Genomic DNA, 72089 nt, shown 5'->3' on the forward strand with positions numbered 1-72089 from the left:
GATTTCACAATTTAAGTAACCTAGCATGAAAACCAAACTGAAAATCCAAGCAAACCTTGAAATAGTTTCCAACAGGAGAAACATATATCAAAAATGTGTATTCTGGGGCTGGAGCAAGGCCTAGAACAGCTCCACTTCCCATGAGAAGTGGACGAATGTACAATGAACCTTTACCAGTTGGGGGAACCTGCATAGGAGATACAATGCTCAATAAAACGAGATGATACAACATTTAGTAAGTGCTACAAAGTATTCCGGAAGAAAGAATTTTAGCAGTACCCAATGCCTATTGGCCAAAACTGTCTGCTTTACAGCATCCACAAACTGTGGAACAGATGGATATGGCATGCACATCCTCTCTGCACCCATCTTCATTCTTAAAGCATTTTCTTCGGGGCGGAAAAGTAAAATATTGCCATCAATTTTCTTGTATGCTTTCAAACCCTCGAATAAACCCTGACAATAAATAATGACACAATAAATAACGGCAGATATGTCTCAGAGAATAGACAAGATAGAAGATATTTTAGACAAGTACCTATGCTTAACACCAATAAAATATGATAATGCAATAAAAGTGTTTACTGAAGATCTAAATTGAAAGCTTGAAGATCAATGAAATTCGGATTAAAGGAAATGGTGAAATACCAAAATCAAGCCCAAATACCTGTCCATAGTTTAACACTCCAGAAGAAGGACTCAATTCAATATTCCCATATTTTTGTAGTTCACCTTTGGTGAAGTTTCCATCACCAAAACATTTCATGATATACATATAATCTGTTGGTATAAGACCAAACCCAAGGTTATCCCAATCTAGATCAGTCACAGCATCAGTTCCCCTGTTTTATACCACACAAATATCTCAGTATTCATTGAATTAAATAATCACAAATGAAAACAGAAGAATAAATAATCAAACCTTAGGCAATACTGAATTTAAGCCATATCAGCATTTATGTGATGAAACTTACAAATAAGATGTACTGAATTAAAGCCACAGCAAAGGTTGCATAGTAAAGAAAAGTCTGGATTATATCAATGTGTACCTAGAAGTTGTTCCTGCGGTTGATTCACATCTCATTTCTGAAGCCATTAAAGCATGAAAAGTGAAAGAAAGATATTTTGGCTGCAAATATGTAAAAAAAAAAAAAGAATTATTTTGAGGATCATCTAGACTATCTCATTATTATACAAAGGAATTACTTCATTCCTTGAGAGACCTGAAAAAAATGTCAGATAAACATAACGAAACCTTATTTAGAACATAGTGATTCTTAAAAAGGAGAGGCAAAAAAAGGCTTAGCTTATTAATATATGCTAAATTCTTAATAAATATAGTCAAATGCTAAAGAAAATTGACAGCATAGGCAGCAGATCAGTCTAAGATTGCAGACTTCTCATCTTGAAGAATTCATTTGTAGACTTGTCTACACTACCTTACACAAATCATGACTAAAAAAGCAAAAATCAGAGATCTTGGCAAACAAATATACAGATAAATGGTTGCAAAATATGCCATACATAGCTACAAAATGGTGCAATTTGTTTTGAGCTTAACAAAAAATGTGGAGGGATATCACCTATATTGTGCATATCAGTTTGAAACTAGTGCACATTTATAAGAATAATCACCATAAAAACTATAATCCAGTCATTGTTTCTGTCCAGATACAGAAAAAGCATGTGTCATTGGTTAGAGTTTAGTATCGCTAAAATTTCAATTGGGTTTCAGCTCACTTCATAATTGATATCACCCTTCTCACACCCAAGGCCTTTATGTGTTAAAACTAAAGATCCTTACAATTTCTGAGAACCCAAAAACTTTTGACTGCAATTGGCTGACTCCTGGATTTGACTCCAAATTCCAACCACTGCACACACCTTGGCCCGAGTCAGGTAGAAAAATCGGAAAATCCGATCCAGTTATAAATGCAGCAAAAGGGTAGAGTTCGCTTAAGTGTCAAAAATTATCTCTGGATTCCATAAGGATGGATAAACATTAGACTGCCGCAACTTCCAAATCTTCTCAGTAAGCAGGAAAGCCAATTCATCTAATAACCAATTAGCTCTCGGGTTTCGCAACAGTTTCTAGACCACGGTTAGAACCATATAAGTTTTACTAGTGTCAGAGTAAAATGATTTCACCAATTAGGGTTAATTCCTCAGATTTTCTATTCCAGATAAATGAGAATGCACCATTATTCTCTTGGCATGAATAGTTAAGAAAATTTGCAGTCTAAATTTGAACTAAGGTAGCAGGTTTCTCCTATTTCCATGAACCAGCTCTTGCTTTCTAAGCGTTTTCAAGACACTTTCTTATGTATAACTGACAAACTAAGCACTCTTATGATGATTTCACACAATCTCCTGACTACTATAGCTATAACAGAGTCGTTTTGGGATTAAAGCTCGGGAGAACACCTTATTCCCAAAATCAAATCCTGTCAAATTATCCGATAAACCAACTTATCAGTGAGCTAGAATACTATAATAATCCTGGGCGGCAAAATCGACGATGACACTATACATCATTGGGTCCTTGTTCTAGCATTTTCGCGACACATTAACACATCATTGTTATCATTGCCATGACATTACAGAATGACCGCACGCTCCACCTAACTCTTAAATCAAATAGCAATTAGGTCTGATTCTTAAAATCAGAAACAGTTTGACATCGAGAACCCAACCATTGGATTGTCTGTACATATAAGCATATAAAATGATGAAACGAAAGTAAGACTAAGCGCTGCTTACTAGGTATATAAGGGTGCGTATTTACTATTCATGGCTGTATATATACCAATAGCAACCTAAGGCTTATGTACCATTCGATCACTCATTGACGCCGAACCTTACTCAATTCCCGTACATGGCCGCCTTAGCTGCCTCGAATAACAGCAAGCTTGCGGGCACGAAATTTTACATACCGATTCAAAACGCCCTCTGAACCATCTATTGCAATTAACAAGTGCGGGAAGTAGCACATAGAGATTACAATGTCAGTAACCGATGAAAAAAGGGAAAAACAAGCTCGAGATTACACATAGAGAGAGAGAGAGAGATCCCGATTCTAACGAATGCATAAACAAAGAACAGACAGAGAAGTCGAGGGAAGAGAGAGGCGGAAGAAGCGTACCGTGAGAGAGGAGGGTCGGAGGTGGGGATGGCGAGGGAGGAAGGAGAGGGAGGAAGTCCACCTATCACGAGGGTTGCACGCCGGCAGCCGCAGTAGAACCACGCTCGTCTCCATGGCTGCTCTCTCTCTCTCTCTCTCCAAAACGACGTAAGAAGAAGAGATCTGGTTGTTAAGGGTAGGTTTGGAAGCAAGAAAAATTCTCACGAAAGGACAATTATGAAAAGTTGATACGATAACTTCTCAAAATCAAAAAATTTCACTTGACAAAAGCTAAATGAAAAATGAGAGAGCGAGGGTCTATCAGCCCTAAAGAGAGAGAGAGAGAGAGCTGGTTAAAGAGAGACCTGAAAAATGATGGTGGGTGGGAGAAAGATGAAGATGGCTGAAGGTCTTTTTGTGGGATAAGATGAGTTATGTGTCAATGATTGCTCTAATCAAAAAATAATAATAGGAAGTTCTTTCACCTACGAAGGATTTTTTCTTATAAAAAGTCTTTTTATAAAAGCTTTGTTGGAAAAGTTATCCTTTTTTTTCTTTCCTACTTGCATTTTTCTTACCCTTTTTTAGCTTAATGCTAGTCGTGAGAGGCAAACTAGCATTACTATCCAACTTCGTCCAAGAGAGAGAGAAAGGACTATCCCTCGACGTCATCCAATCTGGAAGAGTAAGCGTGTCACAACCTCCCTAATCACTATTTGCGATAAAAGTCGATTTTTTGCCAAGATAGCAAGAGATCACAGATGCCTCGGCGCCATGCATCATTCTCTCTTTGGGTGCAGATTGGCAAACTGCATGAGCCCAAATCATCTTTTCAGGCTTTCAAAATCGGATCTATCTGGGTTTCGATCAGCCAGTAGCCTGCATTGCCTATGTTGTTCACCGAAAAATCCTTCGTGCAGTCAACAGCAGTACCATTTTCGTTATCTCCTATTTTCGGTGACCGCTCAAGCTTGCCCGGTTCTTCAATCGTTTCCCGCTCATCTTTGTCGTCATCATCGTCTTTGGTAGGTACTCTCGTAGACAGTAAAAATCCTACCTCTGATGACTGTTCTTATGACGCTTCTTCCAGAGGTGCTTTGACGGTGCATGGTGATGTTGGTACTCCTCTCGGGAACCCGTTATTTTGGAATCCACCATTCTTCATGTTCCCACGCAGGTGGTTTCTCGGTTTTCGATCCTTTCAGCTGCCAAGAGCCTCTTTGTTTGGCGTTATCGAGGCTTTTGGGAATCCGACCTATGATGATAGCACTCATGTCCAGCAGTCTGCCACCATCCTGTTTCAACATGCTCACGTTTCCAATATCTCTATTGTCAAGGCCGTTGTGCCATTTTCAGTCGGCGCCTCCGCCCGTGCTCCCGTCTTGCATGATTTGCGACGGCTTCTAAAGACTTATGTGGCTCTTGTAAGCCTCAATTTTTTGGAAACTTGCACTTCATTCTTTTCTCATGCAGGCATTTTGATGGCCTGGCGGTTCACGTTATGGGTTTCAATGCCCTATCCTATCAAGCTATCAACTGCATGGTGATCTGCTTGCAGGCTCCTTTCCTCCTACCTCTCGCGGACTTCATGTTTCATCACCCTTCACATCTGACAGTCGGCCAAGGTTCGTTTGGAGAGCCGATTACTTTTACCTATGGAGACTCATCTCCTGCGGGTGTTGATCCTATGGCAGGGCAAAACCATCTCTTTTCTACACTGGGTATCGAAGTTAATGAAGTTGCCCGACTTCTCGATGCTTCTCTTTCCTCGCAACAACTATTTCATATCTCAGGCATCATGTTCGCATCTGTTGCTATGGTCTCCGACCTTCTCCCTTCCTCTATGGCAACCCAATCTGGGGTCGCTCTCCATATGTCGACTCTCAGCTCGTTCCATCAATCAGGTGTTGGGGCCTGTTATGCCCGCCGAGGACGTCGTTGCAACCCGCACCCCTCGGTCTTCCATGCTGGTGGTTCTCCTCGACGTTCAACCAGAGCTCACACCCCTCAAAGTTTTGTTGACTTTCGGCTATGAAGGCTCTATGCTGGAATATCAAAGGGTTGAATTCTTCCAACAAGCATTTGTTTCTGGCAAACTGATTTCACTAGGAAAAGCCAGATCTCATTGCCCTATGCAGAACAAAAATGGAAGACGTCTCTCACTTTATCGTTTCTGAAATTTTGAGAGGGGTGGACTTCTTCTTTAATCTTGCGGTCCACTACGTTGGTGATATTCTTATTCTCGGAAAGCCTTCTCTGGGTATCTCCCAAGTCGACGATGGCATGTTCTTTCTTTCAATTGCTCTTTCCTTAAAAGCGAGAACCCATACAGTGGTGGTCACTATTGTTTATGACCCCAACTGTCTCTCCCTTCAACGAATGTTATGGTCGGATTTGAGTAGGATTATCAGTTCTTTTGAGGAGCATCTTCTTATGGGGGACTTTAACTGCTTGTTGCTTATTCATGACTCAAATCCTTCAGTTTCTCCGACTGCCTCTATGCAAGGTTTTTAGGATTTTGTCCAACAGTAGCAGTTTTACCTTGTTCCTCCTACTGGTGAGCCTTTCTCGTGGTCGAATAGAAGGTTTTGCATGTGCTACAGGTTGCTCGACCGAGTGCTCGTCTCTCCCGATCTATTGGATATTCTCTCCGATATCACCTGCTTCCTCTTTCTGTCTCGGACCATAGTCAGGTTGTCACTCGTTGAGGGGAAGGTTTTACCTCTGCAAAGACTTTTGTCTTTGAAAAGTGGTGGTTGGAGGAGTCAGACTTCGAATCTATGGTTTATCGTTCATGGAGCAAACCTTCTAATGCAGTCAGGGCCGCCATCTGGTGCCATGAGAAGTTTTTTTGCCTCAATCGCGATATCAAAGCTTGACTTCTAAATCATAATATCAGTAAATTCTAGCAAATGGATACCTAAGAGCAAGAGTTGTTGACCATTCATCATTCTATGTGTTTCCCAGACTCCCTTTCTGATTCGACTATTCAAAGCTTAAAGGCCAGATCCACTGAGCCTTCTTTGCTTTTGCAAACATGGCGAATCAATAATGAAATTAGATGAAAACAATGGGCAAGGGTGCATTGGCTTGCGGCTGGTGACAACAATATATACTAGATTCTTCCACTCCTACGCTTTGCACCGCCACAGGAGGAACGTTATTCCCTCTATCTCTATTGGGGGAGTCAGCTACTCCGCCGACAATGTTCTTCCAGCGGTTTCTTACTATTTCAAGACTCTTTATGCTGCTCAGACCTCCATCGACGACACTATTGACCCTTTTCTCGTACGGGCTATTGATCAATCTCAAGTCAGAGCTATCCAATCTAATTTCACTGATGCTAAAATCATTTCGGCTATCAATGGTCTTTCAAGATGGAAAGCTTCTGGCTACGACGACTTTCCCGTTGATTTCTTCTGTATCTTTTGGTATTGCATTCAGCATGATGTTATCAATGTCTTCGCTGGGTTCCATCGCAACTGTCGGTTGTCGGTTCACACGCACTTAGCCATTGTCTCACTCATCCCGAAGGACATGGCGACATATGATATCTTGAGGTTTCGTCCGATTTCGGTTATGAGTGCGCTTTACCACATTATTGCTAAGGTTTTGGCCAATAGGCTTAGAGTCGTCGCTGCTCAAATCTTCTCGGACTCCCAGATCACTTTTATCCCCCACAGGCAGATTCAACACTCATTCATCTTGGCATCGAAAGTTCTCCACTCTTTGCATATCAACGACAAACATTTCTTCTCTCTCAAGCTTGACTTCCATAACGCCTTTAACTCGGTCCATTCGCCTTTTTTTTTTACATGCTTATCAACTTCGATATCGATCATTGTTTCTCTCAATGGATGCACGAGCTGACATCAAATACTCACTCTTTGATTAAGCTTAACAGAGCAAGAGGTAGGCAGTTCAAGCTTGGGCATGATATTTGGCAAAGTTGCCCTCTCTCCCCTTTGTTATTTAATGCCATCGTCGAGGGTCTCGTGGTGTTGTTGAAGAGGGCAGCAGATCAATCACATCGGCATCTAGAAATTCTTCCATCATATTCTCACCTATGTTGACAACATGATCATTTTTTGCCACGCTTTCGTGCAACAGATGCTGAGATCCAAGCTTATCCTTCAGTTTTTCCTCTCTTTCGGCTTTATCCCTTAATGACAGTAAATGTTGCTTGTCCATGTTCAATGCCCCATTTTCCTTGCTGACTATCGGACAACAGTTTTTAGTTGCGCAACTTCGGATTTACCTATTTTCTATCTGGGTCTCCCTTTATAAATAAAGTACATCCCCTCAACCACTTGGACTGCCACTATCCAAAAAGTTCAGACCAAAATTTCTTCCTGGCAGACTTCCTACCTTTCCATCATCGGTCGACTTACTCTTATTAGGCACGTCTTGTCCTCTATCCCAAAATTTTTTATGTCTATGTTTCTGATGCTCAAGGGTGGGGAGAAGATGTTCTCCAATTTGATGGTGGATTTTCTTTGGTCTAGTTGCCACCTTTGGACTAAGCACCACCTAGTTGGATGGAACTCGTTGGTGTTACCAAGGCGAATGGCTGGTATGAGGATCTTCGCTCCAAGACTAAGGAGTATTGCTCTCGTCGTGAAGCAATGCTAGATAGTGCACCGTCTAAGCAATCTGTGTGCTCCTCTGCTCCATGCTAAGTACGATTTTCTTGAGTAGATCCATTATATTCGTCGTCCACGCAAGCTTCATATCTTGCACTTGCGTTGCATGTGGCTTAAGGTCATGTCTTTCATCTTCATATAAGATGGTGATCCCGGTCCTGACGCGTAGTTTTTACAATGGACAATTACACCTAGCAGGGTTTTATGCACCAAAACTCTATATCAGTCTCTTCTTCTTCTTGGAGTTGATTGGCTTCTTGAGCATCTTTTATGGGTGAATGGGCCAACTCCCTGCTCTCGGTTCTTAGCCTGGTTAATTTTACATGATAGGGTACAATCAAACAGTTTCCTTAAGGAGGTGGGTTTTCAGTATTTGAGTAGGTGCATCTTTTGCCAAGCGGCGAAAGAATCAACCTACCATCTGTTTTGGGCCTGCCCAATCTTTGTGGATCTCTTTAAAAGTACGTGGAATCATCCTGAAGTAATCGTGAGACAGAAATCCTTTGCGCTCGATCTTCTGTGGGGTCTTCCATGGGTTCGTAGTTGCAAACAGTGGCGGTTGATGTGGAGAACTTGGCTTCTTACTTCTTGGTAGGTTGTGTGGATGACTCACAACAATGCGATCTTTTGTCAAATTCTGGTTGCTTTCAATAAGCTCGTCCATTGCATCTTGACTGATGCGTACGCAATTCTGCGCCTCCCCTCTCATGTTATTCACCCCCTTTAGCCGCCTTCTCTTCCTCAAGACCCTGACTGATCTCTATATTCTCGTATTTTTATGTTTTGCTTTCATGCTTTCGGCTCTTTGTTTTGGGTATGTTGTTGCTTTTTTGTTTTCGCGGGCTCAACTTTTTGTTGATCCCCTGTCTTAGTAATGTTGATGTTCCTTTCGGCTCTCTCTCTCATTCCTTCAAAACTATCGAGGCCAAGACCATTTCTTATTTCCTTCTCACCATTCTAGTTTTCTTTTGAGGTTTTGAGAGTCTCTTATCGTTTTCCTTTTGACGGCGTTCGTTGATATGGTGGGGACCCTTTGATGAAGGTGAGGCTAGTGCCTTTCATCCCCAAGAGTTCTTTCTTAGCATCATTCTGCCTGAATTCATCACTCTCTTCAATTTCTCACAATACCCATCTCGGTTTTAGTCCACGGGAAGCTCCCAAGGAAGTAAATTCATCGGAATTTGATGTTGTGATTCGGTCTCTCAAGGTTAAGATAAGATGGTACCCACAAAGATTAATGGAGTTTTGGACTGCGTGAGCGATCCATTTTTAGCCCTGAGGTTGTTCAAATGGGCTTTTGCGCAGAGGAATTACCGACATTCCACAAATGCCTACTTTAGGATGATCATGAAGTTGGGTGCCAATGGGAAGCTGGGACGAGGAGTCGAAGGCACGGGAGGGGATGCGATGGGGGAATCATGCCGAGAGGGGGAGGGGGAGGGAGAAGGAGCTCTAAACTTGAAACAAGAGAGAGATGCATCGACGGGCACAATGCGCCCGTCAATGTATTTTTTTTTGTTCCCTCTATTCCTGTTTTTTTTTTTGTAACAAGGGGGAGGTGGATAAAAAATAACGTAAGTTGATGAACGCAGAGAACGCATGGAATGCCGTCTCCCGCATCCAATGTTGGTTACAAAAATGATCCTCGCCATCTTTTTGGTCTCGCCATCAAACATGCCCTAAAGTAGACGTTTGAACTCATTGCACCATTGTGAGGAACGAAAACTATATCAAAGAAAACAAATGACGTGCAAGTCTCACCATTGAGAATTGAATCCCCACAATTCCATCAAATTTTCACACTCAAAATTTCAACAATACACGGGCTTCTAATGCTTATTCAAGATTCCGGGTATTCAATCACAACAAATGTTGCAACTCTTGTGGATTCTTGTCAGTTTGGCTTGTTGAATTAATTAGTCGTGGCATGTGCCATGCATGCTTGTGCTAATGGCTGTTGACAGTCAGAGTATTTTAATTGCTGCTTTTCCATACATGAGAAAGCTTTGACAATCAAAGTATCTTAATTGTTGTTTTTCCATAGATGGGAAAGATTTGAATTACACAGTAACCATCATCATGTGCAAGTGAGTGGCTTTGGCCTTGTTGTTAAAAAACAGTTCACTAGGTGAATTGATCTCTTGAACAAAAATGAAAAGATTGAATAGAATCGATGTTCAATCGACTCTTTGTTACCATAAGATGACATGTGTCATTAAAAAATACAAAATGCTAAAAATATTTTTTTTAACCTCCTTAAAAATATTAAAAAATGAATTTGAATTTACCTTGAATCGTCCCCTTTTGAATTGTTTTTAAGCCGAGTCGGCTGATTCAGACCAATTTTGACTACAGTGCTTCCATCATAGCTGCCAAAATGAGTGCTTGGTCAATCTCCACATATTTGGCTTAGGCCCTACTTAAACGAGAAGTCAAATTATGAATACCAAGATAGCAGCCTCAAATCAAAATACTTTGTTTTGGAGGACAAATGCATTGGCAAATACAGTCTCATACTAGACAGCTCGACTCTTTCACAATGGCACCTTCCATGTTAGTTAATCACAACATAATCTTTGTGATTTAGAAGATTCTTCAACAAAGGAAGGAAGAACAGTCGAGAGATAACACATTTTATGAAGGGAATACCATAATCTGTATAATTTGATCCAAAGGGGTTAGGGTAATTGGAACGGGCCTCCACTATCAGACGAGTAGTGGTGTTCGATTGCTGCGGGTGTATGGATCCCCCAGATTTTGAAAGAAAGAAAAGGGTATATTTGAAAAGATTCGGATTAAAAAAAATATATTTGAATTTTAGAAGACAAGAGAATATGGAGTCCACTATTCAATTAGCATACATTTTCTCATGTAATAACCAAGGATCATTGGTTCTATAAACTTTAGAATCTTCAATTACTGGGCTTTAGTTTGCGAGAGACACGTACCTCGAACACGAATCCTAAAAGAAGGTAAGATTGATGGTGCTTAGCACCACTAATGCTAAAAAAAATAACAAACAAAAGCAAGTATACAAAAACTAGAGACAAACACACTCTAACTAATCCCATAAGAGATGCACAAGTGTCTCTTTGTTTTGTTGGCATAGAGCACATCGGGTAGCCAACTGTACTATAAGTCTCTTGAGCCGGGATTCAGTATTGATCATCTCTAAGAGGATGAGTCAAGCCGTGAATGAGGCCCATAAAGGTAGTCCAACTACCCAAAGTGACTTCTTGGGCAACCATTGCATTGTCAGGCCAACTAAGAACAAGTAAAGAGACCCTGAACTAAAAGTACCATCACTTGAGAGTGTTCATTGCACGACATCCACTGTCCAAGGGGCATGAGTGTGCTAAGTTTGTGATGTGAGTGTCGTCCATTGGTCAAAGACAGATTCAAAAGGATTCCCATGAAGAGTAATGATCCAGTCCTGGTTAGTGTCATTTTTAAACCCTTTCTCTTCCTAGCCATTTGGACCTATTTAAGGCCTTTATGGGTGGCTTGAGGGCCAAGGTCTATATAAACTCAATTCACTCTTGTTCTTTTTATCTCTCAAGATCACATCTTCATATATATTTTTTTGTAGGATTCACTCACGATCCACACAAAATTTTGACCTAGTCAAGAGGTTGTTTTAAGGTGATCCGTATCAAGATTGTTGGGCTTACTCAGTGCAAGGAGTGATCCGATCATTTGCAAGAAGATGAGAGCTCTATTGTATCTTAAGAGCTATAAATGCTTATTTCATCAGAGTTGACCGTAAGTAGGATAAGTATCGCTTGAAAGATAACACATGTATATGCGTGCCTGCGAGCATACCTTGTTCAAGCTTAGTTGTCTAACCCACTAAAGCATTTTTTTCAACAATATATAATATAAATTTTGTTTACATGATTCAATTATGGATAACCATAAAATTTAGTAAAAAAAAAAACAAAAATAAATACTATTCCGATTATTAATTGGATATGGTTTTGGTTTACCAAATGTGACAGGAATACAGTGGGACATTATGAGATATAATCAGATTCGTTGACATTCGTAACGGCTATATCATGGGGAGCGTTTTAACAGTAAGCCAAGAAAGAAAAAAAAAAGAACACGGAAAACTGTCTTTAATCCATTAGACTGTATCTCAAGGTCCCCGTACGTATTCAAAGTTTTTTTTTTTTTGACAGTAGTACTCAAAAAAGTTTTAAATTATAAAAATAAGATACGAGAGAAAAAAAAAACGAGTGTAACTTATTCTCGTTAGTAGGCGTACATCCGTGCACGCTATAGTTTTAGCAGTCAACGCTAATCATAAATTGGACCTCAAACCATAAGCTTTTTCGAGTCGGCAAGCACATTTAGGAAGAAGCAGATCATGTCATGCTGAACATGAGCCTTTTTTTGCTCATGCCAACATCGTGGCCGTCCGTTTTGTATTTTCAAAAAGTCAACCCAACAGTTGCATGCCATGTGGCATTCATCCAAAATGCAAACAGACGGCAACTACGTTGGGCATGAGCACAAAGCTCATGTTCATCACCACCTGATCTGCTTTCCATTTAAGAGCAAAGTTGTCAGTATCGGCCTATACATATCGGCAGAAAATCCTCATACATCACCCAAGAATTCGTTATTTTTCAACAAATGTAAAAAAAAATACTAAAATTTAAATTTTTTAAACATTTTTATATTATTTTAATGACAGGGCCGAATACTGACAACATTGATTAGGAGTGCAATTGGATCGGGTTTAAGGGAATAACTGATTAAAATATGTTACATTATATCTGGATACTGATCTTTGGACTAAGATCCGAATGATGTGCATTCGGGTCAGATTAGGATTTGTTTATTAATTTCTTTTTTTTTTTGGATTCTGTGCCAGGTCTACATCCATATTTGAATCAGAACCGATCTACATGTAAAAAGCTTGTTTTGGGTACCTTTTTTCACTGAATCCAGTAATTTGCTATGTACATGGATCTGGATTCAACCATACCTCATTTGAACTGATTCAAGTCCCATCAAGATCAGATCCTAGTTGTATTCATTTTCCCATGCGAAAACATTGCTTTCAACCATTTTATTGGGTTGGACTCTGGCATGACAATCTGGGCCCAAACCCGATTTCTAGATCTAACCTAGGTCCACTTGACCTGAACCTTCCCTCCCCTGAGCTATGTACTCTGAACCGGATCTCATCCAACCTCCTTTTAACCGCTGCACATAAAAATATCAACATGCTTTTGCCCATTCTAAGAAGATTCAGTACAACAGGAACTTAAATCACAACCGGATCCAAGAAACCAATTTAAGATTCCAGTCGGATCCGGATTCTAAACTGGACCCGCTTTTCAAATTTCGGATATAATATCTGGTCAACGAGATCCATATCCGACATTTTTTCATTACCCAATATTTTGAACCTTTGTGTCTTCGACTAGGAGGAGTAAAATTTGAAAGCGTGAAAAAGTTAAAAAAGAAAAAGGAGGAAAAGGTAAAAGTAAAAGAGGCGGCAAGGCAAGATTCCCGTGCGCTTTGCTTTCCGCGTTTCTTCTTTTACTGTTTCCTTCGCTCTCCCTTTCCCCTGAAACAGGCGCAGGATCGAAGAAGGTGACGAAGAGCTCACGAAAAGCCTCAAGAACCCAAACGGGCTCTCCGTGATAACTGGGGTTCTTCTTCTGAGGCAGTTGGGGAAGCGATGAGCGATCCATGAGTGAAATTGAAAGAGTTCCGGAAGATCCAAACGGGGTTTTTATTGGAAATTAGGGTTTTCTCTTTCCTTCGCTTCTGAGAATGCTCACCAGCTACCAGAAGGGGAGGAGCGGCGCTGCTCTCACTGCCGACGACGCCGCCGGTTCTCCTCTCTCGGCCCCGGTCAAGGACGGCCCCTCCCAGACCCCCAGATCGTTGTCTAGGGCCTCCGATGCGGTGCGCACCCCCGGGAGCGGACCCGCGACGCCTCTCTCCGGCGGCGACCTCTGGAAGCGCCTCCGGGAGGTCGGCCTCGACGAGGAGACCCTCCGCGAGAAGGACAAGGCCGCGCTCATCTCCTACATCACCAAGCTCGAAACTGATGTAATTCTGGTTCCCTTTCGCCCTTCTTTGTGTTTGCTGACGTTCGTCTTTCTTTCTTCGTTCGGTTTCTTTGTGCGTTGCGTGTATGTGCGTGGAATCGAGTAGTACTTTCCCCGTGCTCTGCCCGTGACTGGGATCTGGTTTTCTTGTTTTTTGTTAGGTGGTCTCTTGGGGCACGATTGGATAGTATAGCTGGAAGCTAACACTAATTTACCACTGAATTTGCAAACTTTGTTATTGGGCAGAGCTCTTTGGGTTGCGATTTTGAAGCTTGGAGTTTGGGCGTTTTACTGGATAGTTACATTTATGTTATAGAATTAATCCAAACGCTGGAGTTGGTGAGATGGGTCTGATTTCCAGTTTGAGAAACCAAATTATGGCTGATCCAAACGCGCTTTTGATGCATTTGGTTATTTTCATTTTTTTGTTTCTCTAACTTTTCCCAACTTGGACTTGCTGTTATGAGAAAATGGGTCGGCTTATTCTACATTTTCTTGCTGGAATCTGAGTTGTGGTGTGTAACTTGTTTTTAAAATGGTGGTCATTCTGCTTCACCTATTGATGTTTTGCATCCCATCTACACAATTTTCATCTCTAGTTGAACGCTTTCCACGCAGCTATATGACTATCAGCACCAGATGGGCCTGTTACTTTTGGAGAAAAAAGAATGGGCGTCCAAATATGAGCAACTTAAAGCTAGTACTGATTTGGCTGAGGAGAAATACAAGCGTGACCAAGCTTCGCATCTCCGTTCTTTAGCTGAAGCTGAAAAACGGGAGCTGAATCTTAAAAGGGCTGTGGGGGTTAAGAAAGAGTGCATAGAAAATGTAAGCTCACATTTCTCTAGCTTTTTGTCATGTGTTTGCAAATGTAATCTCACATTTCTCTAGCTTTTTGTCATGTGTTTGCACTTCAGAAGTGGCTGCATTGCCACTTTGTGGACTTGTGGGATATCTTCTGTCACTTTTACGGATTCCGTTCTGCTTATATTTTTATTTATATGATTGTTATTGTTGATTAATGCCTAATTATACGTGTCACAACTCACAATTGTTCGCTTGCATTAACGGGGTTTCATATATGGTCATCCACGTAAGGTCCTCATGTCACAGGTTCAAGTATTCCCTGCCTTAGATTTTGAGTGATGTGTTTGTCGTGGTCCCTTGGGAAGATGACCTGTTAACTAAATGTGATGACAAGTTTTAGAATAAGGAATAATAAAAGATAATGACAATGCATGATCATATGATCAATATTGGATATTACTTTCATTCAAGGATGAGCTTAGATATATGTTTATGCCTGGTTTTCACATATACTTTTTGATTCGCCAGAAGCTCTTGAAGAGCATGTAACAATTACAATTGTTCTAATCTTTACATTCTCGATTTCCAGTCTCAATTTGTATTTCAGAGGAGGTTAAAACCATGAATAATTTGCTTATGAGGTATTTAGGCCAATTGCTTGTCGACATACGAAGGCACCTGCAAACAGATTTTTTTGTGTCATCAGTTCTTGCTCACAACCTTTATCAGCAATCTTTTCTGTCCTTAGTTGTCAAAGGTGCTAGCCGGAGCCTAGGCGGTGAGCCCCTAAAAAGACTAGGCGGACTAGTCGGTACCCGAATATTTTTTTTTTTAAAATACACAAAACATATAAGCAAACTGCTAAAATTAATAACAAACATGTATACAATTACAACATAAAATCAATCAACAATAAGCAATAGACAAAACACAACAAGTCGTCGAACACTATAAGAAATTATATTAAATAACCTGCTCAAAACAATTAAGAATAAATGAACAATTGATAAAAAAAGCATGTGAATGAATACAACAACTACGCCTTTATCCCAAAACAATTGGGGTCGGCGATATGAACCAAAAAAGAAAATCATTCTGGGTCTTCCACATGAATCCTTCTCCTCCAATCATTTCTATCCAATGCCATGTCTTCGGTGAGGTTCAAAGCATTCATATCCTTCCCTATCATCTCCATCCAAGTCTTCCTAGGCCTACTCCGACCTCTTTTAACTAATATATTTTCCCATTTCTCCATCCTTCTAACTGGAGCATCATTAGGCCTTCGCCGAATATGTCCAAACCACCGTAAACGATTCTCTCTCATCTTATTTTCAATGGGTGCAACACCTACCTTCTTACGTATCTCCTCGTTCTGAATCTTATCTTTTATTGTATTTTCACACATCCATCTCAGCATACACATCTCAGCTACACTCATTTTTTGAATATGATGTCTCTTGGCAGCCCAACATCCCGTACCATATAGTAAAGCGAACCTAATAGTCGTCCTATAAAACTTTCTCTTCAACCGCAATGACATTCTACGATTGCACAACACTCCAGTTGCACTTTTCCATTTCATCCACCCAACCTTTATCCTATGATTTACATCTCCATCAATTTCTCCATACTTTTGAATGATAGATCCCAAATATTTGAAACAGTCATCCACCAATATTTCTTGCTCGCCAAGCTTCATTACACTCCCATCACTACTTCGTTGCTTACTAAACCGACATTCCATATATTCTGTCTTACTCTTACTCAACTTAAAACCTCTTGCTTTCAATGTCTGTCTCCATAATTCTAACTTAGCATTAGCCCCAGCTTTAGACTCATCAATTAAAACAATATCATCAGCAAATAACATACACCACGACACATTTTCTTGAATTGATCTCGTAAGCTCATCCATCACTATAGCAAATATGAAAGGGCTTAATGCAGATCCTTGATGTAACCCAATCGTTATAGGAAAATTGGTTGTCACCCCTCTACAAGTGCGAACATTGGTTACTACTCCTTCGTACATATCTTTAATTATACTAATGTACTTGAGAGAAACACCTTTCTTCATCATTGTTCACCAGAGAACATCCCTAGGTACTTTATCGTATGCCTTCTCCAAATCAATAAAAACCGTATGCAAATCTTTGTTCCTCTCTCTATATCTCTCAATAAGTTGTGTATAGCTTCCATAGTTGATCTTCCAGGCATAAAACCAAATTGATTCTCCGATATTATGACAACCTTCCTCAACCTATACTCAATCACCCTCTCCCAAAGTTTCATAGTATGACTCATGAGTTTTATACACGTGAAAATAACATGTAAATGAATAATATATTAAAAAATAAAATCATGTATACAAAAAAAAAGCAACAATAGACAAATAAGAAGAAGAAATGAACAAGAAAAATAAACAAACCATGCAATTGATAACCTGATAAATAAAATTTAAGAATACAACAACAACAACAACAACTACGCCTTCATCCCAAAACAATTGGGGTCAGCGATATGAACCAAAAAAGAAATTCATTTTGGGTCTTCCACATGAATCCTTTTCCTCCAATCATTTCTATCCAACGCCATGTCCTCGGTGAGGTTCAAAGCATTCATATCCTTTCCTATCATCTCCATCCAAGTCTTCCTAGGCCTACCCCGACCTCTTTTAACTAATATATTTTCCCATTTCTCCAACCTTCTAACTGGAGCATCATTAGGCCTTCGCCGAATATGTCCAAACCACCGTAAACGATTCTCTCGCATCTTATTTTCAATGGGTGCAACACCTACCTTCTTACGTATCTCTTCGTTCCGAATCTTATCTTTTATTGTATTTCCACACATCCATCTAAGCATCCGCATCTCAGCTACACTCATTTGTTGAATATGATGTCTCTTGGCAGCCCAACATTCCGTACCATATAGTAAAGCGGGTCTAATAGTCGTCCTATAAAACTTTCCCTTCAACCGCAATGGCATTCTACGATCGCACAGCACTCCAGTAGCACTTTTCCATTTCATCCACCCAACCTTTATCCTATGATTTACATCTCCATCAATTTCTCCATACTTTTGAATGATGGATCCCAAATATTTGAAATAATCATTCACCGGTATATCTTGCTCACCAAGCTTCACTACACTCCCATCACTACTTCGTTGCTTACTAAACCGACATTCCATATATTCAGTCTTACTCTTACTCAACTTAAAACCGACTTTAATTGTTCACTTATTCTTAAATAAAATTTAAGAATAAGTGAACAATTAAATAGACAAACCATACAACTAACAATGTGAATGAACAATATACAAAAAATAAAAGCATGTATACAAAAAAATTAACAACCACAAAATATATATATATATACTGTACATATTAAATTAACTGAAACACAGAATATATAATATATATGATATATAACCGAAATACAAAATATTATAATATATGCTTATGATATGTTAATATATATATATATATATAATTATATATGTTTACACAGAAAATAGACATATATGTGTGAATCAACAACTGCACGTGTGGGTGCTTGTGAAGTGTGAACTGTGACAAAGAACAGTCAAACAGATCATACATGAATTAGATATATAACTCACATACATAACTCAGAAACAGTCAACCAGAAGTATAACTTAGAAACAGTCAATTAGATTATATATAAATGAAACACACAAACACAGTTACACATAATATATATTATAATAAAAGAAAAAAGAAAAGAGAAGAAGAAGAAAACCCAGAGAGAGAGCGAGTGAGAAACCGAGAGGTAGGTAGGTAGAGAGCGAGTGAGAACCCAAGAGATAGAGAGAGAGAGGTGTTATGCCTTTCCCCTTTTTATACCAAGGGGTCAAAAAAATAAATAAATAAATAAACAAGTCCACCGCCCAGGCGGTCCCAGCGTAGGCGGCGCCTGGGCGTTAAAATAGGTGTCACCTTTGATAACAAAGTTTATGTCTAAACTCTAAACTTCTAAAATTATTCCATGGTTTTCAAATAATTGTTTTAAGCAAAATGTTAATTATGTATAGTGTGGTTCAAGACTTTTTCCATCACTTGATTTTCTTTTTGGGGTTGCCGATTGGCCAGCATGAACATGCTTTTGACATTCTTGCCAAAATTGCTTGTTCGCTGCTGATGTTTCTTGAACTTAAAATTTATGTGCAGCTTGAGAAGGCATTGAAGGAAATGCGGTCTGAGTCTGCTGAAGTAAAGATTACAGCTGAAACAAAATTAGTAGAAGCAAAGACACTGGAAGAAAATGCTCAAAACTTATCTTTGACTGCAGAGTCAAGATTGCATGCCGCTGAGGCTTTGGAAGCTGAAGTTAGTTGGCTCCGTTCTGTTGCTGAAAGAAAGTTACAGGAAGTAGAAGCTCGTGAAGATGAACTTCGGAGGAAGCACATGTCACTTAGATCTGAGTATGTGACTACTGGCCTGTTAGGTTGCATTTTTGCTAGTTCCTAGTTCCACGTGCCATTGTTTCTGCCCATTGGTGCATGTCTTTGTTTCACTGGGTTGGCTTTGTAATAGTTCGGCCAGAACCCACTAACTACATACTTCCTGTAGGAAAAAAGCTTTGTATCCTAAATCCATGATCATGGATTTTTTCACCATGAAATCGATAGCTCAAATGCTGTTTCAAGCTATAAATAATTGGCTTGGCTACCAACAATTTAGCACATCAAAGTATACACACAGAGCATTATGCTGGTATCTGTAGTGCGTTGTTGGTATATTCATGTCTACCATTGGCGACTCAGATCAATATGAAAATGTATCGGAAGCAGGGGCGGAGCTACATATGGACCAGGGTAGGCAAGTGTCCACCCTGACCTGGAAATCCGCAATAAGGGGATTTGGGTCAGGTTGGGCAGTGCCCATCCTAACCCAAATGTTGTGCCCCTCCAAAACCAGCCATCCACCGTCTCTCTCTCTCTCTCTGATGCAGCGAGGAGGATCGGCTTTCGCGTCCTTCGACGACGGCTGATGAGGGCACGACCCTTACGGTCGTGCGTTGTGCGGAAAGTAAGAAGAATGCCCACCGAAAATGATGAGGCTTATTTTTATTTCAATGTAAACCTCAGCTGAACAATAGAATGAATGAATGTAAATGAAAAGGAACAAGCAATAGAAGGAAGAAAAGCTGCTGCAATCTGAATATTCTCTGCCCCCACGCAACCCTAGAATAGGGTTTTTAAAGGCGTCAACTGGATTTGGGTCTCGGGTCCGGTCCTGGACCCGAGACGTCTTTTCGTTGCTGCTGGACCTGGGACGCTTGAACCTGTCCTCGTCTGGAATAGGTACGCAGGGGTACACCATCCATGCATCTTGGTACCATGTTCTGGGTCGGATCCACTACGTGGGTCCGATCCTCAATCCCATCGTGCAGGTCTAGTCTCCTGCCTGGGTCAGGCTTAATGGATCTGGATCGATCCTGCTCTGCATCATTCTCCCCTGGTTGGGAAGAAGTCGGTTCTGACGACTTGTTGTCTCCACAATAAGCATATAGATCAAACACATTGAAGATAGGCGAAATGTGCCATTCTTCAGGCAGTTCAAGGAGGTAGGCATTCAGACCCAATCACCGAATAATTTTGAAAGAGCCATATTTCTTAGGACCCAACTTGCCATAAGTACCTACTGGAAAATGCTCAAGACATAGGTAAACCCATACTAACTGACCGACTTGGAACTGGACATCTCGACGACCTTGGTCTACGAAAGCTTTGTAGGTTTCACAACTTTCAACAAGTTTGGCTCGGACTTGTTTATGAATATCACTCATGTACTCAACGGCATCAAACGCGTCTGGGAGACTGGTCACAGGGGTTAGATCTACTACATGAGTGAGTTATTGTCAATAAACCACTTGAAAAGGAGACTTGCCCGTGGACCGGTTGATGAAGCTGTTATATGTGAACTCGGCTTGAGGCAAGACTAGGTCCCATGTTTTAACATTCTCTCCAACGAGACTTCTTACTAAGTCCCATGGGGTGCGGTTCACGACTTCGGTTTGACCATCGGTTTGCAGGTGAATGCACTACTGAACTGGAGCTTGGTTTTCAATAAGGCCCATAATGAATTCCAAAAATGGCTCATAAAACGCGTGTCATGATCTGAGGTGATCGTTTGAGGCAATTCATGAAAACGGGCCACGTCCTTGAAGTAGTACGAGGCTATTAACGAGGCATCAGTGGTTCGCTTACACGGGACAAAGATAACCATCTTGGAAAATCGGTCAAGCACAACTAAGATGGAATCAAAACCACGCGAGGTTCTTGAAAGACCCACAATAAAATCCATAGACACATGTTTCCAGGGCCGCTCAGGGATAGGCAACGGAGTATACAGACCACTATTCTGACGACGACCTTTGGACACCTGACACATTCGACAACTCTGAACAAACATGACAACATCTTTGCGCATTTTGGGCCAAAAGTAACATTCGTCTAACAGAGCGAACGTCTTATCATGTCCAAAATGCCCAACTACTCCCCCTTCATGCAACTCAAAAATCAATTGGAGTCTAAGAGAATGCATGCACACGTAACTTATTACCTCGAAAAAGGTAACCATTATGTATAGGGATGGCAATCAGGTCAGGTTGGCGGTGAAAAGAAGTGTATTCTCCTGTTACGGGTCACAGGTCTGGAGATCCAGACCCGTGATCATTAACGTGTCATTAATGGCATTGTGTGTAATTTATACTCTTGTCAAAAGGGTACTTTTGTACCCTAGTCTTATACTTTGTATGTTATTATAAATGAGATCATACAACAGCTGACCCCGTGTATTGGGGTTATTGGCTTCTTTTCATTCTCTGCTATCTTTCTCTCTTTCTCTTTCCCTGTCTCTCAACTCTCACAAGTGGATTAAAACCTAACATGGTATCAGAGCATCGCTACAACTGAAGCTGAAATCGATCCAAAAAGGTACGTCTGAAAGATCCCTTTCTCCTCGATATTTTTTTTTCTTCTTAAGTCAAGAAAAATACCTTTGTTTTCCCCAATCTCGTATGCATCTCATCTTTCCCGATCTCGTGGTTTTGATCACCTCTTTTCTTTTCTGGTTTCCCCAATCTCGTGGTTTCCCCTCTTTCCCAATCTCGTGGTTTGTCCATTTTCCCAATATCGTCTGCACCTGTTCCATCTCCAGGTTTCCCCAAATTTTTTTTATCCTGAGCACGTGTTAGTTCAGTTGGTGCCCTTATATCACTTCTGTTGCCTCTATTTGTGCAAGAGTACAAGGTTGACTGGATATTGCTTGTTGTACCACAAAAGAAACTTTATTTCTTCTCCTCTTGTCTGAGTTACCCAGTTGAATATCTCTTCATTCTGCCTTTCATATATTTTGCTAGTTGTCTTTGATCACATCGGCTGAATATAGGTCACACAATCGGGTTTTTATATTTTGCTAGTTGTATTCAACCACCTGCCTTTCGTCTCACAGTGTGAATTCATATTCACGATTTTTTAATTTCTGCTTTTCGTTTCACAATCCAATATTCAATCACTTATGAAAATCAGAAATCTGACAGATTTTTAATTTCTGCTTCAAATTCAGCCACTGTCGTCGGCCATTGATCTGAATTAGTTTCTGAAAAAAAAAGGTTACAGAAACTGTAAACAGGCGACTCACGTTACTGGTGATGCAGGTAAGCTCCTAAAACTTGTTCCTTACATTGGTAAAAGCAGTATAGTTACTGGAGATGGATCACACCACTCTGTCTCTCATATTGGAAACTCCATTATACCCCTGTCCGAATTTTCTATCAATCTTTCAAAAGTCCTTTATGTTCCTGAAATCAAGAAAAACATCGTTTCAGTTTCTAAACTTGTTGATGATATCAAAGCCTCAGTAGAATTTACTCCCTCTTCTGTTCTTGTCAAGGATCTCTGCACGAAGGAGACGTTCGCTAGAGGAAAACGACAAGGCAATATGTATGTCTTTCAAGAAGATCCTTCAACACATATTCGCTCTGCAGATCCAAACTTGAAGCTCCAGTCATCGTTGCCTTCTGAAAATTCTACTTGTGTCTTCAGTGTCTCTGAAATCAATAAGCCAAATCTTTGGCATGGTCGTCTAGGTCATTGCAGTAGTAGTTTTATTGAAAAACTTGTTTCAAATAACCTCATTCCCAAGTCAAGTTTAAGAATAAATGTCGATGACAACAAATGTTCTAGTTGTCTCTTATGTAAGAGTCATGTCTTACCGTTTCATTCTATTAATAAAAGAGCTTCAAGACCTTTTGAGACTATTTGTTCTGATGTTTGGGGGCCTGCTCCAGTTGCTTCCATATCTGAAACAAGATATTACCTTTTGTTTGTTGACAGTTATTCTCGTTATTCTTGGATATTTTTCATGAAACACAAATCTGAGACTTTCAAGTTGTTCCGAAACTTCCATTCCTTTGTCAAAAACCAATTTTCTGAAAACATCCTTAGTTTCCAATGTGACGGAGGAGGTGAATTTTCTTCCATTGACTTTACTAACTTTCTCCAAAGTAACGGGATAAGGAAAAAGGTGTCTTGCCCACACACACCTCAACAGAATGGGATTGCTGAAAGAAAGCATCACCATATTGTTGAGAGTGCGATGAGCATGATGCATGACAGCAGTCTCCCGATCACCTTATGGACAGAGGCTTTTCATTCTGCAGTTCATGTGATAAATCGTTTGCCCATGACTATTTTGGAAAACAAGTCTCCTCACTTGTGTCTTTTTGGTGTACATCCCAACTATCATGATTTGCATGTGTTTGGTTGTTTATGCTATGTTCATGTTGATAGTTCAATGAGACCTAAGTTTCAGGATAAGGCTCTGAAGTGCAGGTTTGTGGGTTATGCCAATGACTATAAAGGGTACAGGTGCTATGATCCAGTGAACAAGCGCATCAAAATATCAAGAATGTCATATTCGATGAATTGAATTTTGATTGTCGATATACTAGTTCTTCAGAATCAAAACCTGAAGTTGAGGCTTATCATCCTTGGTTGAATTATGAACTTCTCCCTGGAACTAGTGAGGTTTGCTCGAAGTGTACTCAAAACAATAAGGAATCTATGTCTGCTGATGAAGTGGTTGCTCATGAAAATACAGACCCAACTTCGAATCCACAAAGGTATAAAGGTCTTGTCTACGCTCGACGAGAAAGAGAGCCGCCCACCATAGTTAATTCAGACATGGACACATCCTCTACATCCAACATTGCTGATAATAGAAGATCCACCCGTACTCGTCATCCAATTGAAAGATGGGTCAGTTATGAAATTTTCTCATTGGATTTTCAACTCTTTCTAACAGCCTTGAATAAAGAAGATGAACCCACAACGTTCTCTCAAGCATCAAATTCCAGAAGATGGATTGAAGCAATGAATGAGGAGATGGAAGCTCTACATGAATGTGGTACGTGGGATGTCGTATCAAGACCACCTGACAGAAATGTTGTTGGTTCGAAATGGGTGTACAAAATAAAGTATAAACCAGATGGGTCTATAGAGTGATACAAGGCGAGACTTGTAGCCAAAGGTTTTACACAGGAGCAAGGACATGACTATGATGAAACCTTTAGTCCAGTGGTGAAGATGGGAACAATCCGGATTATACTTTCTTTAGCTATTGAACATCAATGGACTATTAGCCAACTTGATGTGAAGAATGTCTTTCTTCATGGAAATTTGAGAGAAGAAGTATACATGGAACAACCCACTGGCTACGCAGAAGGTGATCCTACAAAATATGTATGCAAACTAAAAAGGGCGATATATGGATTGAAGCAGGTATCTCGATCTTGGTTCGACAGTTTCTCTGTTGAAATTCAAAAATATGGTTTTAAGAAATCTCTTCTTGACCACTCCTTATTTATCTTTAAGAACCAAGACACAATTACTCTGTTGTTGATATATGTAGATGATATCATCATCACTGGTAATTCCAATGAGCACATTAAAGAAGTGAAACATCTCTTGAATCAAAGGTTCAAAATGAAGGATCTTGGCAAGCTACGATACTTTCTTGGAGTTGAAGTCGACAGTACTTCTGAAGAGATGACTCTCACCCAACATAAGTATACCATTGATGTTCTAAATAAAGCGGGTATGAAAGACTGCAAGCCCTTGGGCACTCCTAGTGTCCTTCATCAAAAGCTTAGGTCTCAAGATGGGGATCCATTTGATAATTCCACAGTATCGTAGCATAGTAGGTATGTTACAATATCTCACCTTTACTCGTCCAGATATAGTCTACTCGGTGAATCAAGTCTCTCAGTTTATGCATGCACTATGTGAAGGGCATATGGAAGCAGTTAAACAGATACTTCGATACCTAAAGGGAACTGTTCGGGATGACCTCATATATCAGAGAAAGACAAATGGGCAAAATGCACATGAGATCACTGCTTATTCTGATACGGACTGGGCAGGAGATCCAGATGAATGGAGATCAGTATCCGGCTATTGTGTGTTTGTTGGGATGAATTTAGTTTCTTGGAATAGTAAGAAACAAAAGGCTGTTGCCAGATCCAGTACAGAGGCTGAATACAGGTCAATGACAGCCGCCACTGTTGAAGCTACTTGGATTAGACATTTACTGACAGATGTAGGGGAATCGATCTCTCGATCACTTCTTTTGTGTGACAACCAGAGTGCCATTAGAATGTCTTTTAATCCAATTGATCACAGTCGTGCCAAACATATTGAAATAAATCAGCATTTTGTGAGACAAAAGGTAGAAGAGAAAGAGATTGAGCCTGAATTTGTACGAACCAAAGATCAGGTGGCAGATATATTTACAAAAGGATTGACGAAAGACAGATTTTGGATGTTAAAAGGCAAGTTGTTCATGGTCCAAGATCATGCACAACTTGAGGGAGGGTGAAAAGAAGTGTATTCTCCTGTTATGGGTCACGGGTTTGGAGATCCAGACCCGTGATCATTAACGTGTCATTAATGGCACTGTGTGTAATTTATACTCTTGTAAAAAGTGTACTTTTGTACCCTAGTCTTATACTTTGTATGTTATTATAAATGAGATCATACAGCAGCCGACCCCGTGTATTGGGGTTATTGGCTTCTTTTCATTCTCTGCTATCTCTCTCTCTCTTTCCCTGTCTCTCAGCTCTCACGAGTGGATTAAAACCTAACAGGCGGGTCATGTCGGCGGGTCAGCATACCTCAACACGAACCTGACCCATTTATTAAACGGGTAACCCGACACGACCCGCCTAACCCGTTTAATAAACGGTTCGGGTCGGGTCAGGTAAACGTGTTGGCGGGTTAGCGGTGCAGCCTAAAAAGCATACAAACTTTTTTGCAGCACTTCACGTGGGTTTGCTAGTGCCATGATGGCACTGCCATCGCCTAACCTCAACGGCAGGGTAGGCGGCGGCAGGCCACCGGTGACGACAGTAGCCCCGACAGCGGTATACCGGCCATCCAACTGTTGAAGCAAGGGAGGATACCGATCGCCATCGCCGACGAGGTCTACCGATTTTCCGTCAACGGTGACCTTCCCAGTCATCGTCGCTCGCGATTTTCACTGCCGCTGTCCCCCCTATTGCAGAGGTTGATTTCTGAATCGAAAAGGGGAGGGGGTGGGAGGCCTGGCTTCACTAGTACCCTTCGTAGAAATCAGTTGAAGCAAGGGAGGATGCCGATCGCCATCGTCGACGAGGTCTACCGATTTTCCGTCAGCGGTGACCTTTCCCGTCATCGTCGCCTGTGGTTTTCACTATCGCTGTCCCCCCTATTGCAGAGGTTGATTTCTGAATCGAAAAGGGGAGGGGGTGGGAGGCCTAGCTTCACTAGTACCTTTCACAGAAATCGGTTGAAGCAAGGGAGGATGGCGATCGCCATCGCCGACGAGGTCTATCGGTTTTCCGTCAGCGATGACCTTTCCAGTCATCGTCGCTCGCAGTTTTCACTGCCGCTGTCCCCCCTATTGCAGAGGTTGATTTCTGAATCGAAAAGGGGAGGGGGTGGGAGGCTTGACTTCACTAGTACCATTCGAAGAAATCGGTTGAAGCAAGGGAGGATGCAGATCACCATCGCCGACAAGGTCTACCGGTTTTCCGTCAGCGGTGACCTTTCTAGTCATCGTCGCCTGCGGTTTTCACTACCGCTGTCCCCCCTATTGCCTTGGTTGATTTCTGAATCGAAAAGGGGAGGGGGTAGGAGGCCTGACTTCACTAGTACCCTTCGCAGAAATCGGTTGAAGGAAGGGAGGATGCAGATCGCCATCGTGGACGAGGTCTACCGATTTTTCGTCAGCGGTGACCTTTCCAGTCATCGTCGCCCGCAGTTTTCACTATCGCTGTCCCCCCTATTGCAGAGGTTGATTTCTGAATCGAAAAGGGGAGGGGGTGGGAGGCCTGGCTTCACTAGTACCCTTCGCAGAAATCGGCATTCGCCGAGGATGAAAGGGGGAGCTAGGATCCAATCCCTATCGCCGTCGCCATCGGCCTCACTGTGCCTCCTCAGGATACAAACTTAAACGGTTAACCCGTTTATTAAATGGGTCAACCGGGTTGGCGGGTTGGCATACCCATAACACCAACCCGACCCGTTTAATAAACGGGTTAGACGGGTCAACCCGTTTACGACACGAACCCGTTTAAGCCAAACCCGAACCCGGTTAAGAAGCGGGTTGGCGGGTCGTGTCATATTTTGCCACCCCTAGTTATGTATACTATATCGTGGGTCAGCTGTGCTATCAGGGGAGAGACACTCTTCCCATACGTGCTGAAAATCAAGGTCTATCGGGTACAACTCCTTGCACTGCTCGAACCCAATGACCTGCACTGACATAGTCATCAAAAGGTATTCTTTCGGCTAAGTGCGTCAGCTACCTTGTTCAGAGTAACCGATTGATGGCGAATAGTGAATGTGTACTCTTGCAAGAAACTGACCCACTTGGCATGACGAGCACTCAACTTCTTTTGACTATTCAAATACTTTAATGCCTCATGATCCGTGTACAAGACAAACTCCTTATAAATAAGATAATGCCTCAAATAACGAAGGGCTTGTACCACGGCATAAAATTCAACATCATAAGTGGAGTATTGACACCTGGCTTGAGTCAGCTTTTCACTAAAGAAAGCAATGAGTCTGCGGTTCTGACTCAAGACTGCATCAATTCCCACTTTGGAGGCATCACACTCAACCTCAAAGAATGCGCAAAAATCAGGAAGCTCTATAATGCAGCGAAAAAAAGACACTGAGACTTCACGATAAGGTTGCCAACGTTGCTACTCATCAAACAGCGAAGAAACCGATGCTGTCACGCTATGGGTAGACGTGATGAGAGGGGTTTTCACGATAACGGTGATGCAGGGAGAATGCGGTACTCTCACGAATATTGGTAACACGCTGTTACTCCTAGATGCAGCAACAGGAAACAGGCTACCCACGTACAGGCTTGTTACTTGATGCAGAGAAGGAACAGGCGTTCACGTGCTGGGGCTCGGCAAATAGGGCTCGACCCTCTTGGTCATGCAATGCACAACACTAAGAAGAAGGCCACCGTAAATGATGTCACTTGATTAGCTTCTGGCGATGCACGGTCGTGCAGTACAAAAAGAAAGATAACGCAGAACACGTGAAACAAGAAGAGAGACACTCGGAAGAAACCAAAAATGAAGAATCAATTAATAATGTCCACCGACTGAAGCTGTTACAGGGAATGGAAACAAAGACTGACAGAAGATAATAAAATATTCAGACTGAAAAGAGAAAAGAACTCAAACACAAAATGACAAGAAACCAAACCATAAAGGATGTGCGGCTGAAGGAAATGAATAACAACGAAAACTATAAAAAAAACAGAAAGGAAAAAGACGGCTGTTGCAATTCTGAAATATTCTTCTCCCTTTCCCACACAACCCTAAGTTGGGTTATTTAAAAGAGTTTGGCTGGATTCGGGTCTCGGGTCCGGACCCAACTCGAAACACGGCTGTGTGCTGTTGGGTATGGGACGTGCTCTGCATCATTCTCCCCGGGTTGAGAAGAAGTCGGCTCTGACGACTTGTTGTCACCACAATATGCATATAAAATCAGAGACATTGACGATAGGCAACATGTAGTGATATTCTTGAACGATTCCAAATTAAAGCTTGTAGATTGGTTTTGAAATTAACCGTCTATACCATCTGCTATGGCAACCCATGGAAGCATAAGCTGAATTTATGTCCCTCCAGCACGCGGTCTTAAGGGTTTGGCTAGAATACCAATAATACAAGCATGCTTACCAAAAACCGGACCACCTTCTGAAAACTTCACTATATCTGCCCCGGATGCATAGTGGCTCTGCTCACTGTTCATAAAGGAATACCCATCCAGGATCTTGTTCCCAAAAGCAATCCCAAACGGAATCAAAAGCTCATGTTTGCTGCTAAACCGAGCAATATCTAGTGATTGCCCAACACAGCCAGATTTGTAAACCTTCATAAATGTTTGGTCAGGTGGGTCAAGTCTCGAATTTTGGAGAATTCCTGGTGAGTCCTCTTGCAATTGTCGTTGCTGCTGGTCACTGAATGGTTGAAACAATTTCTGATGCAAAAGGCGACTCTCAAACTGGTTATCAAACATTGCATATGCCTCTTGCTGGAGCATCGTGCATCGGGCATCCCTGTGCAGGCTCGCTTCGATGGACTCTGATGTCACGCTCGACAGTTGGAGGTTCGCTGGGCATGGGTCGATTGTCACCGCACTCGGGTGGCCAACCACATCGACGCCCAATCCACCACTCGTTTTCAACGTGGACATTGGGTGCGTGTTCACCGTCGATTCTAGGACAACAAGCCGATCTTCAAATCCATCCACACGCTTCGACAGACCGGCTACCTCCTTCTCTAGGCGTAGCATATCTTCTTGCATCTTCGTCACCATGTCGAGCATCCGCTTCATGATCTTCTCTCGTGCCTTTCCGTTTGTAGGAATGTTCCTCGCCCCTTGCATCATGCCGTTGACGAAGGAGGAGGGGCTGGGCTCTGATACCATTTAATGCAGCGAAAAAAAAGACACTGAGACTTCACGATAAGGTTGCCAACGTTGCTACTCATCAAACAGCGAAGAAACCGATGCTGTCACGCTATGGGTAGACGTGATGAGAGGGGTTTTCACGATAACGGTGATGCAGGGAGAATGCGGTACTCTCACGAATATTGGTAACACGCTGTTACTCCTAGATGCAGCAACAGGAAACAGGCTACCCACGTACAGGCTTGTTACTTGATGCAGAGAAGGAACAGGCGTTCACGTGCTGGGGCTCGGCAAATAGGGCTCGACCCTCTTGGTCATGCAATGCACAACACTAAGAAGAAGGCCACCGTAAATGATGTCACTTGATTAGCTTCTGGCGATGCACGGTCGTGCAGTACAAAAAGAAAGATAACGCAGAACACGTGAAACAAGAAGAGAGACACTCGGAAGAAACCAAAAATGAAGAATCAATTAATAATGTCCACCGACTGAAGCTGTTACAGGGAATGGAAACAAAGACTGACAGAAGATAATAAAATATTCAGACTGAAAAGAGAAAAGAACTCAAACACAAAATGACAAGAAACCAAACCATAAAGGATGTGCGGCTGAAGGAAATGAATAACAACGAAAACTATAAAAAAAACAGAAAGGAAAAAGACGGCTGTTGCAATTCTGAAATATTCTTCTCCCTTTCCCACGCAACCCTAAGTTAGGTTATTTAAAAGAGTTTGGCTAGATTCGGGTCTCGGGTCCGGACCCAACTCGAAACACGGCTGTGTGCTGTTGGGTATGGGACGTGCTCTGCATCACTCTAAGACAGGGGTACTAGTCATTTTCTCTTTGATGAGTGTGAAGGCTTTTCCCGCAGCAGATGTCCAATGGAAACTAGTACCCTTTAGGCACTCCGTGATGGGGCCATGAGGGTACTGAAGTTTCTTACAAAATGATGGTAGAAAGTGGCTAACCCATGAAAACTACAGATTTCTCCTATAGTTTTTGGGGTAGGCCAATCTACAATCGCACGGACTTTGGCGAGATCCGCCTTAACTCCATCAGACGACACAATAAAACTCAAAAATACGACACTTGATGTCATAAACGCACACTTTTTGGCATTGACATACAACTTTTCCCTTCTTAAAAACTCTAAGACCTAACACAGTTGATTCAAATGAGCAGACAGAGACGAGCTATAAATCAAAATGTCATCAAAATAAACAATGACAAACTTTCCTATACAAGGGCGCAACACTTGGGTCATCATATTCATGAAGCTACTTGGGGCATTGGATAACCCAAATGGCATGACTAACCACTCATACAATCCATCACGTGTCTTGAATGCCGTTTTCCACTCATCCCCCTCTCAGATACGGATTTGGTGGTACCCACTTTTTAAATCAATTTTGGAGAAGATAGAGGTACCGGCCAACATATCAAACATATCATCCAATCGAGGAATGGGAAAACAATATTTGACAGTGATGCGATTGATTGCTCGACTATCAACACACATTGCATGGACCCATCTTTCTTAGGAGTGAGCAGGGCGGGTACTGTGTAAGGGCTCACACTTTCACGAATAAAACCCTTTTGCAGTAACTCCTGAACCTGCCTCAACAACTCTGCATGTTCGGATGGGTTCATGCGATACACGGGGAGGTTAGGGAGACTCGATCCCGGGACAAAATCAATGGCGTGCTGAACCACCCTCATCGAAGGTAGACCATCAGGAAGGCCATCTGACATAATGTCGCGAAACTCCTCAACCAGGGGGCAATGTCTGCAGGAACGGACAAAGACGTACTCATCAACGGCTTAGCCATCAGGGCATAACAATAACCATCCTCCCGACAATGGCTCAAGAAAGACCGGTAAGAGAGGCCCACGAGCTTGGGAACTCGCTCAGGCTTATCCACGGTGGGAAGACCGGTCTGCTTGATAGGTAGTGTTAAATATGTATATGTAATGGATATATTTCATGTACTGTATTGTACCACTGTACTGTATTGTACCACTTGTACAACATACTGTACTGTATTGTACCACTGTACTGTATTGTACCACTTGTACAACATATAAATATCAATGGAAAGGGGAGAAGAGCCTATTGCCGCCCAACATTTTTTCTCTCTTCCCTCTTACCTCTCTCTCTATCTCTTGCTACGATAGTAAGGTGACTCCCACATCTGATTTCTCACATGGTATCAGAGCCAAGGGCGTGGTAATCACGATCATCTGGAAGGCCCCTAAGGACCTTGACGTGCGTTTTTGGGCGTTCTCAAGGAAAGTGTTTTTTTTTTCATCTTTTCTCTGTTGTTTCTTCGTTGAATCACTATATTTCGACGTCGTTTCTTCATTTCCTCATATCGTGCATCTTTTCCTTCTTACATATTCTGTTATCCCCAATTTTATCAACCCTAATTTCTGTTTTCAATTTTATCAAACCTAATTTCTGTTTTCCCCAAATTTGGGAACCCTCATTTCTCAAAAGTGCCTCTTTTCTCAAACTTCTTGTGATTTCTTATCTATTTCTTGCAATATAGTTGATAAATCGTACATTCTGCACGATTAACTGAAAAATCGTGATTTCCAAAACTCAAAAATTTCTGTCCGTACGGTTCTGTCCGTACAACCGTACGGGTATGTCCGTACAACCTACGAATTTCTGTCGTGCTGTTTGATTCATCATTGATCTTCTTCCTTATGGATTCTAAAATCAGCCCCGGATTTCTTTCTCAACTTGTTTCTCACAAATTAACTCATGATAACTACTTACTTTGGAAACGCCAAATTCTGCCGTTTATCCGAAGTCATGGTCTTTCCGGGCATCTGGATGGGGGATCACCCGCCCCACCTATGACTATTACGCAAGAGGTAACTGGTAATGATGGGAAGGTGAGTTGCATTGCTATTCCAAATCCTGCGTATGATGTTTGGTTTCAGAAGGACCAATCTGTGGTTGCCTATTTGAATGTCACGTTATCTGATCGTATATTACAAACTATCTCTGACCATTTTACTGCTGCAGAACTATGGAGACATCTTGCTCACTTTTATTCACAGGTTTCTGAATCACGTGCACTTCAACTGAAATGGCAGTTCCAATCTATGCGAAAGGGAACTAAGACCATTACTGAATTTCTAGGGGATATCAAAATTATCATTGATCAGTTGGCCGCTATTGGATATCCTGTTTCTGACAGAGATGTTGTTCAGCAGGTATTGGGAAGCCTTGGGCCCCAATATCGTATGTTTTGCACTGCATTACAGGTTGCCTCTACACTTCCATGCTTTGAGGATTTACAGGCCAAACTCCTACAGTATGAAGTTAGTTTGACTCAAGATCATCTTATTGATGATCCTCACCCTGTCATGTTTACATCTGGGTCTACCTCATTTCGTCCACCTGCTGCTCATATGGGCCGTGGAGGACTCCTTCCTACTCCTACTGCTCCACCTGCCACTAGAGGTACCCGTGTCCCTACTTGCTTCCATTGCAACAAGCGTGACCATGTGAAAGCAGATTGTTGGCACAACCCACAAAATCACAACAAGGCAGGGAGGCCAGGACCAAGAGCTGGACATATGAATGTTAGACAGTTTCAGGGGCAGCCGCAGGGAAATTTTCGAGCACATCAGGGTACTGATCAGGGATAGAGTGCAGGGTTGCCACATGATGTGCAACAAATTCTGATGACTGCATTTAACAACATGAATTTGCGTCAGAATGATGATGGAGTTTGGTATATTGATTCTGGAGCAGCCGCACATGTTACTTCTGATGCAGGTAAACTTTCCAACATGGTTCCTTATATTGGCACTGGCACTATTGTCACGGGAGATGGTTCCCACTACCCTATTTCTCATACTGGAAATGCATCTCTCTCTTTGTCACAATCTACACTACCATTGAAAAATGTCTTACTCACTCCTGCCATTGAGAAAAACATTTTATCTGTTTCTAAATTGGTTGATGAAACAAATTCATCCATGGAATTTACTCCGTCTTCTGTTTGTCTTAAGGACCTTTGAACCAAGAAGATGCTCGCTAAGGGTGAACGACGCGGAAACATGTACGTCTTCGAAGCAGCCCCCGGGACTTTGAAGACGTCATCTACCGTGACTCCATCTTTTCCTGCTTATTTGAGTCAGTCTTCTTTTGTTATGCAATGTAATAAGCCAGTTTCTTGGCATCGTCGGTTAGGTCATTGTAGTCAAGGGTTCCTTGACAAATTGTCTTCTCAGGGTTTTATTCCCAAAGTCAAATTAGATCATAAGTGTCCTAGTTGTAATGTCTGCAAGAGTCATGTACTTCCCTTTCAAAGTATCAATAAAAGAGCTTCCAAGCCATTTGAAATTATTCACTCTGATGTTTGGGGCCCAGCTCCTGTTTCATCTCTATCTGGCTCTCGTTATTATGTGTTATTTCTTGACTCTTTCACTCGTTACACTTGGATTTACTTTATGAAATCTAAATCTGAAGTGTTCAAACTTTTCAAACAATTCCATGCTCTTGTTCAGAACCTTTTCAATTCAAATATCACTTATTTCCAGTGTGATGGTGGTGGAGAATACATATCTCATGATTTTAGTGAATATTTAAAGGACCATGGCATCACACGTAACTCCTCTTGTCCTTACACTCCACAACAGAATGGAGTAGTAGAACATAAGCATCGACATATTGTTGAAACCGCGTTAAGTATGATGCACAATATTGATATTTCTTTCTCTCTTTGGACTGAGGCCTTTCACACTGCAGTGCATATCATTAACAGGTTGCCTATGGAATTATTAGGAGATCAGTCTCCTTATTATTTGCTTCACGGTTCTCACCCTTCTTATGATGATTTGCATGCTTTCGGATGCATTTGTTATGTCCATATGGATCATTCTTTACGTAACAAGTTTCAGGACAGAGCAGTTCAGTGCAGATTTCTGGGATATGCCGATGGGTATAAAGGATATAGATGTTATGATCCTATTTTGGGTAAGATTAAGGTGTCTAGAAATGTTGTTTTTGATGATGACCATTTCAGCACTTGTGATACTTCTCAGGTATATGAGCAAACTACTTATGATCCATGGCTTTGTGATACTTTGCTATATGACTCTATCAGAGATCCTGTTGTTGATGAACCAATTCAGTTTGAAGCAGACAACTCCATCATCCAGGATGCACCTTCACGGTTTTCAGGTTTGGTTTATGCCCGTCGAGGAGCCCCTCCAACTCCATCTCACGAGGCTCCCCCTCTTCGACGATCCACACGTGAAAGGCATCCTATCCATCGTTGGGTTAGTTACAACAATTTTTCTCTTGACTTTCAGTTGTTTCTAACCAATGTGGCCAAAGAGAAAGAGCCGTCTACTTTCAATCAGGCAGCCCATTCTCGAGCTTGGGTTGAAGCTATGAACGAAGAAATGGCAGCACTTCATGAATGTCATACATGGGATATTGTTCCTCGACCTGTTGATAGAAATGTTGTTGGTTCCAAATGGGTTTACAAGATCAAGCGTAAACCAGATGGTAGCATTGAAAGATATAAAGCTCGCCTTGTTGCACGCGGATTCACACAACAATATGGGCAAGATTATGAGGAAACTTTTAGCCCTGTTGTCAAAATTGGCACCATTCGTGTGATCCTCACTTTGGCACTTCAGCATGGTTGGTCTCTTAGCCAGTTGGATGTCAAGAATGCGTTCCTACATGGGGACTTGAAGGAAGAGGTGTATATGGAGCAACCTCCTGGATATAGTGAACATGATGCGGCTACATGGGTTTGTAAATTGAGAAGGTCTCTTTATGGTTTAAAACAGGCATCTCGGTCTTGGTTTGAGAGTTTCTCCATGGAAATTCAGCAGCATGGCTTTTCTAAGAGTATACTTGATCATTCTTTATTTATGTATAAGAATGATCATGTTACTACTTGGGTTCTTATATATGTTGATGACATCATTATCACTGGGAGTGATGATGCACATATTGCCTTGGTCAAGTCTTTACTCATGGCCAAATTTAAGATGAAGGACTTAGGCCCATTGCGATACTTCTTGGGAGTTGAAGTCGATAGGCAAGATGATCGACTCACTCTAAGTCAACACAAGTATACTCTTGACATTCTTCACACCACTGGTATGATTAATTGTAAACCTCTCAGCACCCCATCTGTCTTAAATCATAAGTTTAGTGCAAAAGAAGGCCAATTATATCATGATTCCACTTTATATCGCCGCATTGTTGGTATGTTGCAATATCTTACATTTACAAGACCTGACATTGCTTATGCTGTAAATCAAGCATCTCAGTTTATGCATGCTCCCACTGATTGTCATATGGTATGTATTAAGCGTATTCTCAGATATCTGAAAGGGACTATTGGAGATGGATTGCTCTATCACAAAGATGAAAGCTTCACTACAGGACACCGTTTAATTACATATTGTGATGCAGATTGGGGTGGGGATCCTGATGAGCGTAGGTCGGTTTCAGGATATTGTGTTTTCATTGGCCCAAATATTGTCACTTGGAGTAGTAAGAAACAAAAGGCCATTGCTAAATCCAGCACTGAGGCAGAGTACAGGGCAATGGCAGCAGGGACAACTGATGTCACTTGAGTACGACATCTTCTTCAAGAGTTGAATGAACCCATCTCTTCCTCTCTGCTTTTATGTGATAATCAAAGTGCCATTAATATTTCTTTTAACCCTATTCATCATTGTCGCACGAAGCACATTGAGATTGATCAGCATTTTGTTAGACAAAAGATTGAAACAGAAGAAATTGAGGCTTCGTATGTCAGATCAGAAGACCAAGTGGCAGACATCTTCACCAAAGGATTGGTTAGTCATCAATTTTGGTTACTTAAGAGCAAGTTGAGCATGATTGAAGATCATCCTCAACTTGAGGGAGGCTGTTAAATATGTATATGTAAATGGATATATTTCATGTACTGTATTGTACCACTGTACTGTATTGTACCACTGTACTGTATTGTATCACTTGTACAACATACTGTACTGTATTGTACCACTGTACTGTATTGTACCACTTGTACAACATATAAATATCAATGGAAAGGGGAGAAGAGCTTATTGCCGCCCAACATTTTTTCTCTCTTCCCTCTTACCTCTCTCTCTATCTCTTGCTACGATAGTAAGGTGACTCCCACATCTGATTTCTCACAGGTAGGACTATTTTATGGCTCTTAAAAATAAATGAGTACGTGTTCCTACGGCCATCGTGAATGGTCTTGCGATCAAACTGCCAGGGACGACCCGAAAGGATATGACACACACTCATAGGGGCTACATCACACCACACCACACCTCATCGTGGTAATGCCTCCCATAGTGAACCAAACTAACAACGTTGGGTGATGGGAACCTCGTTTCCTTTCTTGAACCATGCCATCTTGTATGGTTGAGACAATTTCTCCGTTTTCAGGTTCAAGTTGGACACAACACTCTCGGACACCATATTCTCACACGCACCAGTGTCGATAATAACATCACACGCATGACCCTCACAGTTGCACCAGGTTCTAAAAATATTGTTCTGCAGCCATTTTGCAGGGGTCGACTCTCGGGCTGCGGTCAAAACATGACGGATGAATAATAAATTTTCGACGTTGCTGTCAAACTCGATGACTTCCCTCTCATCCTCTTTCTCAACCAATGACTTACCCTCACTCTCACTACAAATGCTGACTCAACGATACCCTCTACGAGATGGGCGTTCTTGTTCACGATGGGACACTTAGACACGACATGTCCTAACTCCTGACACCTAAAACAACGGATGGTAGATTCACTAGGTTTGGCTTTGGATCTGGTATTGTATGCGGGTCCGGACTGGTCGAGTTTGCTAGGATTTACTCTAGGGGTGGACTTTGAGTATTCCTTCTTAGGAGAGCTCGCTCCCCTGGTTAGGAAGTTCGACTTGAGTCGACTGGACTGGTCACTGCGGGAGACTCTATATTCCTGCTTTTCAATTTTTCCTCAACATTCATGGCATAACTGCTTGCCTGATCTAATGTCTCGAATGTGATACAACTGAAATCATCAGAAATAGCAGGACGGAGACCAGAAATATACCTCGTGACCTGTTGGCGGGCGGTCTCCTCGATCTGCACTCGCATGGATAGACGATGGAACTCCGCAGTGTATTCCGCCATAGTACGGGTTCCTTGATGCAGGGTCAGGTATTCCTTGTAGGCTCTCTCAGCGTGGTTCGTCGACACGAACTTGGACTGCATCAACCTCTACATCTCTTCCCATGTTTGTATGCGCTCTAGTCCCTGCCGTTTCCTCGACCTTTGCAGCTCAACCACCATGTCCGCGTTAGGCCCCTCAACCGGGTGGATGCTAGAGAGACACGACGATGCTCAGCTACAGTGTGGTAGTCGAAGAAAAACTGAACAACATAGGACCAGTCGAAGAACTGCTCTGCATCGAATCGTCCTGCGAACTCCGGAAGGTCTAGCTTCACCCCGTAGGTGGAGGGGTGCTCTGGTGCTCTCTGCTGACAGGTCTCCACCAGTCCTGCGGGGTACTCGTTCCAGAAGGCGTCGTCATCCAACACTGCTTCATCACCCTCTGCGCGGTACTGCTCATCTGGATACTAGTACTGGCGAACTCCAACGACGGGTGGTGGGTGCCCAGGTTGCACCGGTCCCTGCTGAATCTGCATGGCGGCGGCTGGAAACTGCCTTGGTCTGGCTTGCCCGTGGGTGGGAGCCATTTGTGGACGACATTGTGACACCGATATGACAGGAGGTCCTACTAAAGGTAGACGGGTCAGTCTGGTCTCAGGCTCTAGGTGGGTAGGAACGGGATAATATGGGTCTGGGTTATGGGTTGGGTTAGGGTAGATGTATTGGGTCGGGTATGATACTGGGTTCTAGATCGGGGACGAGTTAATGGATTGGGCTTGGTTGGTGTAGTACTGGGATGATTCACCCGATTGGATCTGGATCGGGTCAAGTCCTAAACTACTCGTCGGACACAAAGTGGGATAGGTAGGATCATGGATCTAGTTGTGACGTGACAAGGCCTGGTTTGAACTCGATCCTTGATCCATAACAAAATGGGTCTGGTTTTGACCAGACTCAAATTCAAACTGGAGCTTCGTCCGGGTCTGATATGGGTTTGGGTCGGCTGGGGATCTGAATTGGGGTTCAAAAGTAATAGGTTGGATCGGGTTCAGGTCGACCCGCAATCCAGACCCAACTGGGTAGGTCGTGTAATGGGGTTGGAGGCCCAGACCCGTTTCTTGGGACCCAAAGGATGGTCCCTGGAATCCGGGTCGGGGTCCTGCTGTCACATAGTCCGGTCCGGACCCTCTCGGGTTCAGACCCATCCACGAGGACCAGATACCCCCTGCATGCTGGTGGGCTGCAGCAACGCCACCACGCGCAAGCAGGACAGATCAACCTCGGCCTTGGCTGACGCTGTTGTGCCAGCAGCCTGGCCCAGCGTCACGCTGGGGCCTTGTGAACCAGCACCGGGCTGCGGCACAAGCCCAACAACACGAGGCCAGGCCTGCGCCTCCCAGCCCAGCATCACGCTGGGGCCTTGCGACCCAGTCGCGAGCTGCGGCACATGCACAAGAGCATGAGGCCAGGCCTGCGCATCCGAGCTGACGCCGGGAGGCACAGCCAGCGCCCCGTGAGTTGTCTGGCAAACACCGATGGCCAGATGGGCAGCCGGGACAGGATCCATCGTTAGGGAGGGTACCGGATTCGGGGCGGTGGCACGACCACGCGGGATCGACTGGCCTGGTTCGGCTGCGGCAACATGTGCTTAACTGCCTACGTCGTCACCCAATCCCGATCCAGTTTTCAGCATAGAAGCCGCGCGTGTCTCCCCGGGCGATTTGATGGCCACGATCCGATCATCGAGTCCATCCATACGTTTCGACATACCGGCTACATCCTTGCTTACGCGCAACAGGTTTTCCTGGATCTTCGTCATCATGTCGAGCATCCGCATCATCGGATCCTCGTTTCCGATTTCCTCCCGCTCTTTTTCACTTGCAGGATCGTTTCTCGCCTCTTGAGCCATACCACTGACGAAGGAGGAAGGTTGGGCTCTGATACCACTTTGATGCAGCGAGGAGGATCGACTTTCACGTCCTTCGACGACGGCTGATGAGGGCGCGACCCTTATGGTCGTGCGTTGTGCAGAAAGTAAGAAGAATGCCCACCGAAAACGATGAGGCTTATTTTTATTTCAATGTAAACTTCAACTGAACAATAGAATGAATGAATGTAAATGAAAATGAACAAGCAATAGAAGGAAGAAAAGTTGCTGCAATCTGAATATTCTCTTCCCCCACGCAACCCTAAAATACGGTTTTTAAAGGCATCAACTGGATCCGGGTCTTGGGTCTGGTCCTGGACCCGAGACGTTTTCTCGTTGCTGCTGGACCTGGGACGCTCGAACCTGTGCTCGTCTGGAATAGGTATGCAGGGTTACACCATCCCTGCGTCTTGGTACCATGTTATGGGTCGGATCCACTACATGGGTTCAATCCTCAATCCCATCGTGCATGTTCGGTCCCGTGCCTGGGTCAGGCTGTATGGATCTGGATCGATCCTGCTCTGCATCACTCTCTCTCTCTCTCTCTCTCTCTCTGTGCCAGCCGGTCCATTGTCCCCCCCCCCCCCCCACACACACACACACACACACACACACACACACCTGTGCACACCTTAATTTGGATTTCTGGCTCCGCCACTGATCTGAAGTGATTGTCGCAGGCCATTCTATTTTTAACAAGTTTTTGAATTGTATTGCTGGTTCATATACCTTGCTGTACCATATCCTATGTCACATAAACATGGACATGGGGCACAGGTGTGGGACACAATATATGGACACACTCAGTATGGCATTAGAGTTTTATGAAACTAGGACATGGGACACAACTGTATATGTGTCAACCCAATCCAAAAAACAGAGTTAGGAATCATGGGGAAGGAGGTCCTCCCTTATCTATATTATAGTAATTTGTCTGTTTTCCCTAATTTTAATTTGAGTATGGACTAGGTATTAACCATATTATTTTTGATGGTTTATAAATCAAAACCTACAGATGTGACCCCCATAGTTTAGTGGAGAACATCTATAAGATGAGAAATGTCTTGAGCTATGTTTTTTGTGGAATCTAAGAAATCAATGGTCCATATTGCACTGGAACTTTGTAATGAGAAAAGAAACTAGTTTTTTCATTGAAACAATTTGATCCAAAGCCTGTTTTTACTAAATAAATGATGATAAACACATCTACAATCTCAGATTTAGCAAAAAAACACATACAGTTATAACTTTTGGAAGTGGTCCAAATTGAGTCCATACTCAAAATAGGGAGGACAAACAAATTACTCTATATATATTTATGTATATGTATGTATGTATATACATACTTGCATACGTACATGTATTACTAATGATGTGGTTCATTGGGTGCACCTCCACTCTATTATAGACTGTTGGATCTTATTCGATCTAACGATTGTGCCAATGCAGAAAAAGAACATGCATCAGATTTGTTAGTGTGAAGCTTGAAACCCTTCGTGTCATGCTTGATTGATTCTCATAATAAATGCAAAATCATGACAACTCATAAATGCAATGCATGTTTTTATTCTATTGTAGCATAACTGTTAGATTGAAAAGATCAAATGAACTAAAATAGGGAGTAGGTGATCACTGTATCATTACTTGTAATGTAATCAATGACAAATTTTAATGTAGCGCTGTAGCACACTTAAATAAACTAAACAATCAAGCCTGTGAAAAGCAATAGCGTTAAAGAAACGGTGTTGACTGTATGCATGAAGTGTCACCGGGTGTGTTCAGTATCTTGTCTTGTGTTGTGAAGTGCTGACACGGAACACACATGCTCATTGAAGTGTCTGTGTGACATAGCACATAACCATATCCTGTTGACCTAGCACTCTCAAGAAGGAAATCAACTAATAATGCTTGGTTTAAACTTGTGGATTCATTTTGTATTTGATGAAGTTTCTTGTTTGCTAGATTTGGATTTGTAGAACAAAGTACTTGTTGGGATTAGTTTAAATCATGCATGCCTGTTTCCCATTAGAAGGTTGGACAATCTCTGTTAAGTTGGGATTTTTCAGGTAGATATTTAAAGTTTTCTCTATAGTTGATCTGTATGTGTTGATGTTTAGGTCTGGGGCTAAGGAGGATGAGTTAGGCCTTGGGAGACAAAGGCTTCATGAACTTCAGACAGTTGTACAGATAGGGCAGGAAAGGCTACTTGAGGGGCAGTCCTTGCTAACCCAAAGAGAAAAAGTCATTTCTGAAAAGGCTGAGGATTTGAGGCAGCTTGAAGAGCAGTTGCAGGCTACAAAAGAAGCAATTAAGAAAGAGCTCTTAGTTCTGGAGGAGGAGAAAGCCGATTTAACTTCAAAGTTGGCTGCCTTCGCAACTAGGGAAGAGGTGATCCATCCACTCATGGTTTTAATTTTGATTTCACAATGCTCTTCTAGTTTTTCTTGCACTATTTTTATTGGAAGTCCTTTTTGTTAAGTTCCTGAATATTTTTTGAAAAGGCTGCTATTCAAAGGGAGTTACCGAATCAAAAAAAAGAGAAGGAGTTACTTATTTTTCAGGAGAACATTGCAAGCAAAGAACGTGTAAGCATTTTCAAATTCTCCTTTGTTATTTAGTCCTATAAATATTCTTGGTTTTCTAAAGATATAAACTAACATTTTGGTAACTGCTTTTAGGCTGAGATTGAAAGGCTTATGGATGAACATCAACTTGCACTTGAGGTGAGAAAGCAAGAATTTGAAGCTGAGTGTGACCAGAGTCGGAAGTTGATGGAGGATGAATTGGCAACTAGAGAGTGGTATCTTCAGCAGAGGGAGACAGATCTAAATAATAGAGAGGAGCAGATACATGGAAGGGAGCAGGAGATGAAAATGCATATGCAAGAACTGTTAAGAAAAGAGAAGGAGATGGATGACAGGTTGAGAGCTCTTGATGATAGAGAAGCAAGTTTGAAGTCTGCTGAAAGAAAAATAGAAATGGACTGGAAATCTATGCAGGAAGAAAGGGAGGACCTTAACCACATGAAGCTAGATCTTGACAAATTGAAAGAATTGCTAGAAAATGAAAAGAAACAAGTTCTTCATGAGCATGAGAAGGTTGAGATTAAAAAAACTGAGAGAGAGGGGTTGTTAGCTCTTGAAACAAAGCTCAAAGAAGAAATTGACAATTTTAGAGCATGTGAGTTAGAACTTACAGCTCAAGCAGATGAATTAAATTCACAAAAGTTGAAGTTTGAAAAGGAGTGGGAACTAATTGATGAGAAGAGAGGAGAGCTACAAACAGAAATTGAACAAGTTGCAGAAGAGAGAAAAGCAGTAACTAAATTCCTGAAAGAGGAGAAGGAGAGACTAAAATTAGAAAAGGAAGCACTTCATGATCAGTTCAAGCATGATTCTAATTTGCTTTTCGATGAGCAGAAGGCGTTTATGAGCAAGATGGCTCTTGAGCATTCTGAATGGTTTAGCAATATACAAAGAGAACGGGAAGATATAGCTCAAGATATTGAGATCCAGAAAAGGGAACTGGATAACAATATCAAAAAACAGAAAGAGGAAATAGAAAGGTTTCTGAAAGATAGAGAGGAAGCATTTCAACAAGAGAAGGCTAGGGATCTCTATTATATCAATTCTCAAAGGGAACTAGCTCTCCGGGAGCTGGAAGATGTTGCGCTGGAAAGAAAAAATCTTGAGACTGAGAGGTTGGAAATTGCTCTTGATCGAGAACGTAGAGAGAGAGAGTCGAAAGAGATAAAGAATGACGTTGAGGAACTTCAAATCCAGCAGGAGAAGCTGAAGAAGCAAAGGGAGTTATTGCATAAAGATCGAGAAGACATATGGAATCAGATCCAGATTCTTAAAAGGTTAGAGGATTTGAATGAAGTTGCAGAAAATACATTGGTTCCTCGGTCTGTATCACCAGAATTGGGTTCTGAAAAATGGAAAGCACTGGCCTTTAATGAACAAAATAATGCAAATGTTACAACTTACAGATTTTCTGGTGAAACTAAGGAGAAATCTGGTGCTAGTCATGGGTTGCTCCCAAAGCAATCTTCAGGTAGCGCTTCACCTGATGGCACTTTATCATGGTTCAGACGTTGTGCTGATAGAATATTCAAACGTACTCCAGGGAAGTCAGTTCAAGTAAGCCATGAAACAGATCCAAGTACTAGCCTTGTTGCTAGGCATTATGAAATGCCAGTTTTGCCTGAGATTGGATCTCCAAACTCAGAGTTGTTAGATATGAATTCACCTACACATGATGAGAGAATTTCCCAGTTGCAAATGGATACTTTTGTGGGTCAATCCTTGGCATTCGAAAAGCAAAATATCCATGAAATTGGAAGAGAAAATTTCGAAACTTTTAGCAGGACACAGTCTATGAGATCTACTCGAGATGGGTCACAAGTGATTCATGAAGTGCCATCAGCAAAGGAATGTGGTAATAATCTCCATGAACTGTCATCTGAAACCAACACAAATGAAACCAATGTAGCCCACTGCGAAAAAGTAGCTGTTATTGATGTGAAGGATAAAAAGTTGAAATCGACAAATGCTGTGCCAAATGGTTCACATGTTGGAAGAAAGCGACCTCATCATGGTGCTAAATCAAAGCGTGCTGCTGGGAAACAAAAGAAAAGACGCCATCTAAATGATATTACTGGAGGCACAGGAGAAAACACAAATACTGATAGGTCATTTTCTTTTCCATTTCTCATATTTTGTTGTTATTATCTACTGCTTTTTGCTTGGATTAGCTTAACATCAGACCTATGGAAGGTACTCTTGTGTACACGTGTATGGGTATGGCTCGATCTATCCTGTATTCAAAGATGAAGATTTTCCCCTCCCACTCTCATAGATGTAGATAGGTGTGGATCTAGACCAAATTCAAGCCCACTACATATATGCAGTCGTAGCCCTGTATGCACACTGCACACCTTTAGAAATCCTTATGTTGTATCCTTCATACCTGCTTCAGCACTGTACCTATGTGACATAAATCAGGACCATGCATTTTTTCTCCAAGCGTGCTAGTTAAACATACAAATGAACTTGGTCGAATCAATTGTCTTGTCTTGGTTTACTTGACTAGATAACATTTAAGATACAAACTGTCCATCTAGGCCGAGGCTTTAATTTGCTAGTTCATGTATGAAGTTGGTGACCTTGCTTAGTTTTTGAGCCTAGCCTAGTCTTTAATCTATTGTTTTTGTACATTTTTGTTCGAACTGTTTTGCTTATCTCCCCTTTTCCCTTTTTCTAGATTTAACATTGTCTCTGGTTATGTGCTTGTAGAAACTCATCTTCAGTTGGTATTATAGTCAATTAATATTCCACTTGAGAATCGTCTGAGTTGACTTATTCTAGTCAATTTTGCTGATGATTGTTGAATCTGGGGTTTGATTGTGTATATGTTGTAATACAAGCTTATATTATTCCTTTGATTTAATAGTTTTATTGCAACACTATCACCGGAAGATGAAGGTGGGAAAAAAGTTTTTAATCAGCCACAAGTAGTCGGGGATGGAAATCCTGCTGACCTAAGCGTTATTCATGAAGAAGGCGAGAATCTGATAAGGGCAGTGGGCAATGAAAATTTGACTCATCTGCAGAAGTTTGAACTCACGCTACACAATGATAGTATTCCTTGTGGGGAATCACCTAAAGATAACATTGTTTCATCTTCTACTGGTGATTGGCAAGGAACAGCAAAATCACATGATGAGGTGCAGGAGAAAACAAGTTTATCCCCTGATGAAAAACCATCAAATGGGCTTATTGAGGTAATTTATGTTTTTTCTACCTTTGCCTTTGCTTGACCTTAGTTCATTTAATGTCATGATGTTTGTATTAACTGTTTGAGTGCTGATTCAAGATATTTGAAGATAAAATTGTGCAATTTCGAAATATTATGCTTTGTGTTAAATATCAAGGATTTATTATATTTTTCTGTTCTTTTCAGTGTTTCTTCATTTGCATTATACTTTTGGAGCTTTGTTACTTGACTTGAAATTTCAAAGAACTTGGACGTCAGATTCTACTGATGCAGCTGATTGAATCAAAGTTTAATTATGCTGGATAAACATTTATCATTAAAAAAAGCAGAGAAGCATTCAGTTGCCAAGTATCAATTTCTAGCAAGGACATTTTGAGCAATTTCAAACTTGAAAGAGAAATGTTTGCCACGTGATCCTTAGCAATGTTCTGGACCATGGGTTTTGGAATTGTTGCATTGAATAATCCTCATGCATATATGCAGCGTCTGCTGGTGTGTGTGTGTGTCTCTATTCAATCAATATCTTACCATTGGAGATGAGATGAACATGATATGGTTATGCAATTCTGAATCTTGGATATTTAATGATTGCATCTGAGGTATAATCTAGGAATGTTATGTTCATAAGTGAATCTGAATTGCCCTTGTATGCTTTCATGGAAATGTGTACCAAATTACCATAAAAGCATAAACTTACCCAGCATGATGAAATCACTTTGTGGAATGTGGAGATCAAATGGAAATGGTTCATGATTGATCTAGTGTCCCAAATAGAGATCAGAATCAAGATGGCAGCTTGCTTAGCATGCTGAAATATAGAGATTTCAAATGTGAACGATGCTAAATTTCTATTCTATAGCCTGGTCTAGAAGGAATGATCAATTCAAAAAATCAATTATCAAGATAGTCAATCAGTGTGGAGGACTCCATTCCCTGTTGTCAGTGTTGATAAATCACGCCCGGGTACAAGCCAGCATGATAGCTTGATCTGCATACACTGGGGGATCTTGATCCCTGTCTTTGGCAACTGAATGATAAGGGTGTGTCTTGAGCCTAGGGAAGCTTTTGTTGGAGTAAGACTACTGGACTGTCCTTCCAGAGAAATACCTAGGTTGTGCTTGTCCATGTTTTCTGCTTTACCAGGGATGCTGGTCTAATTGTTTTAAGGTACAACTAGTTCTTCAACACGAACTGGTCAATTGTTAACAATAACTTAAGTCTCAACTGAATTAGCCTATTCAAGTGATATGTTGGGGTATATTTAATATAGTTTCATCCTTGCATATGAGAACCTTGTTTTCAGTATACAATGGGCATATAGATATCACCTACGTCACATGAGTGTGGGTGCGACGCTTTCAAAAACCTAGGGTGCGGGGGTGCGACAGGGCAAAAATGTAAATATATATATAATTTTGAAGTTTTAACAGTTAACACTATCATAATTTAACAGTTAACATTGTCATAATATCATTCATCATGCATACAATATATCAACCTAAATATCAATCAAATAACTAAAGCAATTACATAAATCAACCTAAATATCGATCAAATAAGTAAAGCAGAAAAGAACTAAATTACATACCAAAAGTAATGGATCTTAATAATTTTCTTCTTCATCATCAAATGCATCATTAGAAGGAAGATTGAGCTCAGATAAATCCATGTTTGTCATATTGAAATCATGGTCTTCCTCGAAGTCACACTCATCATTAGTTCGCAAAAGTAGTCAAAGATTTGAATGAACATATACTAAATCCTCTGCACGCTTGCTTGTGAGTTTGTTTCTCTTCACGTTGTGGATTTGAGAATATGTGCTCCAATTTCTTTCACAACAAGATGAACTAGCATGTTGCGATAACAATCGTAATGCAAAACATTGGGGAAGAGGTGTTTCTGATCCAAATGTTGACCACCATGTGATAGGATCTATGTTATCCTCCTCTCTCGCAAATAATGCTGGTCCATATAATTTCGAAGATGAATTTTTTTTCAACTCTTGTGTGACTTGATTTAGAAGATATGCTTCAGGAAAAAGTCTTATCATACACATATTTCTATGTCTTGATAGCTCTGGGTCTAGATTTGGAGGGACACGACCAATACCACCTGCTTGTCACTTTTTTGCATAATATTTTGGATTAAGAGAATGTGCCATGCAATGCAAATGAGTGTTGCTCTTATCCCATCTTCTGACTAAAATTGAATGAATATTGTTAAAAATTTTTGAATCATTCAATGTAGTGTTTTTTTCTTCATGCTTGAAAACAATAACTTGTATTTTTTCAATCATATTATCCCATATTTCATAAACTCTGTGAAGCATAGGCTCATCCTTATTAACTTCTCTCAACATTTTGCAAATAGGTTGGGTAAATTGAAGAAAGTATACTACTTTGTCTTAAAACTCATCATCAACAATGAATTTCTTAATTTTTTGAGCCTTGACATCATCATCAGCACGATAGAATGTCCAATTTTCATCAGTCACCATGCTAACCAAAGCATTCTTCATTTTTTTAATCCTCTTCACCATCACAATGATGGATGCAAAACGTGTTTCAACGACCTTCAACAATTTCAAGTCAGAATGCCTATTAAATATAGCATTAGCACGATGGTGGTTAACAATAAAATTTCTAATGCTTTTGACATTTCTTTTTAAATCTTAAATCCATGAACATAAAACATATGTTTGTGAATTTTCTTCTTCTTTGGGGTTGCATATGCTCTTTAAGGTCAGATTTAAGTTGTGTGCTACACAGGGAGTCCAAAAAATATGAGGGTAGTCACTCTCCAAACTCAACATTCTGATCACCCACTTCTTTTATGACTTCTATAAACAATCCCTTCAAATACTCTGCATTTTTATATTCTCCAGATGCGTCAACTGCTTTCAAGAATACTGAGTCACTAAGCGAAGAAGCGATGAAATTGATCAGTGGACGCCTTTGAATATCTGTGCATTCATCAGACACAATAGAAACTCCATTTTTCTCCCATGAATATTTTTTAATCTCCAACAACCTCTCCACATTTGCCCTCTTTTCTGCAAGAAGTGTGGTTCATATTTTTTCTGAGCTTGGAGGCATATAGCCACTCAAATTACAATTTGCCAAGGATGTTACTAAATCCTTCCAATAAGGATTTTTAGCCGCATTAAATGGGAATGAAGTAGAATAAAAATACCTCCCAACTTTTCTATCCAATTCTTCTCTTCCATATGTATCGAATGCTGCTTGTATCGTTCCTCTACCTCCTACGTTGACTTTTCTTTTTTTTTCAACAACTTCTTGGTGGTTTACAAATGACACACTAACTGCACAAGAATCGGTCATTGTCTTTCTCTTCTCATATTCTTCTTGTATTTTCTTGTATTGTCTTCGCATTGCCTCATCAACTTTTCTAAATCTTGAAATGTCATGTCCTGATATCTTCAACAAATGAGCCTTCACTCTTGTGTAAGACTCAACAAAATCTCTTTTACAGAGTTTGCATCGAAATCTCTTGTTTCTACCACCTCCTTCTCCAGTTTTTGCAAGTTTATCTACATGTACCCATAGTGGCCTCACCTCATCAGTCCCACTACAACTATCAGCAAAACTAGCATCATAATTCAAATGTTGGGATGAGGATGACGCAAGTCCTTTCCCTTTATTCGTTATTTTTATCCTGAAAACAAAAAAAAAAAATACATTCAAAATTTCAAATCAATTATACAAACATTATATATATATATTATATCCCCTGCCAAAAACAGGGAGGGACTCAGTGCCTCCCCTGAAATAAGAGGGAGCAGGGAAGGGGGCTCGACTCCTCACCTGCCGACCCAACAAGAGAGCGAGGGGGGGGGGGGGGCGAGCCCCCCCTGAAATCAAAGGGAGGGGGTGGGGGGCTCGGCCCATCCCCTGCCGAAAACAGAGGGAGCTCAGCCCCTCCCCTGTCGACCCAACAAGAGAGCGAGAGGGGGGGGCTCGCCCCCCCCCCCCCCCCTCCCCTGAAATCAAAGGGAGGGGGGTGGGGGGCTCGACCCATCCCCTGCCGAAAACAGAGGGAGCAGGGGGGGCTCAGCCCCTCCCTTGCCGACCCAACAAGAGAGCGAGAGGGGGGGGGGGGGGGGGCTCCGGCCCTCCACTGCCGAAATCAGAGGGAGCAGGAGGGCTCGGCCCCTCCCCTGACGACCCAACAAGAGAGCGAGAGGGAGCAAGGGGGGGCTCAGCCCCTCCCCTGCCGACCCAACATGAGAGGGAGCAAGGGGGCTCGACCCCTTCATTGCCGACACAAGAAGAGAGGGAGCTAGAGGGTACCTGCAACAAGGGAGAGGAGGAGGTGGCGTCGGGAGGACTCGAGCTGAGCTGCGCGGGAGAGGAGAGGAGAGGAGATTAGGGCATTTTTTTTTGCCCTAATCCTCCTTTTTCATCGTTTTTTTAACGTCCGAAAATTGGACCAAAATGACCCTGGGTGCGTTGACCGCACCCAGGGTCGTGTTGACCACACCTGGTGCTGCACACGCACCCGCGTCGCGTCGCTTCGACGCAGGTGCGACACCTGCTTTGCCGAGTCCCTGTGACTTAGGATATCACATAAGAGAGGCCAATGTTTTGATTCTTCGAATAACGTTTAACTATCAATGGCCTGCTCCCACTGGTGTTGCCCTGTCATCTGCTTATGTTATGTAGGTCGGGGGTGAAAGATAGCAAAAGGGACCAACATAAGGAATAGGCGTTAGACATACAAGAAGCATATGGCTGCTGTATATAAGATCCTTTCTGTGCCCACTGCGAAGGGAAGAGTGTAGTTGGTTTTCCAGAAAATGATGAATTCTGTGTATACTGGTGGAGGATGGATCGTCATCAAAAGACACTCTAAAAGCATAAACTCTTACTCTTCAAGAAAGGACATATAGACATAACAAGGAATCAGATGGATACAGAGAGAGAGAGCAAAGAATATCAATATAGTTGGATAAATTTTAAAGGCTTTTAGTGGGAAGAATTAGGTACTTCCAATTTAATCTCAAAATAAGGAGACATTAAAGCATGTTCCCAGATGTGTTCTTCGAAAAAAGACATGTTTCCGACATGCACTTAGAAATGTGTCTTACAGCCGAAAAATGTTGTGATCCATAAAGGACTGGAAAACTTTTGAGTATCCTTGTCGATACGTTTCTACGGTTGATAATCTGCAGCCTATTGGTGACACATGCCCTGTTTGGCTAAGTAGGTTGACCTATTTTATAGGTCCTTTTCCAGGATTTTAAAGGTGTGATGAACCTTCCCTATGGTTTCTGGGTTATGGACTTATGGGATCGTTATGAGCTAGTGAGATAGCTGGTCGGATTAAACACCATCAGTTGTGGAAATCTCATGCTTTATTCTGTTCTCTATTTTTATTTTATTTTATTACAGAGCCTTGGATTAGTTATGATTTTATGATGCACACATGCCTACACTTCCCAATTTGTGATTGATATGTGCACACCGGTTAAGGTGTGTCTTTGACCAAGCCAATAACCTCTCTCACTGGATCTGATATCGAATATGTCTTCAGCATGCTTTAATTTTTAATGGTCCCACCTTGAATCATGTTTTTTGAAGTGAAACCATGATTTTTGAGTTGTCAAATTTTGGTAGATTGCGGGCTGTTGATTTTTTAAGATGTTGAAAGTCCTTACAGCACAGAAATCACAGGATCCGGTTCTTGTTTCTACTAAAATAATCTAGATCACATAGGTAGCAGTTTTTTGACTATCTGATCCTTTGATTGGGTGGTATGGGTTGGGTGCACAGCTACCACTTGTGGGACCATATAAGTGCATTTGTCATGTTACAATCGGTAGCACTCATGCTTCGCATCAGGCTTCTTAGATGTTAATATCTTCTGACCTTCGCATGTCCTTTAAGAATTAGTTTATCTGTACCCATGCCTAATGGAACGTGAGATGCATCCCTGTGGTCCAATACGCTTGAAAATATGCTTGAATAACTTTTTCTTTAATTGCTTGAGTAGTTTTATTCATCCAAACTAAATGTATAGGCACATCTGAACATGAAAATAATCAAAACGTTCAATACTGAGGCTAATTATTGTCGACAGTGATTCAGTCTCTGCTCAGCACACACTTCTGATGCAGACTCATGCCCGGTGGACCTGTTGGTGTTAGAGACTATTGCGCTAGTGCATTAACTGGGGCTGATTGTAAATTTCTTACCTTTCTTTCCTGCTGGTACATTATGTGGCGAGTGATTTTTGTTCTCCGTTTGTGCAGTGTGTTCAAATTTGTAAATTCTCATATTCTTCTCAGCTGTAATGGTGTAGTTGTAATACAGGTTTTGGGCGTATCGGGAGTTATCCATATGAATGATGATTGAATGGTCAGGTGTTATCTTATAATACTGGTGAAAGCTGTGTATTGACCTACTGTCATCCATCATCTTTGAAGTTGTCCTGAGTAGAGCTGGTAAAGGAACCGTGCAACTCATGGCTCGGCTTGGTTCAGCTTGTCCCAAACTCGTTCATTGTTCATGTTCGGTTCATTTGGATAATGAGCTGAACACGATCAAGCAGTGTTTGTCTTGGGTCGACTTATATAAGCTCATTTAGATAGCTTATGTAGAATTTATTGCACTATAAATGTCAAAAAAGCATGTTAGCTCCATTGGGTCGTTGGGCCTAGTTGCATGAAACAGGTTGAAAGTTCCATTCCCACTATGAACCCTTTCAACAAAAATATTTTTTTTAATTAGGCAAGCCATCTCGGACAAGGCTCCGGCCTATACGAGCTGAGCTCAGCTCGGCTTGCACAAGCCATATGAGCCGAGTCCAAACACTATATTGATGTAAACTTGCCGAGCCTGAACACCCTTGTTCGGTTGGTTCAGCTCGTTTACCAGCCCTAGTCTTGAGGCAATTAAAAATCATGCCCCAATTATGGTTCGAGGATGGAAACTAGACTAAGAGCAGAAAGGATTGTGAATTAAATTGATGAAAAGTTGCTGGCTTTCCTTTTTTCTAAGCATGGGTGTTTAAGCCATTTAAGATGTTGAACAGAACATGACCTTATTGTACGACAAAAGTGACATGTTTTTTGAAATGACCCAAAATTTGCAAAATCCTATGTTCAAAATCGCGGATGCCTTATCTTTTAGGACTATTTTACCCTTTGCATTAGTGAACCTCTAGAGGTTTGTGTGATATATCTGTTCGGATATTGTAAACTCTTATTAAAAAGTAGATTCGTACAATAAGTGTGGATTTTATGAATTTTGCATAACAAAATTTGCAAACATGGCTGATTTTCATCCAAAAGAGATTACCATGCAAAGCTCTTTTAGTTTATTGATCTTTAAGGAGATTTGCAAATGTGTGACAACATTTGCAAACTATAGCTCTTGAGATCTTAATCATGCTATTGACTTTCCTGAAGAAAACAAAATGAATAAAGGTCTTCAGAGTGAAGTTTTGATGTTGTACATCTCACTGTTGCATATTTTGGATTCCTCTCAATTGGAAGAAAAGCAAATAAACTTGAGATAGCGTTATTTTTCAGCCCTTACTCGAATGAAATAGGATATATATATATATATATATATATATATATATATATATATATATATATATATATATATATATGTGAAAATGACCGTATCTTCAAATGACTTAAAATTTGCTTGTTCAAAACCACAAATAAAAAACTTTTTAGGACCTTTTTACCTTTCACACAAGTGAACCTTAATGTGTGATATATCATTCCATCCATCGGCTAAGGTAAAACCTCACTTAAATTTTATATTTTCACATATTTTTTTGCGTTCTTCAATAAGTGAATAAAAAATTATGTTATTTATGCGGTCTCCTTTGCTAACCGTAAATTTGCAAATGCCTTATTAAAATTTGCATATTTTATACCAAAGTTGTAGAAAACTGTGCAAACCTCCTCCTTTCTTTAACCGTCACTTAAATGTATGTCCATACTTATTTTTGTCTGGTATTCACAAAGTGCATAAAGACAAGTTTTATGAACCTTCTCATAATTGTAACTTCGTAAATACTTTAGTAAAATCATATATTTTATACTAGTCATTGGATATCGTGCAAACTTTTTTTCTCATTTCTTTAATCATCACTTAAATGTATGTTTACAACTATTTTTTATGGTCTTCACAAAGTGTAAAAAAATAAGTTTTGTAAACCTCGTTATGATCGTAGCTTTGCAAATACCTTAGTAAAATCATATATTATATACTAAAGTCGTATATTGAGCGAACCTCCTTTTTTGTAACCCTCACTTAAATGTATATTGGCATTTTGTTTTTTGTGCTCACGAAGCGTGCAAATATAACTGATGCGAACCTCCTCTAATTGTAGCTTTAAAAATAATTAAGCAAAATCATATATTTTATAAGATTACATATCTAATTGTGCAGAGAGATACAAATATGTTACTAACTACATAAATATCTGGTATTTATAGAATGCAACGTTCTTTAATGTTTGCATTTTTTTTGTGTAAAAAGAGATTGTCTATACCCCATAGTTATTTTCTCATATTTTACGGTTTCTTTATAGCTCCCACCTTGCTTGATCTTTCGCAAAAATTTGATGACTTTTGCAATAACTATTTTTTGCCACTCTTTTTTGGTGATTGATCAATGACACTTCATCGTTGCATTACGATGAGGTTGCGGCATCCTTCGCATCAGCTTTTTTGGTTATGTCAAAAGGTGAGTTTTATACAAACAATATATATATATATATATATATGTATATATATATATTGTTTTACTTGATGATGCATGAAATGCAGCATATTTTAGTCATTACTTTCATGCATCTAATTGCAATTTCATGATTTAAATTCATGATTAGGTCGTTATAAGATTCAAAGAGCTACATTTTGAATTTGAGCAAAAACGGAGTTAAAATGAGGAAGTTAGAGACATTTCAATGTTCAGGAGCGAAAGCGATAGCGGATCGGGTCCAAATTTGATCCAAAATTAGCATTGTGGGTTTTGGACCAGACGAGATCCTAATATCCATTCTTAAATTCATATCCATCTAACTTCATGTTTTACAAATTTCAAAATAAAGAGGTGTTTTTAGACCAAATGCATTTTACAAGGGTTTTTGAGTGAAAATGAAATTCTTTGAAAAAGGAGAGCTGTTTTGAAATTTTCAAAAATTAGTTTTTAGCCTCCTCATATGGGACATGTTCTCCATGGAAGGGCTTTTGTCCATGGCTGCTGGAAAAAATTCTCCATTTTGTTCTTGCACCTAATCTTCTTCTTCATCGGAATTCGGCTACCTTCTCCCTTCTATCTTTCCATCTTTCTCTATCATATCATTTTTATTTTCTCTCTATATTTTTTGTTTCATTTTTCTTCATAGGCTGATGCTGTGTTTTTGCAGAAATTTAGCAGGATAACCGCCGGATTCGTGCTTGAGTAATCAAGCACTATCGAAGATGCAATCAGCCTTCTTACATCTAACAACCGGATTTTCTTTTTACGGGTGTTTTGGCCCATCTTTTCTCTACCAGCCACCGTAAACCCTACTGAATTTTTGCAGACTTGGGAGCAGCCGTTGAAGGACGTCTTTGGGAGGTTTCAGAGGCCATGGTTCGCTCTTCTTGCACCTTCACTCGTTGGGCTTCTGAAAGGTAAGCCTTCTTGCATCTCTTTCGTAATTTAGGATCGAAAATTGCAAAAATTGTGTAATGTGCTCTTTACTTATTTTTTTGTTTGTCAAAGTCTGTAAATTCATTATAGATCTGAGTACAATATGCCATGGAAGATATTTCAATGTTTAAAATCTGATTTATGTTAAGTGGCTGCAAAATATTGGACTTGATTGAAGTTCACACGATTTTTTGAAGAAATCGATAAAACTAGTTTTTGAAATTTCGGCATGCACTATGGAGATTTCGGCACAAGAGACATGAATTCTGGTCCATTGAATCTAAATTAAATCTTGGCCAAATGTGTAAAAGTGTTTTTAGGCATTGACCTTTTGACCATGGGCATTTTTGTCAGTTGCATTTAGTATGCCATTTTTAAAAATTGTTGACTAAGTGTTGAATTTCAAAATACATTTTTTTTTGTATAGTTAGCCTTCAAGGAGGTCGACCACCTTGAAGAGTGCTGACTAGGGTTAGCTTTAGGTTATTTTAGTCAAAGTTTGAAAAAGAAAACAAAAATTTTGTTTTGTTCATATCTAGTAAGGGCGCGAGTAGATGCCAAAATTTTAGTGGATTTGAAAGTCAATTACCTGAGGTTTTTTTTTGTCATTAAGGATGTGTATTGGTCCTAACTGTTAGGTAGGTAATTAAATTAGAATGGCATTAGTTAATTACATTGACCTAGCATTAATATAGAAAGCAAAATCGTGAATTGATTTCCTTATTTTTAGGGATTGTTGAAATTCAAAATCCTTAATTGTAGGTTCATGTTTTATTGATTTTACTTTGTAACTGTCAGCTAGGTAACTAATCTAGATTTACCTTAGGCAGCATATGTTAACTTTAGGCTGAATTAAAAAGGTTGGAATTAGTGAGTCAAGGGTTACCTAATTCATAGGTGGTCAAGATTTTGTATTTCAAAAGGTAAATTTGAATTAGTTATTGCTTTTCCTAAATGGTAGCTAACCACTTACGTGAGTTATGTTTTATTTGAATTAAATAGGTTGACTTAGATTGTAAAAATGTGTGGGCCCCGTACTGGGTGTCGACCCTCTCTCCTTCTGTATCTTATCTCTTCCACAAGCCACAACTCTTTGCTTTATACCTAGTCGTTTCTCTCTTTTAGGTGTCATTTGGTTAGCCCCCACTTTAGTTAATTAGGTAATATGTCATTAACTCTAGGATAAATGCTGATTATTAGACTTAATTAGATTAGGTAATTAAAGTTGATTTTACTCTTTCTTGTTAACTTTGTTATTGATTCAATTACTGTCTTAATTTTAATCATAGTAATAATTGTGGATCCTACTAGAGGCGTGCTCCAGTTTATAAGTTTGACTTAGGCAGTAGAAATCTATGCATTTTGCTCTCATTGACTATCATTTTAATTAATTCAATTTAGGGATAGGTAGTAGTTTGCATTTAACGATTTGTCTTAAGTTATTTATTTTTCTGTGATTTTCTGATATGCACGTGATTAACATGGGTGTGTCAATAGTTTAGCTGCAGCTTAGGTTAACTTAAAAATCAGATTTAGATTTTTCATGCATGTTTAATTCTTTGATAGCCATTTTCAATAGTTAATTGTTGTCTTGTTTATGTTATTTGATTAAGGTTATGATATTTTTTGGTGTGGCTGCAGGGTTGCATAATCTTCAAATCAAAGTTTAGCATACAGGCATAGCCCTTAGAAGAAGATCACTTAATATTGCCAAATGTTCCCTGTAGATCGACCCAACTCACTACAACAGTGAAAGTCGGTTTTTATATTTTGATGGACAATTTTCACTCGCTTTGATAAAAAATATTTTTATAAAATTCCAAACAATCAAAGTACCATCATGCCTTAAGTTTTGTATCAAGATATAGGGATATGGCGGTTCACGAAAGTCATCAAACGGGCAGGAGTTGTCAATTGGTTTAGCAGAACAAGCTGTGAGTGGCAATATTGGCTGAGGTGGCGTATGACCATCGGTAACTGCGAGCGACGAGGTAGGCAAGCCCCGACATAACCGCCAAACCAAAGTGGTTCAACTCTGGCTAAGCTGAGCTAGGTTGGGCTTGGTTCAGCTCGGTCGAGCAGAGCTGGGCTTGGTTTGGCTGGGCCAAGCTTGCTTAAAATCGAAGGGGTGTGTGTGTGTGATGAAAGTTTATAGGAGAGTAGGGGAAGATGGTGTGATGGGAGGTGGTGATGGAAAAAGTTTGGGTTGGATCTACTTGGATCCAAACCATGTGATTCAAAATGAGTGGGGTTGGGTCTTAGGTTGGGGCTTGGATCGAACCCACAAGGGTTGATTTTGGGTCTTGGGTTGGATCCTCTTGGATCCAACCCTGATGCATTTGGCGGGTGAGAGTCCAATGAGGGAAATTGTTTGGATTGGATCCATTCGGATCTAATCCCCAAACAATGTAAGTCGCAAGGGAACATGCTTCTCCCTTCAAATCATGCGTCGTCCTCGGCGCCATCTGTTTCATGGTAAGCCCTGACTTCAGCTGGGTAGCGGTTGTTCATTCGAAATGCCGGCTCCCACTACACTAGATATTTCTTTGCTTCGCTCAAGTAGTTGACCTTATGACGAAGGATCTTACTGAGTCGCTTCTCAGCCCATTGTACTGTCGGGGTCCTCTGCATGATGGGAGCGCGTTGTAGCACACCGCGTTCTGGATCTCCATTGTCTGGATCGATCTGCTTGAGGTTGCACACGTAGAACACTGAGTGCACCTTGAAGTCTGGGGGCAACTACAACTTATACACCAACTTGCCCACCTTCTTTGTGATGGTGAAGGTTCCTTCATACTTTCTGAGCAGTCTGCGGTGCCGTCCATGAAAGATACCTGTGCGCCCAGGATATAACTTCACCAACACTTGGTCCCCAACTTGAAACCCAATGGGCCGACGATGCTTGTCCGCCCACTTCTTCATTCTCTTTGCTGCCTTGTGTAAGAATGCCTTTGCCAACTCATTCTGCTCGTGTCAGTCGCAAACAAACTGATAGGCGAATGATAACCTTTCCTTTTCTTGTAAGGCAAGAGTGTGTGGGGTCAGTGGCTGCTGCCCCATGGCTATCTCAAACGGGCTGTGGTCTAAAGACTCGCTCTTTTTTAGATTGTAACAAAACTATGCCATGTCAAGGAGCTTCACCCAATTTTTCTGATTGTCACTAACAAAGTGCCTAAGGTACTGCTCAAGTATCCCGTTGATGCGCTCTATCTGCAGATGGAAGCTTGTTGAAAACAACAAATCAGAGCCAAGTAGCCGAAATACTTCACGCCAGAAATTTCTTGTGAAGCGAGCATCACGATCACTCATAATGCTCTTTGGTATGCCCCAGTGCTTCACCACATGCTTTACGAATAACTCTGCAGTCTTCTCTGCAGGGCACTCCTTAGAAGCTGGGATGCAGATGACATACTTTGAGAAACGATCGACCAAAACCAAAATAGAACTAAGGCCCTCTACCTTTGGCAGACTAACAATGGAATCCATGGAGATGTTATCCCAAGGACGTTCTAAAATTGGCAGAGGATCAAGAAGACCGACAACCTTCTGGTTTGTCTCCTTATCTTGCTGGCAGATGAGGCATGTCCGCACATACCCCTCAACGTCGTCCCTCATCTGCGGCCAATAGTAGCCGCACTCAAGGAGTGCTAAGGTCCGCTCCTGACCAAGATGGTCAGCCCATAATGTATCATGGAACTCCTTAAACAATTCTCAGCGGAGGCTTCTCCACCGCAGCATGAAGATGCATCCCCCTTTTGTCATGAGAAGGCCATCTTGTTGCTAAAATCATCGAGTCATCCCTGCTTGTGCAAGAAAAATAAGGTGTTGTATTGTCAGATCCTGCTGCATCCATTCGCGTATGCGGCTCAACAATGTACCCTCCAAATGCACTTCAGAAGGCTTCGCGCACGCAGCTGCCAGTTCAACCCTACAGCTCCAAGCATCCGCAACAACATTGGTCTTTCCAACCTTGTACTCCAAGGCAAAGTCGAAATCAGCCAAAAATATTTGCCATCGAGCTTGTTTAGGCGTCAGCTTCTTATGTGAATGAAAGTAGCTCGTGGCCACATTGTCCGTCTTGACGCCGAACTCGACAATGAGAAGGTAGTGTCGCCAGGTCTTGAGGCAATACACGATGACACTTATCTCACGTTCATGCACCGTGTAACACCTCTCTGCATCCTTCAGCTTCTGACTCTCATATGCAATCGAATAACCTTTCTGCATAATAACTCTGCCAATGGCAAAGTTTGAGGCGTCTTTGTGGACCTCAAAGGGTTTTGAGTGATCAAGCAGTCACAACACTGGCTCCCTCACTAAGGCTTTCTTCAAGCCATCAAAGGCATCTTGGCACGCTCCTGTCTAGAGCCATACTCGATTCTTCTTTAACAAATCTGTGAGGGGCGCAACAATGAGGGAATAATCTTCGATGAAACACCGATAATAATTTGCCAAACCAAGGAATGACCACAATTCTGGCACTTTGCTTCGCGGAACTTATTCCTGGATGACCCTTATCTTCTGCTCATCCATACGCAGCACACCACGCCCCACAACGTGGCCAAGGAAGTTGATCTCCTCCTACCCGAAGATACACTTCTCTCATTTGACATAGAGGTCATTCTCTTTCAGCACCTGAAACACTGCTCGCAAGTGCTCGACATGTTTCTCCATGTTGCTGCTATAGATCACGATGTCATCCAGTTAGACTACCACAAACTTGTCTAAGGGTAGAATATTTGGTTCATTAAAGTCGTGAACGTGGCTGGAGCATTTTTCAACCCGAATGGCATTACTAAGAATTCGTAAGCACCATAGCGAGTGACACAAGTTGTCTTCGGCTTATCACCTTCAGCAATCTTCACCTGCCAGTAACCCGATCACAGATCTAACTTGAAAAAGATACTGGCACTGCCTAGCTGATTGAACAAGTCTGCTATCAATGACAATGAGTATTTGTTCTTTACCGTGACCTTGTTCAAAGCACTATAATCTACACATAACCGTTTGGAGCCATCATGTTTCATCTGAAAAAGAACCGGGGCGCCAAATGGGGCTTTCGATAGACGAACGATGTCTGCGTCCAACATCTCATCTAATTGCCTGTGCAGCTTCTTCAACTCAGCTGGCCCCATACGATATGAAACCATTGTGGAAGACTTCACTCTTAGGGTCAACTCAATCTTATGGTTGACCTCACATCTTGGTGAAAGACACTTTGACAATTTCGGAGGCATCACCCCCTGAAACTCCTCCAACAGTGGGGCTAGGGTCGGCGGCACTGCTGCTTCTACCTTCCCTTCTTCTATACACATAACAACTAAGAATGTCTGCTCCCCATGCTTGACACCTTTTTCAGTTGCATCACCGATAACACTGAAGACTTGCCTTTCTGCGTAAGGCACTACACTGTGTGAGACATGTTTGGCCCCATAATCGTCAACGTATTAAACTTTGGCATCATCATAACATTCTGGCTTCGCAGAAACTTCATACCCAAAATCATCTTGAAATCGTCTAGGGGCACCACAAAGAAGTTGGCTTTACCAGCCCAACTCCCCACTTGGATAACCACATCTCTTGCTTCACCAAGAATGAGCTTGGCCTCAGAGTTTACCGTTTTGATGGTCTCCTGCTTTGGCCCAGGCTTCAAGCGCAACCGTTCTGCCTCTTTCCGCGAGACAAAGTTGTATGTGACTCTAGAGTCTACCATAGCTGAAGTAGACTTTCCATTTATAATGACTTTGAGATACATCAATTATTTGCTAACCTGCCTGTTCTCAACTATGCAACTTTTAGCTGCATTGATCGACCGCATGGCTCCTATCCGCGGTTGCACGGTCTTAGTATCACTGCATTCAGTATCACTACATTCTTTCTGCGTTGCATTGGCTTGCCCACCGTCCTTTATGAGGTGCTTGGGATATTGTCTGGCGATATGCCTATCGCCACAGAACCAACATGTCACAACTGTATCCTTGTTGTTGTTGTTGTTGTTATGCTTTGTGTAGTTTTATTTCTTATCGGATTGATGGTGTGTTGATGCCTCACCTTTGTTGTCATACTGCTCATTCTACTTTCCTCCGTAGTGAGGCTTCTTCTCGACTTTGGTTGATAGGATGAAAGGCTTGTGTTAAGTGTCAACTAAGCACTCAGCCGCCGCATATGCATCTTCCAAAATATGGGGGTTTCTCCTTTTCACTTCATACTGTGCCCATGGCTGGAGTCCCACAATGAACCGATTGAGCTTATCCTCTTCTGGCATGTTAGGCAACTCCAGCATAAACTTCTCGAATGTTTTGACATAGTCTTGTAATGAACCAATATGTTTAAGCTCATGAACCATCTGGTACGCCTGCCTCTGCGCATTCCTCGACATAAAGTAGTTGTGCAACTCTATTTTAAAGTCGTCAAAGGTGTCTATCACGCATTGACTCCTCCATGTCGCTGCGCTCCCGCCTCCACCAAGCGATAACATCTTTATCAAATAACGCTGTTGCAGCCTTAATCTAAAGATCTTCAAGCGTTATATTTTGAATATTCAAGTAGTCTTCTACTTGGAAAAAAAAGTTCTCAATGACCTTGCTGTCTCGAGAACCATTGAACTTTGCGGGTCTTGACACATCAATCCTTGATGGTCTCTCACCATTTTCGCCATTTAGGGTCACTGACCACTGTAATGTGCATTTTTTAAACTGAAGCTCTCCTACTTCAGTCTGCAAGTCAGCCACTGTTGTCATCAACGAAGTGATCTGCCCCATCTGTAAGTTCACCTGCTCTTGCATGCTCACCACTATATCATTCAGTACACCGAATGATTCAACTGCGTGTGAAATCGCTTTCTCGTGCGAAGTCACATCTTCCACCAATATGTTGACAATTGCAACCATCTCTTCTTGGTCTCGAGGTGAACCCATCTTCTCAGCTTCGGCAACTGCCTTGCCTTTGGTATTGCACAGATTTGATAAGACGTCACGATGTCTTGCTCATAAATCGCAGTCTGTCGGCGTGTCTGTCGACATCGACTCCAGAGTCTCTTCTCCAGCACGAGAACGAGCTTTGATACCACTTGTTACGGGCTTATTTCCTTCAATGGGCAGTACGATGCGACGATTCTTCTTTACCGCCGCAAGCCTATTTGTCAACTCGCTTGCCAGTCGCGAAAGCTTATAATCAGAGTGCAAGAGAGTAAGAGAGAATAGAGGGAGAAGAATTGCAATCACAAGAAAAAATCATGAGGGTGAATAAAAGAAAGTTCAACACATTTAATTCATTTTAAATTCTGCCCAAGGGCTATTACAGTTCAAGCATACGGACCTGAATCGGGCAGCTTACATCAGACTTAACAAAAGCAAAACAGACTCTAGGCACAATTTTACAATGTAAGCTGCAAGGAAACAATTATTGTACTTCAAAATAATTTTTTTACTAGGGAAGGTCAAGACTGACATTACTCATACTGAGTTGGGCAATTTACTGGGGCTTTTGGCTTTATATGAAAAGTTTGCGCCAAAGTTGTATAGAATTGGTTTTGAATAGCATTAGTTTTTCAAAAGAAATTTGAATTAGTGTCAATCAAATAATGTTCAATCGGCCTATTTAATAAATAATTTTTAGCTTTCAGAGGTGGGCCACGTATGGCAGGGTAATCGTGGGTTTTCCCTCGCTCTTGTCAGGGTTCCTGATCATCAATTTTTTTTTTTAAATTTCATTATATATAAACTGCATCAATGGTGCTTATCTAAAAAAAAAAGTAACTGCACCAATGGGCGTGGATCACATTACAGTGGGGAAACTCTGATCATGTGAAACATGGGTTGGGTCCCTCCCTTGATGATGCCCAGCTGGCATTTAGCTCATGCTGGGCAGGGTGCATTTAATTTTTAAGCCTATAGCAACTCGGAAAGCTTGCTTCAAAAGCACGAAACCACGTGTTTCTTTCATGCTGTCAGGACTCAGGACTTTATCAAAAGTATTTTCGAAAAAAATCAAACTATTGCCATTTAAAAATTTTAAATATGAAGAAATTGATGTTCCTCATATTAAAAATGTAATTTAGAAACTTTAATTTTTTTAAACTTTTTCATCATATAAGCTATACAGACCTGTATACAGGTTTGTCTGACGATAAAAAACAAAATCAATGGTTATGAATGGCTCATAAAAACATGTTTTTTTTATGGAAAAAAAGATGATCTAAGAGTAGATTCTTACTGAATGAGTATGCTGAACACATGTATGAAGTTAGACTGTGTCAAAACAACTCACATCTTGAGATTCAAATTAGATTGTAGGTACAGTCGTTTGTACCAAATGCTGAACACGTGGTTCATGATTTGTGCCTTAGCATCACTTATCGCACCCATTTATTAATATGATTACTATGGTTTGGGACCAAACCTAATCCGTTTTGGTGGCTTTGGAACAAAACAACACCCTGCCTGATAATTGTATTTGTATCCGACTGGTTTGATTGGGCACTTATAACTGTTTGCTAGGGAGGTGGATGTATGAATATCATTTTGGAGATGGTGCCAAAGCCCAAATGGGGGCATGCTCCGGAAAGCGCGTTGTACGCGGCATTTGATCATGGGAGGCGCCAGTTGGAGAGCCTTGTTTGTTTTTGCCACGCACGCGGCAATGCCCACCTGCATGATACGAATCCATTAGCCCCCTCTCTCATGATCTCGTTTATATGATTTACTGCCCATCTTTTCCTTTCTTTCCTTCGTGGTCATTATCATTACAATAATGATTTACTGATACTGGTGAGATAAAAAAAATGCCTTTTGAACCCTAAAATCAAGCCAGCAACATCACTGACAGACAGCTTCACAAAGTTTTGAGTACCGCTGAGGTAGTAAAGAAACGAAATCCTAGTTAAAATGATACACGTGTCATGCAAGATCTTGGGGGGTTGTTTTTGCAAACAAGTCATGTTATTTTTTTCTTATTTTTATCAAAGATAAAAAAGAAGAAGGAAAAAGGATGAAGCTATCTATGTTGGTAGATGAAAAAATAGTGAAAGAGCAGCGTGTGGCTTGTCTCCACCTGTGAGCCAGCTCATTCGGTCACAGTGGTGCGTTTCTTTCATCCAGCTTTCCACTAACAACGATGAATGGCTCACTCTACTTGCTCCTCTATAAATGCGTAGGCCTCCCCATATCTGAAATTCACAACCAATACTCTAGGTTCTCTATCAAACATACACTACTACATAGGTCTGCTGCTTCATCATCATCTCTGCTCATCTTCAGTTCTACTGCCAATGGCTTCTTCTTCTTCTTCTTCTACTACTATTGTGTTGTTAGCCTTCACAACCATCTTCTGTGCTGCTACTACTGCTGCTGCTACTTTCATACAGAATGTTGATATTACTGGAGGCAAACCTGCAATACGCAATTTGGGCAACGTGGTAGATCTTAAACTGGACCAGTTCTCAGGTAATAACTGGAAGGAGAAGTTTTTATTTCTCATATTTATAGGACCACTAAAATCATTGGCAATCTTTCCTTCTATTTCTTTGACATTGTCTGAAATTGGTGGTCTTTGGCTGTGCAGCATCTGGTTTCCAATCGAAGCAAGAGTTCTTGTTTGCTCGCATTGATATGCAAATCAAATTGCCCGCTGGTGACTCTGCAGGAACAGTTACTACTTTCTATGTAAGTTAATCATCATTCCCAATAATGGCCACAGAGCCAGCCAACCAATTCAAATACATACAGTTTCTCTTCAAACTAGTATTAACTCAAATTTCTATATTAATGTGAAGATGTCATCACAAGGCACTGCTCACGATGAGATAGATCTGGAGTTCCTTGGGAACGTGACTGACCAACCTTATGTTCTGCACACCAATATCTATGCTCAAGGCAAGGGAAGCAGAGAGATGCAGTTCTACCTCTGGTTCGACCCAACTGCTGCATACCACACCTACTCCATCCTATGGAACACACAGTATATCATGTAAATATCACCAACCAACCTCTTCTTGCCTCCTTTCTCTCAACTCAGTAGCTTACTTTGAATCTTAATGACCAATTTCACAATTTGTCTTTCTGCCTCTGTTTTCAGAATCTATGTGGACAGGAGGCCCATCAGAGTCTTCACCAATCAGCAATCCCTCCGAATCCCGTTCCCCACAAGCCAACCAATGAGGGTGTATGCAAGCATATGGAATGCAGATGATTGGGCAACACAAGGGGGTCGTGTGAAGGCCAACTGGACCAATGCCCCCTTCATTGCCTCCTACACAAACTTCAGGGCCACCCCTTGCCCTTCATCTTCTAAGTCACCCCTCTGTGGCCCACAACCATCCACACCCATCTCAACTTCTGACTCAAATGGCATCCAACAAGGGCCAAAGCAGCTCCCCCAAGTGGACGACTGGACCAGGAAGATGACACGCTTGTTGCAGAGGAGATTCATGATCTACAACTACTGCAACGATGCAAAGCGCTTCCCGCAGGGACTTCCTCTAGAGTGCTTTACCAAGATCTAGATTCCCCCTCTTTCTCTCTTTTATAAATCACTAGCTATACTCGTATGTGAATCACTGTTTATAATATACTTAGTGGGTCGTGTGCTTATTCATTCATTCTTTTTGTTCGAGTTTGGTTTATACAGTGTTCCTATCTACTTGAATGTTATGTATACCAAATACGAAGTTTGTCTATCGACTGTAATAGCCACAGGCTACTTCACGTTTTTGTGATCAATAAAAAGGAAATTAAGGGGTTGCAGACTTGCAGGGTTAATTATGTTTTTTTTTTCTTTTTTAAATTATCGACTGTAATAGCCACATGCTACTTCAAGTTGGATACCAAAGAAGGCGAGAAGGATATTTATAGGCTTGCAAAGATGAGAGATAGGAAATCGAAGGATTTGGGTATGGTTAGATGTATCAAAGATGAAACGTAAAAGGTTTTAGTCAAAGATGAGGAGATTAAGGAGAGATGGAAAGATTATTTTGATAAGCTATTTAATGATAGTCATGCTCAAGATCTTGGAGACTTCTCCATTCCTTTTCATGAGATAAATCGTGACTTCATGCGCAAGATTCAAAAGAAAGAAATTGCAGAGGCTTTGAAGAAAATGAAATCAAGAAGGGCAGTTGGCCTAGATGGTATACCTATCGAGGCTTGGAAATGCTTGGGAGAGAAAGGTTTAGAATGGTTGACAAATCTTTTTAACTTGATTTGGCGAACAAATAAGATGCCTAATGAGTGGAGGAAGAGTACTTTGGTGCCTTTATATAAGAATAAGGGTGATATACAAGATTGCACAAACTATCGTGGTATAAAACTCATGAGTCATACTATGAAACTTTGGGAGAGGGTGATTGAGTCTAGGTTGAGGAAGATTGTCATGATATCGGAGAATCAATTTGGTTTTATGCCTGGAAGATCAACTATGGAAGCTATACATCTTCTTAGACAACTTATTGAAAGATATAGAGAGAGGAACAAAGATTTGCATATGGTTTTTATTGATTTAGAGAAGGCATACGATAGAGTACCTAGGGACGTTCTCTGGTGGACAATGATGAAGAAAGGTGTTTCTCTCAAGTACATTAGTATAATTAAAGATATGTATGAAGGAGTAGTAACCAATGTCCGCACTTGTGGAGGGGTGACAACCAATTTCCCGATAACGGTTGGGTTACATCAAGGATCTGCTTTAAGCCCTTTCCTATTTGCAATAGTGATGGATGAGCTTACGAGATCAATTCAAGAAAATGTACCGTGGTGTATGTTGTTTGCTGATGATATTGTTTTGATTGATGAGTCTAGAGCTGGGGTTAATGCTAAGTTAGAATTATGGAGACAGACATTGGAAGCTAGAGGTTTTAAGTTGAGTAAGAGTAAGACTGAATATATGGAATGTCGGTTTAGTAAGCAACGAAGTAGTGATGGGAGTGTAGTGAAGCTTGGTGAGCAAGATATACCGGTGAATGATTATTTCAAATATTTGGGATCCATCATTCAAAAGTATGGAGAAATTGATGGAGATGTAAATCATAGGATAAAGGTTGGGTGGATGAAATGGAAAAGTGCTACTGGAGTGCTGTGCGATCGTAGAATGCCATTGCGGTTGAAGGGAAAGTTTTATAGGACGACTATTAGACCCGCTTTACTATATGGTACGGAATGTTGGGCTGCCAAGAGACATCATATTCAAAAAATGAGTGTAGCTGAGATGCGGATGCTTAGATGGATGTGTGGAAATACAATAAAAGATAAGATTCGGAACGAAGAGATACGTAAGAAGGTAGGTGTTGCACCCATTGAAAATAAGATGCGAGAGAATCGTTTACGGTGGTTTGGACATATTCGGCGAAGGCCTAATGATGCTCCAGTTAGAAGGTTGGAGAAATGGGAAAATATATTAGTTAAAAGAGGTCGGGGTAGGCCTAGGAAGACTTGGATGGAGATGATAGGAAAGGATATGAATGCTTTGAACCTCACCGAGGACATGGCGTTGGATAGAAATGATTGGAGGAAAAGGATTCATGTGGAAGACCCAAAATGAATTTCTTTTTTGGTTCATATCGCTGACCCCAATTGTTTTGGGATGAAGGCGTAGTTGTTGTTGTTGTTGTTGTTGTTGTTGTTGTTTTCTTTTTTAAATTTCTTTTGCTTGCTTCAAAATTATCTATAATATGACAAGTTGCTTGTAATATGATCTTATCCCCGAAGCCTCAGACCCTGCTCTCACATTTGCCCAAAACATCAAATTAGCCACGAAGTGGGCCCCAAAAAGTCACGAGCTTTTACCAACTTTGGTACATTCTTTTTCCAAAATTGCAAAGTTGTATTTTTTGATATCCAATTATTCATCGATGGAAATCCATAACCACAAACGGATTTAGCGTAGTCTGATGGGACCTTGGCCTCTAGGAAGGTGGTCTAGATTCAAATCCCATGAGTATCACCCCTTGCACAAGCTTAAATGTGGCGATTCTGTGGGCCAAGAGGTAAGCTCATGGAGTTTTATGCTGCTTAGGATAATGACCTTAAGTGCGGCAGGTGGAGCCAGTGCAGCTAGGTCTTTGATCCTGGGGTTGGTTTCTCCGTGTAAGTATAAAAAAAAAAATCAACGAAAATCCATGGTCCAGCACATCTATTGAAGCCAAATGCAATAACTAATTTCTCTCTGGCCTAGCTAGACGGGTTGGCTTAAGATATTCGTGAAGAAGGGTGTTGCAAGTTTGATACCTAAGGTGCTTGCCCTATGCTGCAAGGTGGAAGCCATTAGAAAACTATATTTGGGGGGTAGAGGGGGAATACTCGTGGAGTTTTACACCGTAACACCAAAAAAAAAACTAGTTAATGTGCCACTCCTAAGCCCATAATGAGATGCCTCAACCATGAGTTTCTCCCATTTTAAAAAAGAAAATGATTTGTCTTTTCAATCTTTAATGTTTATAAGTTATCTAATTTTAAACTAGATATGTTACGAGTAATGGCTCTGTGCTAAACCAATTTGGTGCTAAATCGAGTGCTAAATGGGTTTTGAAGGTTTTATTCATTTTATTTTTAAATTCTCACGGTACAGATGTGATCTATGTACTTGATTTTAGAGGGATCAGCTTTTGAAGCGTTTGATTCCAACACATTGATGGGTTTTTATAAAGTTCAAAAAATCAACGGTCCAAAATCTTTGTAATTTTTTAGGCTCCAAACATCATTTTTTCTCATCGAGAACACATGATCCAGGTGTGAATTCTTTGTAAAACGGCCATGCCCAACACATTTATGGGGCTGAAACCGCATAAAAAGCTTAGGAAAAGCCCGAAAACCCCATTTAGCACGCGGTTTAGCATCAAATTGGTTTAGCACAGACCCATTTTCCGATATGTTACTATTAACAGCATTCAATTGATTGAAATGAGCGAAACATTTATAAAAATAATAATGTTTTTGAAAATATGTAAATACTTGTTGAGCTATACTGAGTCTTTTGTTTTGGATTCTTTTCCCAAACTTGTAAAGTTGTATTTTTCAATATTTATCAATGGAAATACATGGTCCACCACATCGATTGAAGCCAAATGCAATAACCAATTTCTCTCTCGCCTAGCTAGCTGGGTGCCTAAAAAATTAGTGTTCAAGAAGAAGGGCGTTCAAGAAGAAGGGCGTTGCGAGTTTGATACCCAGGGTACATGCCCCATGCTGCAAGGTTGAAGCCAATAGAAAACTGTCTTTGGTGGGAGAGGGGGGAGTACTCGTGGAGTTTTACACAGCAATATACAAAAAATGACCATAGTCAATGTAACAACTCTCAGCCCATAATGAGACGTCTGGACCTTAGTTATCAGGAAGCAAAATTGATATGAGAAGCGATACGTACGTGAAGCAGAAGATGGGAAGCGAGACACAATTATGAAGAAATTATGCAATTGCATGAAAAATATAAAGGAAACACGTAGAAATCAATATGAAGCGTGACAAAATATAAAGCAATTTAAAACCAATATGCAAGCTTGTTATTCTAATATGAAAAATGTCAAAAGTGACAAGAAGCCAAAGGGAATCTTTAAGGCAGTGAAAGAAAATCAATTTGAGAAATAAAGAGGAAGCGGGTTTTTATTAAAGGAAATCGAGTTTCTCATATTTTGGAAGTGGGTTTCCCAAAACTTCTCCTCCTTTAAAGGAAATGAAGAGTTTCCCTTAGAAGTGAGCTTCTGGGAAAACAAGTTTCCCCATGTACCAAGAAGCTTCTGTAACTACGGTATCGACCATATAGGTGGTTTGTTCTCATTGTAAAAGAAAATTAAATTTTCTTTTCAATCTTTATTGGATATGAGTTTATCTAATTTTAAATTAGACATGTTACTATTAACAACAGTCAATTGGTTGAAATGAGCAAAACACCTATAAAAATGATAGTATTTTTTTAAATATGTAATTACTTTTTGAACTTGAGTGAGTCTTTCTATTTAGAGTGAACAATAAGTCACTATTTTAGCAATTTGAATTTTGAAACATTAAGCCCTTCTTAAAGAAGAGATTCAAATTTAACATCATCCTCAAACTCAAAGGCCGCCTATTATGTTGTCTTTCTCAATAATAACTAGATTGCAATGTGGATATTCAAGGACAATGGGTTAGGATATATTCCTCTGAGGACCTTGATCATCGTAGATATTTTGCGTAGGGTTTCAACTCAATAATGAGTTGGTAGGGTCCTAGGATCTTCATCGAGATATTCCAGCATAGGCCTGCCTTCAGTGTTTTGGACAGAATGGATCCATACGATCCTCGGTCTACTTTAAAGATTAAACCAAATCTGTACCCTGAAAATGGATCCATGTTTGGTTTATTGCCAGTGATGTAACCTGGATTCTAAGCTGGTTTTAGTTTATGTACTTACATTGGACAAGGATTTTTTTTTTATTTCACTAGGGATGGGGGTGGGGATGGAGGACATGAAACGAGGAATGAACCGGAGATAGAGGTGAAAATCAAAACCCGTGTGGGGATGGACTTACTCTTGCCTCCGCTCCACCCCACCTCGTCCCTAATCTTCGTTAGGGATGGCGGTGGACCGGGGCGGGGCGGGGGACAAGGTCTCCACCCCCGCCCCGTCTCAAAAATTTAACCTTCATCCCGTGCCTGGGGAGACTTTGGACCTCCACCCCCGCCCCGTCTCAAAATATTAATCCCCACCCCCACCTCATCCCCCTCCTCGCCACCGCCCCCGCCACATCCCCGCCCCGTCCCCGCCGGCCTTCACCGGAGTCGTTCTTTGTAATAAGAGGGCGGTGGCTCATTTTTTTTTCAGGCTTTTGATTTTTGAGAAATCAAAAACCAAAACGACCCTCTGTCTTCCATCGGCAGATCGGTGATGGCAAACAGTGGTCGTCGTCACCATTGACCAATCTTCGCAGTCAGCTACCTAGGTTGGCGACCGACAACCATGATTGGTTGTCGATGGAATGGTTAAAAAAAATTGCAACCCTTTCTTTTCGTTTAGAACCCTTTACCTTTCATGGTGTTTGTCGGGGAGGTGAGGCGGCCGACGATCGCCAGTGACCTCGTCAACGCCCCTGGCAGAGCAGGAGCATCGCCGTTCACCAGTGGTGTTTTCAGCTGGCCTCAAGATCGGGTGGTCGATGATGGAACCCCTTCGTTAGAAGGGGGTTTCCACCGTAGATCACTGGCGGCCTCGCCGGCACCGTTGGCTGCAGAGAAGGGTCGCCTGATTTTTGTCATCACTGAACCGCTGTGCTAGCCGAAACCCCAAACCCATTTGTTGGCTGGGTTTTCTTGCTAGGGTTTTTGTCGTTGGGTTGTCATCGAGATAGGGGGTCGTCTTTCACAGGGGGGGTCACCGATTCACCGGCAGCCTCATCGACAACATTTAGTGTAACTAGGAGGCCGATGGGGCTTCTGACTGCAACTTCTAAGACATGGTATAAGAGAAGAAAAAAAACCATTTACCTTCTCTCTCTCCTCTGGACGGCGATGGCTCCGACTGATAAAATATAGGGTTAGGGCTAGTAAAAGGAGTATTTATATTTTATAATTTTATTTTTTATTTAGGGTATTTTAGTAATATTATTAACAGGGCAGGGCAGGGTGGGGGCGGGGCATGGATGAGGCGAGGCGGGGCAGGGGCAAGTGTCAGTCCATCCCCGCCTCCATCCCTGCACGGGGATGAATTTTAACCTTCATCCCTGCCTCCATCTCCATTTCATGCCCTCCATCCTTGGTCCAAACAGGGCGAGGCGGGGCCCCGCTTTCCCCTGGTCCAGTGCTATCCATAATCTCCTCTAATGAATTTACTAATATGCTTTTATTATATTATAAAATGACATTTTAAATCTTATATATTTTTAACCCTAAGTTCTTACTTATTAACCCTAAAAACCCCGTTTTTCTCCTCTTTC

At 41.2% G+C, this 72089-nt stretch overlaps 3 protein-coding genes across 4 annotated transcripts in view; 2 read left to right on the forward strand and 1 right to left on the reverse strand.

The window, feature by feature from the left end:
- Positions 1 to 3338, reverse strand: part of LOC149847657 (branched-chain amino acid aminotransferase 2, chloroplastic-like) — an 8162-nt gene extending 4824 nt beyond the window's left edge. Inside the window, exons 1-5 of the mRNA XM_090009065.1 lie at positions 3143 to 3338; positions 1050 to 1129; positions 668 to 842; positions 280 to 456; positions 56 to 187 (exon numbers count right to left, since the gene is read on the reverse strand). Of these exons, the coding sequence (XP_089865191.1) occupies positions 56 to 187; positions 280 to 456; positions 668 to 842; positions 1050 to 1129; positions 3143 to 3256 (678 nt within the window). The 5' untranslated portion in view covers positions 3257 to 3338. The remainder of the gene's footprint in view (positions 1 to 55; positions 188 to 279; positions 457 to 667; positions 843 to 1049; positions 1130 to 3142) is intronic.
- Positions 3339 to 13305: 9967 nt separating this feature from the next.
- Positions 13306 to 51890, forward strand: LOC149847658 (nuclear matrix constituent protein 1b-like). 2 transcript variants are annotated; one of them, XM_089984262.1, is made up of 8 exons: positions 13306 to 13836; positions 14454 to 14663; positions 18835 to 19088; positions 41855 to 42125; positions 42239 to 42322; positions 42416 to 44430; positions 45192 to 45522; positions 51555 to 51890. In XM_089984262.1, the coding sequence occupies exons 1-8, from the start codon at positions 13555 to 13557 to the stop codon at positions 51615 to 51617; spliced, it is 3510 nt and encodes a 1169-aa protein (XP_089840388.1). In that variant the 5' UTR covers positions 13306 to 13554; the 3' UTR covers positions 51618 to 51890. The 2 variants fall into 2 exon arrangements, with proteins under 2 accessions (XP_089840388.1, XP_089841075.1); XM_089984949.1 differs by having other exon boundaries at positions 51615 to 51890.
- Positions 51891 to 64375: 12485 nt separating this feature from the next.
- On the forward strand, positions 64376 to 65939 carry LOC149847659 (xyloglucan endotransglucosylase/hydrolase 2-like). The gene is made up of 4 exons (XM_090009077.1): positions 64376 to 64638; positions 64757 to 64857; positions 64968 to 65161; positions 65270 to 65939. Exons 1-4 carry the CDS (start codon positions 64464 to 64466, stop codon positions 65694 to 65696), a joined length of 897 nt encoding a protein of 298 aa, XP_089865203.1. The 5' UTR covers positions 64376 to 64463; the 3' UTR covers positions 65697 to 65939.
- The last annotated feature ends 6150 nt before the right edge of the window (positions 65940 to 72089 follow it).

This window comes from Nuphar pumila, chromosome 1 (assembly GCF_984573655.1).
Source record: "Nuphar pumila chromosome 1, dmNupPumi1.hap1.1, whole genome shotgun sequence".
Classification (NCBI taxonomy): Eukaryota; Viridiplantae; Streptophyta; class Magnoliopsida; order Nymphaeales; family Nymphaeaceae; genus Nuphar; species Nuphar pumila.

What these genes read in the sequence shown, in the direction of transcription:
- LOC149847658 (XM_089984262.1), top strand. Translation starts at nt 13,555, where the DNA reads ATGCTCACCAGCTACCAGAAGGGGAGGAGCGGCGCTGCTCTCACTGCC. An exon ending in TCACCAAGCTCGAAACTGAT is followed by an intron (nt 13,837 to 14,453) that starts GTAATTCTGGTT and finishes CTTTCCACGCAG; the next exon opens with CTATATGACTATCAGCACCA. An exon ending in CCTTCGCAACTAGGGAAGAG is followed by an intron (nt 42,126 to 42,238) that starts GTGATCCATCCA and finishes TTTTTTGAAAAG; the next exon opens with GCTGCTATTCAAAGGGAGTT.
- LOC149847659 (XM_090009077.1), top strand. Translation starts at nt 64,464, where the DNA reads ATGGCTTCTTCTTCTTCTTCTTCTACTACTATTGTGTTGTTAGCCTTC. An exon ending in TAAACTGGACCAGTTCTCAG is followed by an intron (nt 64,639 to 64,756) that starts GTAATAACTGGA and finishes TTGGCTGTGCAG; the next exon opens with CATCTGGTTTCCAATCGAAG. An exon ending in TGGAACACACAGTATATCAT is followed by an intron (nt 65,162 to 65,269) that starts GTAAATATCACC and finishes CTCTGTTTTCAG; the next exon opens with AATCTATGTGGACAGGAGGC.